Source organism: Pteronotus mesoamericanus, unplaced genomic scaffold (genome assembly GCF_021234165.1).
Source record: "Pteronotus mesoamericanus isolate MK-2021 breed Mesoamerican mustached bat unplaced genomic scaffold, CSHL_Meso_final contig_32, whole genome shotgun sequence".
Taxonomy (NCBI): domain Eukaryota; kingdom Metazoa; phylum Chordata; class Mammalia; order Chiroptera; family Mormoopidae; genus Pteronotus; species Pteronotus mesoamericanus.
Window position 1 is genome coordinate 4,919,113 of NW_026555134.1, and position 71,487 is coordinate 4,990,599.

A 71,487-nucleotide genomic window follows, 5' to 3' on the forward strand; every position below is an offset into this window, starting at 1 on the left:
GAACATGGCATTTGTACCACATTAAGGTTTGGCAAGCTTAATCTTTGCTAACCACTGGCAAATGTGAACATGCTATAAAATATAAAAATACATTTCAGCCAAAGCCATTATCAGGTATATATTTATTTGGATTTGACTAAGAACCTCTAATTTGTTCATGCACACTTGGCATCTTTACATTCTGTGTGGTGACTTTGCTTGCAGTGAGTATATTACATGCCTAACGGTTAACTAAAGCTCTAAGTGCAGTAGGGGAAGAAAAGAGAGAGGAAGAAAGAAGTCCTGTTTTACTTCTGTTGGAGTGAAAATGAACCTCCATAAACTCATAGAGGGAGCTCTTCCACTGTCTGCTCTGCTCTTCTCCGTACACCTGCCCAACATGCTCCACATTAAAAATATTTTTGAGTGGTTTGCACATTCTCTCTCATATCATCACATAAAAGAATCTACCCTTGCACTTATCTGGCTACAAGCCTCACAATATTATAGAATAAAACTGTTATCTAGCTATTCACCAACACAAAGCTCAAGAAAATCATCATCACTAATACTCCCACACAATGGAGTTCTTCAGCCTGGAGATCTACACCACCCATGGAGACAGAACAGGTGTAGGTAGTATATGATATTGAGATTATTGTTCAGTTTTGTCCATCCACTCATTTAGACAAAGACAGCCAGAGCAATATGTGTAACAGGATGGAGCTGGTAACTCAATCCCTTCCCAAAGGGGCATCACAGAAAACATTTATTAACCCTCCCAATTTTTGCCTAACTTCACTATTTAATCACTCCAAAACTTTTCAGATATGGCATCCCATATTTATTTCATGACATGTTGTAAAGTAGAAAAGGTAAGAATTATGTAATTATCATTTTCATTGCACAGAATCTGAAGGTCAATTTCATAGCAGGACCAGAATCAACATCTGTTCATTTTAGCTCTCCATCTATGCCAACCTTCCAGCGTCTGGTGACCTGAATTATATATATTTTTTTAAGACTTAATTTATTATTTATTTTTAGAGAGAAGGAAAAGGAGGGAGGAAGAGAAGGAGAGAAACATCGATGAAAGAGAGAAACATTCATCAGTTGCATCTCATACGTGCCCTGGTTAGGGAGCCAAACCCGCAACCCAGGCATCTACACTGACCAGAATAGAATCAGCGATCTTTCACTTTGAGGGACAATGCTCAACCAACTGAGCCACACTGGTCAGGGCTGGAACCATCTTCTACGCATACTTTTCAGTGCTCAGTAAATGAACAGATGAAATAAATAATGAACACTGAACATGTATGTGCCCACATTTCAGGTTTCAATTGAATTTAGCTCTATCAAGGAAATAAACTCAACCCTCTCAAACAGATCCTTTTCCTAATCATTATTTACCCACTCACTCACTCATTTATTCAGTGATTATTGAGCTACCAAATTCTAGATGTTTTCTTTGATATTGTTCGCTTCAGGGAGAGAGATAATATGTAAAAGTACTTCCCACAGTGCCTGACGTGTGGGAGGCAATCAATGAAATTTAATTTATTGTCTTCTGAAGTTTTTATGCTTGAAATAACCAATCTAAATCAATATTCAATCTAAAAAAACTATATGCTTCCAATCTAGTGTCAGCATTTCTTTATACCTTCTATGTGGCCGTATACTGTGACACTTAGTCATGCGCTGTGGAGCCAGGGTGAATAAGCCACCCCCAGGCAGAATTGCGGCTGGTGATTCTTGGCTTGCCACTTTGTATTGTAAAACAGGAGAGGAAAAGGTCAGTAAAGAGTCCTAACAGTAACAGACTGTATCTGTAAACAAACACACTTTTGGGAGGTTTAGTTTTTAATCCAGGCAAAGAGCTTTGCATTTACTATTAATTAATTATTTTTACTATTAAAAATAAGCATTTACTATCTTTTCTGGTTGTTTGAAGTTTAACTTTTATTTATAAGCAATTTATAAATTTATAGAAGTAGATACAACATTAAAACCAATAATTTCTGCCCAATCTTTCCCCTTGTTTTCTATTTCTGTTTGCCTTTTTTCTGGTTAGGCTCCCAAGACTAGGTCCTATATGGAGGAGAAACCAATCTGAGCAATTATCAGTTTTTACCTTTCAGCAGTTCTCGTGATCTATGCCAAATGCCACCACCAAATTGATCGTATTGCCATCCACACAAATCCCGGCGACATCCAGAGTGAGCAGCTCTTTGTATACACAATGACATAGAAGTAGCTACAGTTCCAAGATATTTACAGAACTCATCTATGACCTCTACTGGTCATGTTATTAAAATACAAGAGCTACCATTTTTTTCAGAAGTGTTTTCATATTTTCATTCGTTCAGTTAACAAAAAATTTTAGCATCTACTATGTGCAACGCACTGTTTAAGGGATGCAAGTAAACAGACAAAAAATGCTTCCTTCCTAAAATTCAGCTAGGGAGACTTTTAAACTGTACATATGCATTACAAATAAGTTAACTGTATATTGGAAGATAAGTACTTTTGAAAACAGAAAAAAGTAAATCGAGGTAAAAGAAATCAGAAGTACTGAGGAGGCAGAGCCAGAGAATCAGGCTGCAAAGCTAAAACGGATGCTCAAGGTAAGTGTGAGTGAGAGAGCTGAATTAAGCAGACTTGTAGGCAGTGAGATGGCCAGCAACTTAAGACCTAACACGCAGGTTCCTCAATTAGTTAAATTAGACATCATCCTGGGAGCAAGGTTCTTTTTCACACCAAGGTCCCAGAGAGATTTTGGAGTCAGGCTTCTGTTCAAAACCTGTATTGGTTAACTTTTGCTAGAGCAGCAAACAACCCCAAAGTCTCAATGGTTTAAAAAATGACTCATTTTTACTCACCTTCCATGAGGCTGCAGGCTAACTGTGGGTCAGGTGTGACTCCGATGGGCTCAGCTCCTCTGGCTTTAGCTCGGATCCATGTTTCATCTCATTTCAGGAGGGTTGAAAGAACAACCCCTCTCTAGGGCACGCTGTCCTTGCGGAGGAGGTTAGGGGGAGGTGTGCCTCATCAAACCACGAAACGCAATGCTCTGCTCACACGTGGTACCTATCAGGCCCATCCACATTTCACTAACCAAAGAAAGTCCATTTGGCCAAAGTCAAACTCAGGGAATATATATCTGGCCCATACACAGAAGGATGGCAAAGACAAGGAGGGAATGAATAATTGTGAGCAGATAATAGACTATAATTTTAATGAGTTACCCAGTCTGTCTCCATCTTACTTGTCAATTTGTGAGACAGAAATAAGAACTACCTGTGAAGAATAAATTAGATGTTTGTAAATGTATATGGCATAATACCTGGCTTATAATAAGAGATGACAAATGTTAGTATCTTTTTTTTCTTCCAACCGTGGTGTCGTCACTGTGGCCCAATCCTTTGAGAGGCTTATTTAAGAGGCCATAGGGATGTTTTGGAAAATTGAGGAGCCTAGAATTCAAGATATCTAGATACAGTTCTTCGTCTAAATCCTGGGTAAATACCAGTCTATAAAATGGGGCAGCTGTCTAAATGCTACCTAAGGTTCTTTTCTAGTGTTAAAGATCCTCAATTAAGGGATAAAACATTTATGGTTCTTGCTTTTTCTCTAGAGCTGCTGTTTAGCTTTAACACCAGGTGGCGCAAGAAAACAACTTAAAAAGAAAAAAGGCTTTTTTTTTTTTTGGTGGGGAAAACAGGAGAGTTCTAGACTATTATTATTTTCTTCTGATAGTTGTCACAAAACAGAACCCTTGCATATGATAGTCCCTCAGAAAGCACTATTCGGATGAAATGGTATCCGAACACATAAAATCAGCACTCTAGTCCTACAGCCCCTTCTTTGAGAGAGCACCTCAGGAACCTCAGACAATTTCTAGGGTTTGACTTTGGAAGCTTTCCTCTTTCTGAACAGAAGTCTGAGATAGTTGAAGCTGTGCTTTAGGACGATACATTTAGTAACCCTGAGAAGCGAGCAAGGCATGTCTGGTAAGGGGCAGTGTTGTTTAGGAGGCTGTCAAACAGACCCAAGTCCACATACAAGGGTGAAACAGAGTAGCGGGAGTGAGCATAGAAACGGTAAGATGTTGCAGCGACAGAATCTCTAGAATTTAGTAACTATTTACATGAAGAGGCTTCAAGTAGGATAAGTCCTTATGAAAAATGACTCCTGGATAACTAGGAAAATGTTAGGGCCACTGACAGAAAGTGGCAAAATGACTTTAGAATGGCAGCATTGCTGTTATTCCTGCACTTCTCATATACGTGGAGAAGAACCCGTGGTGTTCTTCTCCTCATGGGTCCTGAGACTGCCTCCTGGCGTACAAATGCTTGTCTTAAAAGGGCCAGGCTTGTCCTTTGGGCCTGTCTGCTGCGCAGAGCATTGAAATGATCCAATAGGACATTTAGCCTTTTCTCAAAAATGTTTTCTTACACACGATTTTACTGATGGTGGTTTAAACCCCCCTGAGGCACTTTTCTGTTGAAAAAGGGGGAGGCTATGCATGTATGGGGGCAGGAGTATATGGAGAATCTTTGTACCTTTCATTTAATTTTGCTATGAACCTAAAACTGCTGTAAAATAGAATTTATATTAAAAATCCTGGAGGATTCTGGGAAGATGGTTGAGAAGGAAGCAGTAAAAATCTGTCTGTCTCCCCTTCTAGACAACAAGTGCATTGGCAGAATCTGTCTGATGTAATTATTCTGGAACCCTGGACAGTTTGTTGAAGGCTTGCAACTTCCAGGGGAAGACCTGGACACTTGAGTCAATTTCAGCTCTTAGCCCTGTAGCAGTAACCCATTCCCCACCCCCAGCCAGGAGGCAGGCAGCTGTACGTATGCTCCTGCAGCAGCTTGCATTTGGCTTACAGTAATCAAAGCTATAACAGTAATCAAAGATGTGAAGAAATAAAAACTTCAATAAAGGTAACTACATGAAAAATTTTAAAAACCAGTATTATTGCAATAATGGTTTATAAATACAATTTTTGTTTTTTATATTATGCAAGAGACTAATACATTTAAAGAAAAAGAAGGACTCTGAAAGCTACCATTATTGTGATTTCAGTTTGTAACTGCAAATCCTGCTTTTTACATTGAGACTAATGTGTTTAAAAGAATTAGTAGTTTAAGTTTTGGAGCACCTATGTACAAAGATGTAATTTTATTACATCAGCAGCTGAAAGGGGTGGAGGTGGAAAGGTAAAGAAGCAGAGTTTTTGTATGTTACTGAAGTTAGGTTAATGTAAACTCAAATTATAGTGTTATACCTTTAGGTAATTAAATGTAATTCTCATGGTAACCATAAAGAAAATAGAATATACACAAAAGAAAATGAGAAAGGAATTTAAACATTTCACTACAAAAAATCAACTAAACACAAAAGAAGACAGTAATGCAGGAAATGAGGGATTAAAAAAACTATAAGGTATTTAGAAAACAAATAGTGAAATGACAGAAAGAAATCTGTCCATATCAGTAATTATTTTAAATGTAAATGGATTAAATTCTCCAATCAAAAGACAGAGATTAGCAAAAAAAGGATAAAAACATATACTCCAACTATATGTTATCTACAAGAGACTCACTTTAGATCCAAAGACACAAATAGAGTGAAAGTGAATGGATGGAAAAGATATTTTATGCAATACCAGCCAAAAGACAGCTTGGGTAGATATTCTAATGTCAGACAAAGTAGACTTTAATTTGAAAAAGTTCAGGAGTCAAAGAATAACATTATATATTTTTTTAAATTTTAATACAGCAAGCAGATATAACAATTATAAACATTTGAGTACCTAATGAAAGACCATGAAAATATATGAAGAAAGAACTGATGGAACTCAAGGAAGAAATCAACAAATTAGTTTTATAACTTAAGTAATGAGATAAAGAAGAACAAACTAAAGCCAAAGCTAGCAGAAGGAAGAAAATAATGAAGACTAGAGCAGGGATAAACAAAACAGCATTAAAAAATAGAGAAAATCAATGAAAACAAAAATTGGCTCTTGAAAAAGATTTTTAAATTTGATAAACCTTTAGTTACATGGGCTAAAAAAAAGATAGGAGAACCCAAACACTAAACTTAGAAATAAAAGTGGGGATATTACTATTGACTCTACATAAATAAAAAGGATATTATGAACAATTGTATGGAAACACTTCTAAATTTATTTGATGAGGCCAGCATTATCCTCATACCAAAGCCAGATGAAGAAACTAAAAGAGAACTATAGAGCAATATCCCTTACAAACACTGATGCGAAAATCCTCAATAGTATATTAAAATGTTTATGCACCATGACCAAGCAGTATTTATTCCTGGAATGCAAGGATGGTTCAACATACAAAAATCAATTAAGGTAATGTACCAAAATAAAGGGGAAAAACACAGGATTATATCAATTGACACATTAAAAAAATTAAACAAAATTCAACACTCTTTCATGCCAGAAACATTAAATAAAATAGGAATAGATGGAAACTACCTCAACACAATAAAAACTATATATATATATATATATATATATATATATACCCACAGCAAACATCATACTCAATTGTGAAAGACTGAAAGCTTTTCCTCTAATATCAAAAACAAGACAAGGATGCCCACTTTCATCCCTTTTATTCTACCCAGTACTGGATTCTAGCCAGAGCAATTAGGCATGAGAAAGAAAATAAAAAGCATCAAAATGGAAAAGAAGTAAAATTGCCTCTACTTGTAGATGACATGATCTTATATGTCGAAAACCCTAAAGACTTCACACAATAAAAAACTGTTAGGACCAATAAATGAGTTCAGCAAAGTAGCAGGACACAAAGACAACATGCAAAAATTAGTTGTAATCTGAAAATAAAAATCACAAAACAATTCCATTTATAATATCATGAAAGGAATAAAGTACTTAAGAATAAACTTAACCAGGAAGGTGAAAGACCTGTGCAATAAAAACTATAAAACACTGATGAAATAAATTAAAGAAGACATAATAAACAGAGCTCATCCCATGTTCATGGATTGAAGGACCTAATATTGTCAAAATGTGAATACTACCTGAAGCAATCTACAGATTAAATTCAATCCATATCAAAATCTCAATGACATTTTTTTACAGAAAATCTTTTTTAAATCCCAAAATTTATACAGAATCTTAAGGGACCATGAATAGCCAAAACAATCTTGGAGAAAAAAAAAGGACAACAAAAGTAAAGGACTCACACTTCCTGATTTCAAAGCTAACTACAAAGTAATTGAAACAGTGTGGTACTGGCATAAAAACAGACTATACACCAATGGAATAGAATAGAGAGCCCAGAAATAAATCCTTGCATATATAGTCCACTGTTTTTTCAACAAAAGATGCCAAGACCCTTCAGTGGAGGAAAGAACTCTTTTTAACAAGTGGTGCTGAGAAAACTGGATATCCACATGAAAAAAATAAAATTGGATCTCTACTTAACACCATATGTAAACTCAAAATAAAGCAATGACCTATACATAACACCTAAATAATAAAACTCTGAAGAAAATAAAAATCAAAAGCTTCACAGCATTGGATTTGGCGAATAATTCTTTGGATGTGACACCATATTAGACATCATAAAAACACAAATTTTGTTCATCAAACAACACGATCAAAGTGAAAAAGCAATCCACAGAATGGGAGAAAATATTTGCAAGTCATATATCTAATTAATATCTGGATTAATATCCATAATATATGGTAAACTCCTAAAGCTCAATGACAAAAAACAACCCAATCAAAAATGGGCAAAGAACCTGCATAGACATTTCTCCAAAGAAGATATACAAATGGTCAATAAGCACATGAAAAGATGCTCAACATCAATATCATTAGGGAAATGCAAATTAAAGCTACAATGAGATACTACCTCACACCTATTCAGATGGTTATTATCAAAAAGTTAAAACAAGAGTTGGCAAGGATGTAGAGACATTGGTACCAGTGTACTGTTGTTGGGTATAGTTGCTATAGAAAACAGTAATGGGGATTGCTCAAAAAATTAAAAATTAAATTACCATATGATCCAACAATCCTACTTTTAAGTGTGTACCCAAAAGAATTGAAAGCAGCATCTCAAAGAGATATTTGTATACCTGTGTTCATAGCAGCATTATTCACCATAGATTAAAACATGGAAGCAGTCCAAGTGTCCATTGACAAATGAATGGATAAGCAAAACATGGTACATACACACATGGAATATTATTCTACTTCATAAATGAAGACAATTGGCAATATACTACAACATGCATGATCCTTGAGGATGTTATGGTAAAATAAGGTAGTCACATATGCTGTACCTAGAGTAGTCAAATGCATAGAGACAGAAAGTAGGATGGTGGTTGCCAGGGACTGGGAGTGGGAAGGAATGAGCTGTTATTGTTTAATAAAAATAGGGTTTGTTTTTCAAGGTGAAAAAAGCTAGGGAGATGGTTGGTGGTGATGGTTGTACAACATTATAAATGTATTTAAAATCACTTAACCCTTAAAAAATGGTTAAGGTAGTAAATTGTATGGTATGTGCTTTTTACTACGATTAAAAAAAAACTGAACAAAATACACAGCAGCATATCTAAAAAAGGAAAAAAAGACAGAAAAACTCCTGTGACACTCCTCTAGCCTCTTGTGAGTTAAGGTGGCAATGTGGTTACATGGTACAGCAGAAAGAGCAGGGTGCAACAGGCTGAGGTTTAAGTCCTGACATCCAGCTCTACAGTGTTATCACCTCACTTCTGTATAAACCTGTGCAGAAGAGAACATGTTTGTGTTCAACTTCGAAGGTGCTCTATTGCCTTGGGCACGTCACTTAATGTCTCTTGAATCTCAATCCCATCAATAACCCTGGGGAAATAGCATCAGTCTCACAGACTTGCCATAAGAAATAAAGGGAGTGTAGCTGTAGATTAAGTAATCAGTAAATGTCAATTCTCTTTCCTATCAAAGAAAATTCTATTAGAATGCCTTTCTGTGATTCTGTCAGACAAACGCAACGTCAGCACAGGGACAGACATAATGGCGTTGGTTATCTATGGCCACTTTTTGCAAAAAGTGCTGAGCTTTTATGATGTGAGATACTCAAAAATTAAATTTATTAAGCTGGCCTATAGCTTGAGACATGATACTGGCCCGCAATAAAGGGGAAGAAGGAATTACACAGTGCATCTCTATCCTCGTTACTCAGTCTCTATCCAACTGAGACCTTGCTTCATAAGAGATTAGCCACAGCCCCTGGGAGCAATAAACATACTGAATTGCAAACCCCCCTTTGCCATCTCCCAGAATTTTATAAATCTCAGTGGCAGGGCATGTATCTCTTATTTATGGAATGACTATTTTGAGAGAATTGTTATCACATACTTAATAGTCCTTTGGCCAACTGTCCAAATTGAGGGAAAAAAGAAATTCATACATAATATTAATTTTTCTATTTTTCATTTAAAAGTAAGATAGTTTGCTTTTTTAAAAGGATGTAGAACAATTTCTGGGATGTAGACTAGCAACCGATTTCCACAATTGGGTCACTGCTGCTTCCATCTCATTCTGGAGGTGACAAAAACTATTAGCCACCAAAAGATCAATGGACAAATGTCCTACAGCAAACAAGTGTGCAGCATCCACCAAGGGGTGTCAACGACCTACTCCCTAGGAAGAAAACAACTAAGCAAGAGTAACAGGTGGTGCTCTGCCTTTATAACATCCAGGGATGAGAACACCAGACCAAGTCACAGAAGCATATATTCTCTCTGATGGAGGGAAATGGGTAAAGCTCTACACGCACCCTCCCATAGCTACTGTGAGCACAGCTGACAGAAAGAAGTGCCATTCTAGTTCTGTTCTTGTGGATGAGAACACTCTTCCCTTTCTGCATTTAACTCAGATCACTGCTCTTTCATGCTGCTTGGTCAACGGGTACCAACTGTGTTGGATAGTGTAATCCTCCCTTTCCCAAACTTGCAGAAGGACCCTTGGCATACGATCATGTGGCCACACCATGGCCCACCCTCTCACAAAAAAAGAGGACCACATGAAGCTCTTTGTTACTTGGTGAAATTCTACGGTCACGGTGTGATTACAGATCATGCAAAATGTGTCCTAAGGGCTGTGAGACACTAGAATGCATTATAGAGAAGGTTATTTAGAATTACCCTGGGCTGATTTTTAAAAAAGCAAGTAGGGAGATGACTTTGGGATGGTCTGTGTTGAATTTAAAGAGAGGCACAGATGTCAGGGAAGTAGGCCCGCGGCTGCCTTGGCGGGGGGCCTCAGAGAATGGCAATAAAAGGAGTGGCCACGGTGTTCTGGGGTCTGGCACTCGGCTGTGCAGGTACAACAGAGCTTGTCAGTGCCGCTGGGCAATTAGTTTGGAGGCTAGCCTAGACCAACCAAATTCTCAACAGATTGACATACGAAAAAGAATACAAACGTATTTATTTGTAGCAGCCATATAATAACTTCCCAGTGACCTCAATCCTGCCTATTATCAGGGTAGCTGAGAGACCAAATTCATAATCAGGACACTACTTGTTGAACTAAGATTTGGAACAAAAGACCTGGGTAAACTTAAGACAGGGTTTCACCCACGTATTGGAAAGCCTTCTGAGTGGAGTGTATTTTTCAGGTAATCTGAATGCCAGTGACCTCTAGGAGAAGTGTCTCTGTCCTGGGGAAAGTGTTAGGTAATCAGCAACAAAGTCTCTGTGCCTTGTCTCGCTTTTTCTAAACAAATGCAGCTTACCTATCTATGACACCTCCACACATGTTAATCCCAGTTTCCTTCAGATGAGACACAATACAACTCTCAGTGCTTTGTTTTATATTCAGTCATTTTTCTGAAACTATACCTGGCTCGTCCTAGCTATCCCAATCATCTCAGTCCCTCGTTACCAGCTCTCAGAGAGGGTTACTGATGGTTGATCTTTTTAATTATGTGTTGGTTCTTATTACTTCCTCTGATGAAATGATTCCCAAGTCCTGGGGGCATTTTAATATGCATGTGATAGGTTCCCTCAGCCCGCCTAGAGGCAGAAACATGCCTCCCGTAGCCTTGCTCAGCACCAATTATTCTGTTCATCTGCGGAATGCATTTGTAATGTGTTTTATTTCGCCTCCATTCACTCCCACCTTCTTAGAGGAAGAGGTGAATAAACCGCCCTACCTCTCCCCCAAAGAAAGCAATTTTTTCACCTTAGGTGGGCCATCTGTTTCTCCTAACACAGCTCTGCTTTGACTTGAATTGAATACATCTTGTCCCAGGCATTTTGCCAGCTCTAGGCTCCAGGAAATGGAGCAACAAAAAGTGGTTTCCTTGTGATGTCAGATCTTTTTTTCTTTTTCTTTTTTAACGCAACTTACGGAATTAACCTAAAGGAAATTGTGCAACGCTGTTCACAGGAATGGTTCACAGAATGGAAAGGGTCCCAGAGTAACAACCAAGTTGTATATAAATTTCCTAAGCAATCCCATCGAGGCATGTCGGTAGAACCAGCAGTGGGCCTGATTAATGGTGGTGGGGGGGGTCGGAATTGAGCACTTGCTTTAGACCCAAAACAGACCCCTAAGCTACGGGTCCTCAGCCCTTGATGCGGATCCAACTTACCTATGGAGTTTCCAATCTTCGTGCCTTGGTCCCACTTAACTGGCTGCATCTGATGCCCAGCATGTTAAGAACAATTTTCCTGAAACCACTGGGGATCAGAGACTTCTTCTCAAGCTCCAAAGCTATTGGGGGAAAAATTGTAGAGTGTCAAAATGGAGAGGCTGCACAGCAAAAGAAATGATCAACGAAATGAAAAGACAACCTACAGGAGAGGAAAAAGATTTGCAAATCATATATCTGACAAGGGGTTAATATCTAAAATCTGTAAAGAAATAATACAACTCAGTAGCAAAAAATCCCCAAATAATCCCATTAAAAATGGGCAATATGATTAAGCAATTCCATTTCTGAGCACATATCTGAAGGAAACAAAAACACTATGTTGAAGAGCTACTTAGCCACATAATTTACAATAGCCAAGACATGAAAACTAAGTGCCCATCAATGAATGAAGGGATAAAGAAGTTGTGACATGTTAATACAATGGAATATTCATCCATAAAAAAGAAGAAAGTCCTACCACCTGTGACAACATGGATGAGGGCCTTATGCTAGGTAAAGTAAGTCAGACAAAGACAAATACTCTACGATCTCACTTATATGTGGGATCTTAAAAATAAATAAATGCATAGGAAAAGATATCATATTTGTTGTTACCAGAGGTGGCAGATAGAGGTAGAGGGTGAGGGAATTGGATAAAGGTGGTCAAAAGGTACAAATAAATAAGATAAATAAGTACTGGGTATGTAATGTACAACATGATAACTATAGTTACTACTGCTGTACAGTATATTTGAAAGTTGTTTAAGAGAGTCAATCCTGAGTTCTCATCACAAGAAGAAAAACTTCCTTTTTTCGTTATATGTACATGAGATGATAGACATTAGCTAAATTTATTGTGCCGATTATTTCACAATATATGTAAGTCAAGTAATTATGCCATATACCTTAAACTTATACAGTGCTGTATGTTAATTATATGTCAATAAAACTGTAAAAATATGTACAGGCTTAATCCAGAAGATGATGAACTGTGGAAGCAACAGTAAACGGAGGGTGGTTGTTGTCCGATATTGTTATCCAGAGGCTCAGGTTTTATAGTAAGGAGTAAGTTACAAAGAGAATAAGGCAGCCTTGGCTTGGCAACTGCAAGCCACTTAGGCCAATAGAGGAGATTTGATCCTGCTTTAGCACAGAGGGAGGGCATCAGCAAGGACAATGCTATTTGAGTGACTTTAAGAAATAAAGAAAACTAAGTAGCTGCTTCCAGAAATCAACATCTAAATATGGGAGCCATTGTATGGAGGTGAGAGACAGAAGAAATGGTAGATGTCATAAGATAGAAGAAAAACATTCATACTTTATTCTAACACATGTGGGAGAAGACTTTGAAACTTTCTGGACTACTCAGAAGAGATTGGGCCATAGCTGATATTCTACTAATATACACTGGTGTGGTTCTACTGCAGGTTAAAATATAGAAATATTGCCCTGATGGTTGGCAAATAGCTTGTTAGACCACATGTCACAGAAGGACAATATCCAACAGCCACAGTGTAGGTGGTAATGGGACTTGGGACTGCGCATCCGGACATTGGGGCATGAACTGCGCAGACCAACGTGGTAGCTGAAGGGACCGCCGTCCCTACCTGCTGCTTAGGAGGGGCCCCGGACAGGCAGGAGCGATTTTTCCTCCGCAAAATTGTAGCTTAGAGACAAGCCGCTTTTAGTTTTATGAGAGCTTATCAAGTATAAGATCACACCAGTAATTTTTTCAATTAAATAATGATTTAGAAATTATCAGAGTGATTTCACGACCATTTTACTTTGTACCACATGGTAAGTAGTTTCACGACATAGAGCTTAGAGAATAGAAAGAAAGTATTTTAAGATTTCATTGATATACTGATTATTTATATATTGATTACATTTATTTATAAAACTTAAGTTGCCATACAAGTTGTTAAATACCATGCTTAGAGTGGGTATTGTGGAACTGGGGGGTAGTGATTCAGCTGGTGGGGTTTGAAATGACTTCATTGTATCCCTGTCCCCTATCCCAAGCTGGTCTGACTTGGACAAATATGGGCTCCATTTGATTTACAAATGAGAAGTCATTATTATTCTCATACTTTCTGAATCTTCAGAAGGCTCTGTTCAGCAGCTGCAAGGGAAAAATTTTGCAAAAGCAATGACAATGTTGCCCTGTCCAGGTGGCTCCTTTGAGTAGTGTCATCCTGTACACCAGAAGGTTGTGGGTTTGATCCCTTATCAGGGAACATACCTAAGTTGTGAGTTCGATCCCCAGTCGGGGCACATACGGGAGGCAACCAATTGATATTTCTCTCTCTTGCTCTCTCTCTAAAATCAATAAACCTATACTCGGGTGAGTATTTAAAAAAAGAAAGAAAAATAAATAAATGGCAATGTTAGGCTTTTAGCAACTTTGCCAAGACAGTGAAAGGCAGAAGTTCATTCACTTAACAAATAGTTATTGAGAACCTACACTGTACCAGGCACAGCGCTAGACACTGCAGAGGCATCACAGGAAAAAACAGACAAAAATTCCTTCTTACAGAGCCAACAAGTGATTGCGGGCAGCACTCATTATTCAAAGGCAAAGGAGAAATGGAGCCAAGGAGAAAGCTGTGGTCTCATTTCAGCACCCTCTGCTGTGTACTCTGCCCTCCTAGGTTTGGTCATTAGAACATTGTGATGAACAGAACTGGCAGCTAATGCACTCTGAGACAGCTTAGCAGTCCTGTGGTGGGCACCAGGAAAGGACCCCTGCTCCTTTGTCATGCTTTATTATCTAAACTTGCCGTGCGAGAAGCATTTTCCAACAAGTGTTTTTTGGAATCTAGTTCTTCAAAATGCTTCATTTAAAAAAAAAATTTTCAGTGCTTGAACCAATTTGACAAACACTTCAGCTCTGGGAAATTCACAATGAATTGGCATATTAAATATAATCTGTATGACCTCCATCAGTTTTGGATTCAAACTTTGGGCATCTGTCTGTATTTTTCTAATTACTTACTTAAGCCTTCACACAGTACCTTTGAAAGACTTCCCATTCCCCAAAATGTCCAGGAATCCCAGGAATTTACTTAACCCAAGAGGAGCAGTCTTGTTTCAAAGTATCATGTGGGAAGAACTGATTAGTCCATTAAAAGTTCTGATTTTAATCACTTCTGCATCATGCTGCTGCTGAAAACTGGTTCCGACAGGCTCCAGTGAATGAGTCTTTGTCCTAACCCAAGGATGTCCTTTCTGCTGCAAAACCCTGTAGAGGCAGGAGGGTGTCACTAAGGAAATGGACTCCCAAGATGACAGCTTATTGGAATTATGCTCACACGAGCAGCCCACTCTTCCCCAAACACGACAGCTTTGCCCAGGTGGCCAGTATAATTGGGTGTCTAGCCACAGCTACACACTACATCTAGAACACACTATCTCCTGCAAACCCTGAGGCCCTGGCATTGAGCCCAAGTCACTGAGCCAGACTCCCTCTTTGTTCTTGGGGGAATTTTAATGTTTTTGCTACCAAGGTTCCTCCCTCAGGGATATCTCAGCCATAGAGAAAGCCCTAATTAAATTGAATCTCAAAAGGGAGAAAAATAGGATCTTGATCCCTTTCCTTCTTGAGGATGTTTGGCCCTGTGTAAGTTTAATTTGGCACACATAGTAAGTTTCAAATCACTACGAATATTTCTGGGCTGGAATTCTTAAAAATCACTGGTTATGAATAATTGGACTAAGTTGTTTATTGGATTTCTTTCTATTTGAGAGGTAGCTAAAATCTGGAAGGATATAGAGCATAATACTGAGAAAGTTTCATGGGAGTAAAAGATAGAAAGAGATTCTACTATATTGGAGGCAATTAAGTATCTGAAGAGTTCCCCTGTCACATGGAAGAAAGGACAACGAAAGAGATAGAGGAAGACTTTCCCTATTATAATTTTGTATATTAAAAGGGGGCATTATGCAGAAGCCATCTCATACATCATTAGGTACGTTCTCCTTCAGAGAGAATTAGACTCCCAGGAATTCACTCCTGAATTCCTTCCACTAAAAAGCCCTAAACCCCTCTGGGCTTCTTGGTAAGCCAGTCATCTCTCGGTGAGCCAGGCTCCTAATGGAGAAATTGCAGAACCTTTCCAGTCAGGGAAGAAAATCCTTGCATTTGCCAACATAGCTTTAAACTCATTAATTTTTGGACACTAAAAAGGCCATAATTTCTATGGAGAGGAGAAATACACTGAACAAATATGATACGCTTAAGCCCTTCACTCTCACTAGTACTTGGCCTTCCTCGTACTCTCAAATATTTTACAGCAAGTGCTTTAAGGCACAAAATAAAATACAGCGTATACTGTTAAAGCTTTCTTGATACCAGGATATTTTACACTTAATCTTACTGGACTAATCAACACATGTCACTTGGATACTGTAGGGGTGACACAGTGAAGATTCCATAAGGTGGTGACAATGTGGGAGCAATTTCTATTAATTCATCTCCAAAGACAGAGCCTCTTCAGGACACTAGTATTAAAGACAAAGATCAACTCGCCATTTGCTAGAAGATAGTGTTATAAAAAGTGTTTTTTGGGGGAATTGTTATGTTTTAGACTTCTAGAGATGCATTTTCCTCCCACTCTAACACATACCCATATCCTACAGAATAACAAGGTTTTTTTAATAGAATTATACTGTATGTAAAATACATCATTTGTTTCGAGATGAAATATCCAGGGAAATTATTTCCATTTCTTACTATTTTATGGCATTTTATGTGTCCTATCTGATATGTATGCACATAAAGGGAGCTGGTTTTATTTATCTAATATTGTGTTGTATTTATTACTTCAACTTGCAAATGCTTTTATTTGGATCTCCAAACACGTAATTTGTAACATGTTTTATTAGAGAGGGAGCAATAAAGGAACAACTTTGCAGCTAAGTTAACACCTATAAATTTCCCTGTTTGTGATGTAAAAGAAACAGCCACAGCAGACCATAGGTTGCTCCTATTTCAAAGAATATTAAATGTAAATATTTCTAAAGTGCCCAAGATTTAAAGTTCTTTTATTCCATAAAACATTTATGGGTTCCTTATTTATTCTTTAAGAAAATGGTGCCTGACTCCGAACAGATATATTATGCAAGTGTTTATTATTTTTAAGTAGCAATATTTAAGAAGCCATATAAAAGCCAGATGATTACAAATCAATGATTATAATCAACATGAAAGCTAAATGTTAAACAGATACTGATCAACTTATTTGAAACTTATGTCTACACAAAACCTGCAAACAAATGTGTATAGCACCTTTAGTCATAATTGCAAAAAACTGAAAATAATCAAGATGTCCTTCAACAGGTGAAAGAATAAAAAACTGCAGTATTACCACCTGTCTACCATGGAATATTATTCAGTGATAAAAACAAATAAATTATCAAGCCATAAAAAAAATACATGGATTAATTTTAAATACATACTGCTGAGTGAAAGAAGTCAGTCTATATAAGCTATATATTATATAGTTCCAATTATATGACAGTTTGGAAAAGGTAAAACTTTGGAATGATAAAGAAAGATCAGTGGTTACTAAGAGTTTCAGACAGGGGGAGGGCTGAATAGGTGAAGCACAGGATATATTTTAAAGCAGTGAGACTATTATGTATCATAATGTAATGGTGGCTATTTGAATGGTGGATGTGTTTGCCAAAACCCATGGACCTTCCAAGCCCAAAGATTGAAACTCAATGTATAAAAATTACACACGCACACACACACATACACACAGACACATTTAAGGGGTTGGGTATCACAGGATGGAATGCAGAATGTGATAAAACAATCTAACTATTACAAATGAATGAAGCCACCTCACTGAAGGGTGTGGTGGAGGGAGAGGTGCTAAATTAAGTAACTTTGGAAATTGAGCTTATAAAACAAGTCAAAAAACACTGTACATAAACACTGTACTCAAACTGATAAGATTATTTATTTCAGGATGTGAGTTAGCAATTCTGATGCTGCTATGCATATACACAGGAATTAAACAACTATATAAACAACAGATGGTGAGAGACAGGCTTCTTACTGTTGGAGTGGGAGGTTACAGGTAAGAAAGGGGAGGAGGGTAGAAGATTTCATGTAGTGATGGATTAGAGCTGGAGACAGTGTAAACTCATAGCTTGATATAGATATAAATGGTTACACAGAAATATATATAGACATGTGCACATGTATTCAGATTAGTATACACACATATAGTTCCTTGCTCTGTCATCTGAGAGGCCCTAGAAGCTGTGACACAGCAGTAGCAATGGGCCCATCTAGTGCCTGGATCTTGGTTTCTAATCCACTCTCCAACAAAAGGAGCCAGGGTTCCTCGGAGAAATGGATGATTCTAGGAATGGAACAAGAAATACACAAGATAAACTTGGAGCATCCTGTAGCTTCGGAAAGTAAGAAAGTGTTGGGGAAAAACAAAAAACACCTGATGAGGGTATTTATCAAAAGAAGACAGGCGACACCAAAAGTGCTCCCAATAGCTAAAGCCGGAACAACTTGAGCAATAAAAAACATGTTAAATGTATTAATGGATTATAATCCAAAGTATAAAATACATATCTATGAGTTTGTAGTGATATAAATAAATAAATGAGAAAGAAGAGACAAATTGCACATGCAAAAGGATTCAAAAAAATTTATGTAGATAGTCTGCCCTCAAGGAGGTGGAGCATAATCTTCCACTCCTGAAGTGAGAGCGCACACAACAACTTCGTTCCAAAAAGCACAGTATGGAAAGGGAGAGGAAAAGAGTAACTTTACCCTGGAGAAGCCTGACAAACACTGCCTCACCCAGGTTGTCAAGGTCCCTAATACCATTGATAAGTCATGTTCATTGTATGTATCCTTGATATGATATAATGAAAATAGCACTTTAGCTATGGAGTCTTTTTCTCAAAAACATACAATCCAAGTTTAATCCAAGGTAAATATTAGACAAATCTCCATTGATGGATATTCTACAAAACATCTAACCAGTACTCCTCAAAACTTATCAAGATCATCAAAAACAAGGAAAGTGTAAGAAACTGTCACAGTCAAGAGATACATAAGGAGACATGATGCATGTAACGTGGTATCCTGGAGGAAATCTTTGAACAGAAAAAAGGACACCTGTTTCTCAGTAAAAATTAAGAAATTATGGACTTCAGTCAATAACATATTAACATTGATTTGTTAATTATAACAAATGTACCACCTGAATGTAAAATGTTAACTAATAAAAGAAACAGGGTGTAGGGTGTATAAGATGTTTCTGTGCTGTTAGCAGTTTTTCCCATAAATCTAAAACTATTTTAAGTATAAAATTTATTTAAGAAATGATATTGCCAGGACTGGTGTGGCCTAGTTTCCGGGCATTATCCCACAATGAGAAAGGCTGACTGTTCAATTCTGGGTCAGAGCACATGCCTGGTTTGCAGGTTTGTCTGTGGTCGGGTGGGCATGAGAGGCAGCCAATCGGTCTTTCTCACATCGATGTTTTTCTCACTCCCTTCCCCGTCCCTAAAAATAAATAAATAAACTCTTTAAAATATTATATTGAGAATCATACACTCATAGAAAGTGGGAAATGAAAGGAACCATAAAAAACCCCATCGATTAAACCCTTTCATACCAGGGAGAAGACTAAGGTAGTAGGATTTAGTAGCCTGAACTTTGGAGATGGCCTTGAGAAAACAGAGGTGTCTAGCTGCTGAACTACTTCCTCAGTGACACTGCATCAATCATAGTACACAGTAGACACTCAATAAATATTGAATGGTGAATGATTCCCCAAAACCTATCCTCCACCCAACTGTTTAATCCATTCATTTACTTATTAACTCATTCATTCATTTAAGAAATATTTACTGAATGGCACTACAATTCTACTTCTAGAATTATAATGACCTTGAAACTCTATTCAGATGACTGACATTTTGGCAATATTCCATATCTGACTTTGTAGTAAGCTCTATTTAGCTATTTCAAGTTTATAAGTGTCCAAGGAAGAATCGTTTCAAGCCAAGTATTAACAGAAAATAGATGCAGGAGACGCACTAAGAGTGATGACTCTAAGAGGCACAGAGAGTGTGGTTCATTTACATTCAAACTATGGCTTGTGACCCTTTTGAACAGTATTGTTATTTTAGATTCTCCACTCTCATACTACTGCTTTCAACGTTTATTGAAAATAGGCTCAGAGCATAGTTTTATGTTTCTTTTCAGTTTCAGCTTCACAGTTTTGGCCAAGATGCCTACACTTCCTGAGCCTCTCAGTTCCCCCGTTTAAAAAATTACCTTATAAAAGAATATTGCTTGCATTAAATAAGCCAACATTTCCAAAGTGTTTAGCACACTTGGCAATGGCATTATTATTCCTACTATCAACACTGTTATTGTTATCATTACCAACCAACCAGATGCTTGTACCTGTGAAAACTTTGGGAAGCTCAGGGCAATAACTTAGGATCTACAAAAGAACACACATTGGCACACTTAACAACTCTTTTGATCTTTCTCGGTTAGATAAGTGGGTCATTTCCAACAAACCACAAAGTTATTGTTGGGATCTGGGCTATGATTCTATTTACTGTCAGTCCAATGCCCCTTTTAGACTTCCAGGAAACTAAAGGGGTTATTTTCAAGTTCCTTTCCTTCTTAACACACTTCGCTCCTGATGTTCATTTTACTAACTTTATTGCTCTCATATTTAAAGATCATATTATTCAGGATGCTCACAACCTCTAAGTGTAAATGGTGTGGAAAAATCCAGCACACTCACTCCCAGTCAACATCATACACCCTCTGCCCAGGTAGAACAGGTCTTGTGTTTGCTACTCTGACTAAAAGTTCCTAGGCAAGAAGACTCCCCCTATAAGCCTCATTATCATGGGTGCCTGGCTGGAAATCCAGCAGTTCCCAAGTACATTGTACCTCTGAAACTGTATTCCAATATGAATGCTTCTAGGAAGCAGTTCTCATCCGGTAGTTGTAGTGGCATCGGCTCAGCATTTTACACACGAGCTCCTTGGTAGTTTGGGTAATCGGGTTTATCTTGTTCAGCCCAGTTCCAAAAACCATTCTCAGCACAAATGTTCCAAGTTCAAAGGAAATCTTAAAAGAAACTTTAAATAGTTTTAATAAAGAGAATACTCTTTTACTGAATCCAAAAATAATTAATAAAACAGGTCAATTGTTTCTTTTTAACTTATTTTAAAGGAATTTTAAAAGGTAATTTTGTCTGTGGCTCATTATTATTTCAACAAACATACTGCGAATTAGTTTTCCATTAGCGTAATTATTAGGAACTCCTTTTTTCAAGAACAACTCACAGAAAACAGGTCCCACCTCTCTCCCGGGAGGAAACTGTGAAGGTTGAAGCCTGCTGCTGCTCCTCCCGCCCCGCCACCCGCAGTGACTCCAGGAGGATTTAAGCCTGAGGGAGACGAGAGAAAGGGGCCAAGTACGGAGCACAGAAGCTGCAGATTCTAAATCAGGTCATATGCATGAGCGCCCAGGTGGAATTAGGGGAAGAATTTATGTATTCTCATTATTTTTTTCACAAGCTTCAGATGTCTGATGTCTAAAATTATTTATATCTAATAAGACATCTCCTGAAACTTTATCTTATTAGAAGGATTTTAAGATTGTCTGTTTAGGAAACACTAATCAGCTCGCTTTTCAAATTTAATACCAACACTTTTAACATAATGGCTTAAGTTCTAGAGCAAATGTGTCTCTACCCATGAATTGGCTCTGTCACCAATTTGTGGGGATTTCCTATTTGTACTGAACCTGATTAGACATAAGAATGACAACATATACCTATATAAATAACCTGGCTGGTGTGGCTCAGTGGATTGAGCACTGGCCTGAGAACCAAAGTGTCCCTAGTTTGATTCCCAGTTAGGGCACATCCCTGGGTTGCCAGCCAGGTCCCCAGTGGGGGTGTGTGAGAGGCAACCACCACTGCTATTTCTCTCCCTCTCTTTTTCTTTCCCTTCCCCTCTGTCTAAAAATATAAACAAATAAAATCTTTTAAAAAATAAGTAATATAAATGAATAAAACACACATGTGGGGGGACTCCCCAAAAACTGGAATTTATTTATAAAAAATTGTGTATTTATTCTTACACATTTAAACTTCAGTCACCTTCAAAGTATACTCTCCATTTGATAAAATATAGGTTTTTTCCACTACTCAAAACAGTTTTTGAACTTGTTGATTTTGATGCCTTTTAGTGTTTCTGCCGTTTTTTGTTTCATACCTTCCACATTCGCAAAACATTTCCCTTTGAGGACTTTTTTCACCTGCAGAAACAAACAAAAAAAAATTTGCTCAGGGATAGATTGGGTGAATAGGGAGGATGGGGCATGGCAGCCATGCCATTTTTTGGTGAAATACTGCTGAACACTCAACACAGTGTGGGCAGTGTGCTTATAAATCACACATCACAAAATGGGCAAATGCATTGAGAGTCTTCAAAAAAAAATTCCCTGAAGCTGAACACAGACTCTCACAATAATGCCAGCTGGTACACTAATATAGATGGGTTCCTGGTATACTCACTTAGCAGAAAAAGCCTGTACTACAAGGGGCCTGCCAGCCAAAAGATAATTTCATTTTGGGGGGTCCCCCTCGTATATAGGGTATCACATAAAAATATAGCAGGACATGTTTTCTAGAAATCTGGACAATATGTCTGACTAGGCTTACCTACGTTATATACGAGGTTTACTTTGGGAGGCTACAGAAGCTGTCTCAAAGAGACAGGTGGTCTCCAGAGCAACATAAACCTGAGTTCAACAAGAGGCCATCAGGAGAGAAAACAAAACAAAACAAAACAAAACACCTTAGGTTGGTGGGGTTATTTTGTAATCCTCACCCAAGGATATGTTTATTGATTTTTTTTAGAGAGACAGAAAGGGAAGAAGAGAGAGAAACATCAATGTGAGAGAGAAACATCACTCAGTTACCTCCAGTTTGCACCCCGACTGGGGATTGAACCCACAACCTTTCATTTTATGTGATGACATTCCAACCAACTGAGCCACCAGGCCAGGGCCAAAATTTTTTATATACAAGGGCTAAGTTTTTATATACAAGAAAACAAACAGTGGTTTCAGATTTGAACCCCAGATTGAAAGTCACAAGGCAGCATCTGCAATTGCAGGAGTTGGTTTGCAATTCAATTGCTTCTCAAACAGGAACTCTGTGTAACAGACATCAGGATGAATAGCGGCGGGCATTTTTAAATTTAACAATGTTCAAAAATTCTCCCTTGCAATAGTGGGAAGTGCAGCCAGTAATAAGTAAATGTTTGACACACAACAAGGGACGAGGAAGCCAAGATCCAAATGTGCTTTTCAGGGGCATTTTTCCTAAGCAGCTAGGAGCATGATCAGGAGGCACTAGATAGTTACCAGAAAGCTGTTGTTCACCACTTGAAGCAGGCATGTAAGAACCGTAATGCTAAGGATTTCAATACTGTTGAATATAAAAAATGAATCCACTATTTTGAACAGCTATGGATGAAATACAGGAACAAAATGAGCATTGCAATAAAGGAAACAAAAGAGAATTCTACACACAGGGAAATAAGAGTAAAACAAAGAGGAAATCCCTCTATAGGAAAGTCCATCTTTCCTATAGAGGGATTGGCACCTTACTTCTGGCCTAGGTTGACCTGGAGTAAACAAGATGTATAGATCTTAAGGTGGAGTGGAAGCTGCAGGTCTCCCTTTTCCTCCTCTTACTCACATATGTCTACACATTTAAGTCATAGAAATAAATTAACCCTATCTGTGGCATAATCTTTATTTAGTATCACAGGAAAGTTATTTATAAACATGCAAAGGAAATGTGGAGTCAAAACTCTTTTCTTGAATTCTATGCCACTTTTGCCAGCTCTAGTAAAAGGGACACCAGAGACTTGATCTCTGTCAGAGCTGGCAATTGCTTCTGGTGTGGCTGGTGCTTTTATTTCTCTACATACCTCCAGTTTGGGGTGTGCACATGTGGCTTCTGCAAAATGGTTGTCACCAGGGGTCTTCCACTCACCTCCATCCTTCCTGAAATGCCCTCCCTTTGATTTCCATGACAATATTCTCCTTATTTTTCCAGTACTTCTTGTTCTCTACTTGTCCCTTAAGTGCCAGTGCATTCTAGGATTCTGACCTTAGCCCTATTCTCTTCTCACTCTATAATCCATTCCAAGAGGCACAATGGCGAAGAGCCTAGAAACTAGAACCACTTTCCAGGGACTTGCCAACTTTCTGGCTATGTGTGTGAGAGATCTCAGGCAGGTTATCTAACATTTGTGAGATTTCCTCATTTATAAAGTGGGATTAATAATAGTATCTACTTCATAGGGCCATAAAGAGGAATAAATGAGTTCAGACATGTGAAGTACCTGGCACACAGTAGGTGCTCAGTAACTTTCAAGTGGCACAGCCATGACTTTCACTATCGTTTAGTTGAATAACTTATTTAGTTGACATTTAGTTGATTAACTCTAACTCTCTAGCCCATACTTTTTTTCTGAGCTCCAAGCCATTTAACCAACTGCCTACTAAATATTCCCAGTTGCTCCTAGGGCTCCTTAAATTTAACACTCGCCATTAACTCATTTCTAACTCCTCACCCCTACCCCAGGCAAAGCTTCTCTTTCTCTATTTTTCCTCCTAGATGAAGAACAGCATCATTCATCCAAGGGCCCAAACTTCCGAAATTTAATAAAGCCTCCCACTCATCTCTCAGCTGCCTCTACCCTAAACATGAAAACCTAATTGGCTCTCAGATCTTTTCAGTTTTGCTTCCTAACTGTCTTCTCTCCTGAATTACTGCAAGAGCTCTTCCTCTCCCTATCTCGTTTCTTTCCTTTCACACCATCCTTCTTTCATAGGCTCAACCTTTTTAATATTTTCATCATCTTTCTGTTTACCTTCAGAATAAAGTAAAAAAAAAATTTAGTATAGTGTATGAGGTATTTCAACAACTAGTTTCTCTCTCTCCCTCTGATCTTGTCTTCCACTATCTCTAGTTCCAGAAGGCAAAACTACCTGTAATCCCCAAACTTATTGCTCCATCCTTCACCTTCACTCCTTTGTCGATATAAACCAGAATGACCTTCCCTCCATTTTATGTCCAGATAATTCTTGTTCTATTGTATTTCCACCCCCAGCAACACTATTCCAAATTGAATTAAAAAAACAAACAAACCCAACAACTGAAGGATAGTTAACAGGTGCTACAATTTCAGTAGTTTACTCAACACAGAGTGAAATTCCTTTTGTGACTTTATTTCTGAGACACAGAATATATTTCTTTTCTAGTCACTTTATTTTTTGAATTCCATTGGCTAGTAATGAGAGTTGGAATATATCTTCAACCAAAACGCTGTAACAAGGGACCTAGATGGTAAGGAAAAGTTGGTGACAAAGCACAAAGGAACTATGAAAGAAGAGGTGTTCAGCTATTTTCCTGTATCGTATTAGCCATTCCTCCTCCCCCTCCTTCTTCCCGTGTGTTTTCCTCTCCCTAGCTCTCTGTCTCTCTGTCCCTATTTCTCTGTCTCAGCCTCTCTCTGTCTGTCTCTAACACACATATATGCGCTTGTGTGCACACGTAACATTTTTCTTAAGGTAAAAATCACTCTGTGTTCTTTTTAAATCCCTCAGGTTTTATATTTTATTGCTCCAAGTCTGCCTCCCCGAGGTTCTTGTATAGACTCGTTATTTCCCTCAGTAAAGAAGCTGTTTAGTTCGTCTTCGCCTGGTTTGTAAGAACCCAAGGGAGGCAGCTCTTGCAGCCCAGGCTTCCACTCCCCTCCGTGCGAGTCTTGGCTGGAGCAGCAGGTCTGTCAATTCCAGGCGAGAGACAAGGCAGACAAAGGTTCATTTGTAAAGAACCTCCTTCCAGCACCTCCTCTCTTCTCCTTCTGCCCAAACTCACCCAGTGAGTTGGAGCATTTTAAAAGATTCTCCTGCCAAGAAGACCAAAAGGAAAGAAGAAAAGGGTATGTAATTTTTTTCTTAAAAATCATTTTGTCATTTATTCTACTCTAAACTGTTGCTATAGATTAGAGCAGAAATGTATTTATGTGTTGAGTCAGAAGAGAGAGACAGAGAGAGACCCTCTGAAGAGATGATGTATGTACTTTAAAAAGAATGCTTCTTAGGGAAAAGGAAAATAATCAGTTTAAGATAATAGAAAATGTACATTTCTTAACTGGGAAAGTCACTTAATCATAGGTTAATAGAGGCAGCCTCCTCTCTGTTATTTCTTATTAATGCTTATGTCCACTCTGCATCTGGTTCTACACAGCAGGACCTTATTATTCTACCTCTCAAAACTATGTGAGGATGATGATTTCTTTTTAAAGGCAGTAGTTAGATCTCTGTATTACCTACTCAACATGAACTGCAAGGTTTAAGAAAGCAAATGTTTTTTGCTTTTTAAAAATCCTGATTCCTAAAAAGAAACTGGTATAAATGTGTGATACAAAGAGGGAATTCATTGAATTCATCCTTGGTACCACCCCTTGCCCCGCCAGTTCCCATGGAACATAACACAGTGTCTGTACTGCTAAGATAAAGGGAACCTTTTTCCCCTTTGGGACTTATAAAAATTTCTCTTTAAAATTCTATAACTTAGTTACACAGTCTTTGAAAATCTCTCCCAAATGCCTATCCTTTTCTCCGTGATGACCTATTGTGGCCAGGAAAACAATTAGAATGATGCAAGACTAAATATTAATATCTTCTAGCACTCTCGGAGACACCTGAAGGCAAATCACTTCAAGGAGGATATGAACTTCTTTTTTTCCACCGATGAATGTCTTTGGGTATTTGGGTTGATCATGTCTGCCGTAAAGGTGTTTGAAAGGCTTGTCCACTTTCTGATACCACTTTGATCCCACTTTGATCCCTTTAATGTCCACTTTGAAAAGTTTCACTTCATGGGTCAGTCATTCTAACACAAATCTTCTCTATCACAGTTAATAAAAAGGAGAGAGATTTTTAAAAATAACAGTGATTTTTATTCTCCAAGAAAAATGATGGAACACATCACAGGCTGGACAGCAATTTTAATTTCTTCCAACTAAAATTTGATATTTTAAATGTCAGGTTCTGGGCTGTAATTTTCATTTGCTTTTGCAGCTTTGCTTCTCTCTTGCTGTGTTTTGAAAGAAACCTAAAAATGGACTGCCCTTTCTGTCTAATTCATCAACTCTGTTTCATTCCACTTTTTAAAAAAACACCAGTTCCCAGAATTGACATCAGCTGCCTATATGAGCATTGCACCATAAATGTCTCAACACTTAAACTACACAGCCCTGTTGGTTTTGGCCATTAAATGGGATAATTTTCATTTTTATGTCTCCATTTAACTCCAACCATTCGAAAGCTTGCTGATGCCAAACACCCTTATACAAGGTGCAAATCAAGATTTGCATGCAATTCCCTATCTGTATGATGGTAGCAATGATTTATTGCTTAATTGGAAATGTTTTGCCTATAATTCTGTATGCTCTGCATTGCTTTTGTAAATATTATGTCATTGATATTATGCCAATCTACTCAATATTGGAATAGGAATTGTATCATACATTAGGAACAATATTAATTACATGAAATTGAGTCCACAAAACCAATAGATAAATATTTGAGGATCTCTTGCTTATTTCTTCAGATATTCAGCTTCTAGCTTTGTTTTCTTTTGTAATTTGGATATATTCCAGTAGGAATTTTAAGTGCATGTACTTCAACTGAAAAAGAAAAAAAAATAGAGCAATTTGCTTCAAACTTGCCAAAGTCATTTCATCTTGTTGGAGCTCGAAAATATATGGTCTTGATGGAGTGCCAATGATTGAAATTGGTGTCTTTTAATGGAAAAAAACAAAAAAACAAAAAACAATGCATTGCAGAAACATACTGGTTCAGACATTGTTCCACTTGCTAAATAAGAGTTAAAGCTATTTATCTGCACTTAGGTAAAGGAAGAAGAGGAGATTTCAGTTCAAATATATAATTTCTAAAGTGTTAAAAAAAACAACTACCAATAAGTGCTTGCCAGATGTGGAACTTTCCATCATAGTATGTGACTGAGGCTATGACAGAAACACTATTTTATATTTTGGCATGAACATAGTCAGAAGAGGTGTGTGGTATGGCAGCAAACCCACTTACTTTTTGAAATTTATTTTTCATTCCTTCAGTGAATGTTTTTGGAATACTTACTGTGAGTTTAGCATTGAAGCAGGCACTGAGAAAGGCGCAAAAAAAAAAGTTGTTACAGTCCTTGGCTTTATGATGCTGGCATCGTCTCTTTAGTCTTCTGAATATTGGCTTGCGCTAGGCCTCAGCCCTTTGTCTCTTCTTTTCTGAATTTATGTTCACTACCCTGACAGTCCCATAACTATAAATACTATCAACAATTATCCTGATGACTCATATTCACCTACCTATCAACATCTTCACTTGGACGTCTAGTAGGAGTCTCAAACTTAACTGATCCCAAAATTTACTCTTGCATTCCTCCCAAATTGACTCCATTCAATTCTTTCTCAGCTTAAGACATGTCAGTAGCATTCAGGTCAAAAACTTAAGGATCATCTTTGTTTCTTTCACTCTTGCATCATATCTTCCTTCAACTTTCACCAATCGTCTCTTTTCTTCTACTTCTAATCTTTTTACATCACAACACATCTTCATAAAGTTTTTAAAAAAATTTATTTTTAAGATATACATCAGATATATTCCATCAAAATCTTCCAATGGTTTCCCAATACACTCAATAAAATTTAAAGCCTTTATCATGTCCTATAAGACCCTTTACGATCTTTCCAGATCTTCCTTCCTAGCTCTAGGTAAAAGCATAAAATGACCAATTCAGTAAATGGCCAAATGGCTTTTGGTGAATTTCCCACTTTCAACTGTAGCCATTTTCTTCATATGGGTAACTGGCTTATGAAAAATGCTGACAATGACATGGCATTATTTAGTCAAATTCACGGTTCTTATAGGTACAGATTATCCTTAAGTACTATGAAACAGAGAACAGAGAACTGTTAGAATGGCACAGGCTGGATCAGGGAAGGCTTCTTAGGAGAGATGAATTTGGGGTTTATCCTTAATGGATTGTTTGGTCAGATATAAATATAAAGGGATGAAATTAGACAGAGCAATAAGAAAGGCACATGTATAGGGTTGAAGAGATGACAGGTCTGACTGCCTTCTAGCTCTGCAATAATGAATGATTTGTGTGGAGGAAAAGTGGAAGGAAGACCTGAGGATTAGCTCTAAGAAGGTCACAGTCTTTTAGGAAATATGAAACCATTGCAGACTCCTGCTCAGGATTAAAAACGTGTTTTCAGAGAAGTATTCATTAGTAGTATAATATGAGTCAACCATTGTATTAGCCATCAGGTATGTGGTGGTTGAAAAAAAAAAAAGACTGCACTTGTGAAGTTTCCTGTTGAATGGAAATGATAGATATAAAATGAGTAAACTCACCAATACATAATTCAAATGATGATAAATATCAGCAGGGAAAAGAAGAGGACACTATGAAAGTCAGGCTGAAACTACTTCAGATTAGAAAGGCCTTTGACGAAATGACATTTAAACTGAAACCTGAAAGTCAAGTAAAAAGCATTTCTCACAAACAGAGCAGTGTATACAAAGATTCTAAAGAGGGCAGAAAAGCTTCCTTTTAATTATAAGGAAATAAATTCTCTATACATCTTTATTGCTATATTTTTTAAATGGGTGATTTGGGCTACTTTCTAACAAAATATAATTATCAAGACTAGCTCAGGAGGTACAAACTATGTAGTATTTTGGATATATTTATACTAAAAATTATTCATTGTTTATCTGAAATTCAAATTTGACTAGGTACCCCATATCTTACATGGCAACCTCATATTTTAACAATATCAAATATGGTGATCCATGTATATCAGAGACACAGGACTACAAAAATGGTCAGGGAGTGCTAGCATATATGATTTTGAATCCATCTGCTTTTATGTAGCAGAGTGTTATGGAGACACTGAAGAATAAATATTAGTAAATACCAGTCTTTGAGATGAGTTTGTCCAAACAGGCCTTGGCCATCTAATCACTTATCTTTCCCCCTTTTTTATTATCTTATGAGCTTGAACTTCGTTATCAGTCTTCTTCACTGGTTTATAACCTCTTTATCTGATTTATCTTCTACCCAGTCCAAAGAGATTCCCAGAGTCCTGCCCCAGCCATCTCAATTTCTCCTTCTCAGCCCCCTCATCTATGATACCCAAAAGAAGCACAGCAAAATGTGAACAGTCCTCTCTACATTGAAACTCTAGTTGAATTTTATTCTATGTTCTTTTCTGTATTTTCCCATAACTATAAATACTATCAACAATTATCCTGATGACTCATATTCACCTACCTATCAACATCTTTACTTGGACGTCTAGTAGGAGTCTCAAACTTAACTGATCCCAAAATTTACTCTTGCATTCCTCCCAAATTGACTCCATTCAATTCTTTCTCAGCTTAAGACATGTCAGTAGCATTCAGGTCAAAAACTTAAGGATCATCTTTGTTTCTTTCACTCTTGCATCATATCTTCCTTCAACTTTCACCAATTGTCTCTTTTCTATGTTCTTTCTATTCTATGTTCTTTTCTGTATTTTCCATATTTTACACTGAGTATCATTACTTTTTTTTTAGAAAAAATTTTTTTCATCTCTTTTAAAAATTATCTCATCAGATTATGGCTCTAATTAGAGCCATCTAATGAAAAGAAAGCTTCAGTAGTTAACAGTCATGAATGAGCTCAGGAAAAACTATACCTAAATGCAGGCCCTATGGCAAAAATATGTCTGGTATTTCTGAGGAATAGCTGGAACAGAATGACCAAGGGAAGGCTAAATGTTTTCAGAGAGGTAATGGGGAGCCAAACTGCATATGGAGGCCATTGCAATAACTTTAGCCTTAACTCAAAGAAACTGGAGTTATTGGAAGAGGATCGGTTCAGATATTGATTAATATTTTCCTTAATTCTGTTGGTATTCCTGGTACTTAAGACAGTGCCTGGTATAAAGGAAACAGTAAAACAAAGTTTGTTAAGTTGAATCAAATTAAACCAGCTCACTCCTATTTTCCTCTCTCACATAGTTACTTCATCACTTTATTTGTGAATCCCACATCAGGGCTATTCTCCAACTTCCTCACTTTCCCAATACTGACTGCTTTTCTCCCAGTTTTCCCTGTGAGTTTGGCCTTGGTATGGGCAGAGAGGTTCTAAGTCACCTGAGGAAGTATGTGAAGATTTAGGCCTAAAGACAAGAGAATGATTTCAGGCTGTATTTTAGTAGCCTATTTCATCTAGAACAAAATATATAAGCATCATTCCAGAAGTAGGAGGGGCAGCCGGAATGGCTCCACCTTCAAATCATAAGGGTTTTACTTGTTATATTTTGGGACCCAATAGCTACTTACCTCATGGGAGTCAGAGGAAGCATAATTCAGTATGGGAAAGAGAGTAGAGGGAGGGAGAAACACCATTCTGAGAATTAGGCTGAAGTATCAAAATTGCTAGAGTACCACACAGTTCATTTTTAGAATCTATAAGATGTGGGCATCTGTCCTTCATAGTCCTCCATAAGTGGCTCCAAAGAGTAAAAGTAACATAGAAAGTTTTGCTTCTGCCCAAAATGGAGTAAAAAGAACCAGGTTTATCCACTCCCTTGAACAACAACAAACAGGCAAAATATGTGAAACAACCTTTGCCAAAACACTGGATTTTAAGCAAGGTAGGACACTGGTTCCTGAGATGGGAAACAAGTGAGGTAAGTCCTACAATTTCCCCCTTGGTAGATGTATCTAATTATTGCGAACTTCATACTAAAATTTTCTTTCAACAATATTGTTTCCTTTCAAAGCACAATAAACTTATGTCTCACCCCTTTTTGTAATACTCCACTGTAGGAAAGATACTTTTTGGCACCTGTCAACAAGATGAAACCTGAATGGCTATGGAATTCTGATTCTGGTCCCTCTACTATCTCGTTAGTCATCCTTTACTAAAATAGCCTCCACTCTTTTCATGTTGAATATGGAAGCTGAGAAGGCTGATCATATAGATGATGAATATTCTATAATTGTACACAAATACTGTACTTAAAGACTTATCTCCTGGAAGAGGAATTAAACTTCTTTGGTATGACCCCAAGAGTTCAAACAAGGACTGGTGGATAGTAGCCACAAAAAATATTTTACAGTAAGGGAAACATTAGAACTATATCAGTGAAATATATTGACTTAGTCAATAATGAGTTCCCCATAATTGTTGGTGTTTAAAAACAAGTTACATGTTACGGAAAATTCAAGCTATGGTTTTCAGCTGAAGCTATGATGAATGATCTATCTAAGAATAAAAGTTCACAATATCACTAAAAATTTGCAACAAAATGGGTCCCAAAAATAATTTTGGAAGATTTGAAACACTTAATTGAACTATAAATGCACCTATAGAATATCTTCTGTCAGTGTGAGGATAGATGGGCTTTCTGTTTCTATCAGGGTGAGACCCAAGTTCTCTGACAATGTTAAGATATGCAAGGTCACGAACCACAGTACTTGATGCTTTGTCCTAGAAACTTAATCAGAGTTTTATCACCTTATAAACAATTTTTATCTTCTGAATGTACAAAAATAATTACTTTCAGTACTTAAAATGCAAATTCTGGGTCTTACCACCACCTCTTCCCCTCATCCAGCATTTCTCATTCAATATTTCTTTGTGGAGCTGAGACATTTAGTTTTTAACAAATATTCTAAGTGATTCTTATTATAGATCGTTTTCAAACTACACTTTGAGAAGTGCAAAGAAAAGATGAACTCCTTTCTACCAATGAGAATGCTATGAACTCTATGTTCAGATGAATTACATCTTTAAAAAAACAACCAACACTGACACTGGATTTTTCTTCTGTTTCAGGGACAAAAGCCAAAATGAAATTTATCGTACTTGTCACCGTTGGGCTAACTCTGCTGCTAGGAGTCCAAACCATGCCTGCAAATCGTCTCTCTTGCTACAGAAAGATACTAAAAGATCGCAACTGTCACAGCCTTCCAGAAGGAGTAGCTGAGCTGACAAAGATTGATGTAAACGTCCAGGATCATTTCTGGGATGGAAAGGGATGTGAGATGATCTGTTACTGCAACTTCAGCGAATTGCTCTGCTGCCCAAAGTAAGGAAATATAATCATAAAATACATTGCTATGAAACATCTATAATGATTCTTTTCTGACACCTTTATAATGATTTGCTGAAAATAATTGCCCCTTTTAGTAAAATCCTATTTAAATCTCAGCTGTTTTCTAGAATCATCACTATTGTGTATGGAATGGAATGTTTTCATTTAGAAACAGAATTTGGCAGATTTTAATAAAACAAAATGAAATCTAGAACATTAATAACACGCCAATCTATTAAAATCTAAATTCCCTATCAGTTTTTACCACAAAAAAATCTACCAGCAACAGCGGTCAACTCAAGGTTGATATTTTAAACCAATTTGAAAACTAATAAAAGGCTTTAGAGAAAAGATTTCAGTGAACAGGATGAAGTAATTAACTGGACAGGAAAGTTTAGTAATGGTCAAAGAAAATTTTCTAGCTCTGTAGATGAGTTAACTTGGAATAAACTAAATGAAAGTTTTCCACTGACTTGGAAAGTTGATATATTTTAAGTATAATATAGTAGGACGGTCAATAAATATTTCTAGCTCGATTTTAAAATCATCTTCCTTTGGTGACTGAGGAATCTTTCAAATACTATCATCTTCGCTATTTCATACCTACATTAGCATTTTCAAATTACTTTTAACATGTCATCATATTTTAATTTTTCTAAGAAATTGGTAAGGTAGAAAGGGCAGGTAACCCTGCCCTTATCAAGGAAAAGGTACAGAGAGGTAAAATGACTGGCACCATCTCCCGTAACTAGTTAATATCAGCACTAACACTAGAACCCAGGGCTTTTGATTTGGGCCAGATTTTTTTTTTTTCCCCTATCAAGCCACTTGGTTCTTAATGTGTGGCTCCCAGAACAGCTGCTTCACTATCAGCTGAATTCTTGTTAAAAAGGCATATCCATCCTTGGACCCCAGAGGACACCTAATAAATCAGGAACCCTGGAGGTGAGGCATAGCAATTAAAGCTTAACGAGGTTTCTAGGTGATTCTGATATATGACAGAGTTTCAGAATCACTGTACTAAATGATGATATCTAGAACTTGAATTAACTGATTCCACAAAATGACAATTTTTCCCAGGCCACAAAAGTGGAATATCATCTAATATTAAAATACCATGTTTGTCTTTTTGTGAGACTTGAATCTAATTTATAGAAATGTACTTGTATTTATTTCATGATATAATTTTGTGATTATTTGTGTTCATGGATGAGAATAGAAATACAGATATACAAAATTAATTTCTGTCTGATATTAGATTACCCTTTCCCAAGTAGTAATAAATTTACCATGCTAAGTATATTTCCTTTCATCCCATGTAAACACATATTTTAATTTGTAGCTCTATTTTTATTTTATTGAGATATAACCGACATATAGCACTGTATAAGTTTAAGGTATATGGCGTAATGACTTGATAGGTATATATTGAAAATGATTGCCATAAGTTTAGTGATGGTTAATATCCATTACCTCATGTAGTTACCACAACTATTTTATTTTTCCTTGTAATGAGAACTTTTAGAATTTACTCTTAGCAAATTTCCAATATACTACACATCAGCGCTAACGATAGTTATCATGTCATACATTATATACTAAGTATATTTCTAATGATCTACAATTATGCTACCTTGCACCTGTATACAATTTTAGATTATTCCATGCATTTTTATACATTACCTTATATGATCTTTCCAATGAGAGCAGTTTAACATGTCTCCTTTCCCTATGAAAGCTAGAAACTTATTTATTGACTTTATAAGAAATCTTTAATCTTCCGTGTCTTCCCTGTAGATTTAAACTTCATGATCCATCCCACTCAAATCAGAGGAATGAATTTTTTGATCTGATTATAAGGTTTTGAAATCACCTAATCTTTCCTTTTCTTTATAAAGAAATGATAGCAAAATATCAATGGCAAATGGAAGGAAAGTAGAATTGATTACCTTCTCGGTCTTTGTTGATGCTGTAGCAAGTTCTCCCACTCATTCTCTTTGTACTTTATTCACCTAAAAAAAATAGTCGTATCTGAAATCCTGGAAATCACTGTCCATTTTTAACGCAGAAAAGGCTAGTATATACCTTAGCTTTTAGACAGATTTAATTGATATCCTATTTTCTTTCAGGGATGTCTTCTTTGGACCAAAGATCTCTTTTGTGATTCCTTGCAACAGTCGCTGAGAATCTTCATGCGCTCTGGAGAGATCTATCGCCAATTCCCCAGGAACTGCGCTATATCAGTGTAACTGCATTTCTAATTTCTATCCAGTGCAATAAAGCACAGATTCTATAAATTCTTACTTGTCTAAGACAAAAACTTGTGTTAAACAAGTAGTAATAAAAATTAATTCAACTTAATTTTTCTTTTTGGACATTTTTGGCACTGGTTAAAAATATTGGCTAGAAAATTTTCATCTATGAGGTGTTGACTACATCAATAAAAGAATTCTGTTCCCCAGTTGAATAGCCATAATCCTGGCTCAAATGTTGAGAAGTTTCAGTTCTTAGTTGACAGTTATTGACCATCTAATACTTAATGGAAAGAATCATAAATAAATTGAGATTCTTAGAAGGGAAACTAGATGTTTTCTAGTGAGAGGGGAAAAGGAAGCCAATACTTGAGTATACATTATGCATGCCAACTATTTTAAGTACATTTTCATTTTACCCTTTTAAAAACAGCAGCGACAAAAATCGATGTATTCTTATACCATTTTTCAGATACTGACTCAAGTTTAAGATATTTGTTAAAAATCAAGGCAAGAATTTGAACAGAGTCCTAATTCCAAAGCCCATACACTACACACACACACACACAACAGCTGCATCCTTCAAACTCTGACCCATATCCCCAATGTATCAATTTTTCTCAAAAATAGCACATAGTAAGAAACACATGTAATGGGTGAGAATTAAAAAGTCAAAAGAATTTTGAAAGTAAATAAAACAGATGCCTTCAAAAATATTTTCTGTTTGTTAGAAACAGCTTTGGACTATGCCTCCATATCTTAGGAGGTATGCATTGACTAGTGGCCATCAGAAGTGATTTCCGAAAGTCCTTCATGCAATAAAAATTTATTAACTGCTTGCTAAGTGCCAGCTATTATTAAGATTTGGACATATAGTAATGAATAAGAAAGACTTGCCTCTTGGAAATTGTATTTTAAGAGAACTGTAATATCTACAAATTATTATCTATAGATGTGAAACCTGCTACAGAGAAGTGTAAGGTGCTCCACAGAGTATTGTGTGGAAAAGTTTGAGAGGCACATCACCTGTGGTAAACTTAGGAGGTAGCATTTTGTGATTAAAAGTTACATTATTTAATGGAAATAGATCCCTGGATGTCTCTAATCTGTCTCTGAAGACCACACCCAGATTTGTTCAATAAGTGTTACTGTGCTGGACCAAACAATTTTGAGGTAGTCAGAATTAATTCCTACTAAAATCTGCACAAACATAACTCACAATGTTTGCAGGTCGTGTGACCTCCTACAAAAATGCATGAAGTGGAATTGTTTTCAAAAATCAAATGTGTTGTTTTATCACAATTAGATGATTTGATTCGGCTTTTTTCCTCCAATGAATTGGCTGGTATTAAAATTGAACTAACTCAATACAGTGTCTTATATCCTTCCTGGAATGGTATATAGAACAGGTAAATAAAGAAAATGATTAATAAACCAGTTTCATATTCTACTTGGTATAATTTTTCTTTAAGGGAGAAAAAATGTGATAAAGATTCAATATCTCAGCATGAGGGCATACGTGAGGCAACAATGGTTTCTGAATAGGTATTCCCTTATCATTGCAATCAACACCTAAAAAAAATTTGAAAGAAGCCTAAATATTTAATAAGTGAAATTTTATAATTATTATCATATTCTCTTTTTTGGAAATAACTTTGTAATGTAAATTTCAATTACATTCTTTTAGAAATGGATGTATTATAGAACCACACATTCTTATTTATACTACTAAATAGATGTAAAAGCATCAATGTTCACACAACTTATTCAATTTTTTCTGACTAGGTGAATATGTTTTTAAAAGCAAACATTTTGTTCAGTCTTATTAATGAGTAGATCCATTATTTTTTCAATAACTTTTGGCTACATGAAAAGACACCTAAACTTTTATGAAAATGTATTATTGTTCTAAATACTGTCTTACAACTGAATGAGGTAGATACTATTATGATCCTTGTTCTATGGCCAAAGTGCCAAGGTTTAGAGAGATTAAGTAGCTTGTTTAAGGTTACACTATCAGGGCAGAAGAGCAACATTTTTAAAATATGGTCAGTCTTCCTCTAGCATCTAGAGTCTTAAACACTACATTATTTAACGGCATCACCTAATTTATTTTCTTTTTAGGAAAGCAAACCATTTACTTGTATGGGATACATAATTTTACATTTCAGATAGCTCATATATGCTAAAAGCCTACTGAATAACAATTTCTATATTTTTTCTTTGATATTCTATATCCTTGTTCTTACTGTAAATCCCATGGTGTTGAGCACAAAGTGGACAGTAATATTAACAGCTCATCTCTCCTTGATAACATGTTTTCCTCATCATAATCCATAGGTATTCCTTGAATAATTTTGTTTGTTAGGATTAGGTACTAATCCTAAAGGATTATTAGATAATTATAAGCAGCACGGAGAACCAAAAACAAGGAGCAACAACTACTGGAGGAAGGGAAGGATAGATAAGAATATTCACAGATCATTTGCAACTTTAGATTCCTGATAATTACCCACAGGTACAGGAGTTCTTTCTGTAACAAATCATTTTTGCAAAATATTATGGAATACGCTTTTAAAACATAAAGAATCCTATCAGTAAAGCACTACTGGCTTTAAAATAATTTTCTCAAAAGGAAAGAAATCAAATTCAAATATTTATAAATCATCTTGCCCTAACAGCCTAAGCCTCAACTTTTCTCCCAAAGATCTGAAAAGAAACTGATATTAGAAAATCATGGTCAATTGACACTGATTTAGGTTTCTCAATTTACTCCTATAGAATGGTATCACCATAATGTGCTTATCTTTGTAGAGTGGTATACCTAGAGAGAAATGTAAAGCATATATGTAGCCAACATATTTTAAGAATTTTACAAACAAAAATAGTAAATTTTCAACAGAAAAAGAATTTGTAATCTGTATTTCCAGAGGCTTAGAAGTAAAAAATTAAGTCTATTGGGTATTATGGATAAAAAGCTGATTTGATATATTGTGTACATTAAAGGGAATATACAACATATAATTATATTCACATATGTGATAATATAATCACAACTAATATAGCTATTATTTGAGGACTATAGTTGATCATGCAAATTATTAATGCAACTAGGACATGGTACATATTAAACTAAAGTTTATAGTGTCAACTTCCAGCTAGAAACATAAGAAATTTGTCCTGACTGGTGTGGCTCAGTTGGTTGGGTGTTGTCCTGCAAAGCGAAAGGTCTTCAGTTTGATTCCTGGTCAAGGCACATGCCTGGGTTGTGGGTTTGGTTCAGGTCAGGGTGTGTACAAGAAGCAACCAATCAATGTATCTCTCTCACACTGATATTTCTCTTCCTCTCTCTTTCTCCCTCCCTTCCGCTCTCTCTAATAATAAAAAAGTTTTTTAAAATGTAAGAAATTCTATGATCTCAAAGGAATAGATTCTATAGTACAAATATTGATAGATTTGGAGAAATACAGTTCTACAATAATAGTTGGAAATCTCTTTACTTCCTCTAAATAATAGAAATACATCTAGACAGGAGATTATAAGGAAATATAGGACTTCAACAACACTATAAACCACCTAGACCTAACAGACATACGTAGAACACTGCACCCAGTAAAAGCAAAATAGTCTTCTCATATGCACATGAAGCATTCTTTAGAATTAGTCATAAAACAATTCTCCATACTCTTTTACTACAAACTTTTTTATAAGCAGAAAGAGTACACTGTAAAATAAAAAGATGCTCAATGTCACTAATCATCAGAGAAATGCAAATTAAAACTTCAATAAGATATCACCTCAACTGATCAGGATGGCTGTCATCAATAAATCAACAAACAAGTGATGGTGAGGATGTGGAGAAAAGGGAACACTTTTGCACTGTTGGTGGGAATGGAGACTGGTGCAGCCACTGCGAAGGCAGTATGGAGTTACCTCAAAAAACTAAAAATGGAACTGACTTATGACCCAGTGATTCCATTTCTGGGAATTTATCCAAAGAAATCTGAAACACTAATGTGAAGGAATATAAGCAAACCTATATTCACAGCAGTGCTATTTACAGTAGCCAAGATTTGGAAGCAGCCCAAGTGTCTACCAGTTTATGAGTAGATAAAACAACTATGGTACATTTTTAACAATGGAATACTACTCTGCCATAAAAAAGAAAATTTTACCTTTTTGCAACAGCATGGATAGACCTGGAGAACATTATGCTAAATGAAATAAGCCAGTCAGAGAAAGACACATATCATACGATTTCATTCATATGTGGAATCTAATGAACAAACTAACAAGCAAAACAGAGACTCATAGATAGAGAGAAGGCTGACAGCTTGGGGGGGTGGGGCTAAAGGGTGAAGGGATTGAGCAAAAATAAAAGGACCCATGGACATGGACAACAGTGTGGTGTTTGTGGGGGTGGAGGGAGCACATGGAAGTGGAAGAGGTTTTAAGGGGACAAATGATGAGGGAAAAATACAAAAAAAATGAAAAGAATAAATATATAAACCAGTAATATACAGGGTGGGGCAAAAGTATGTTTATAGGTGTTTATATAAAAATACAATAATAAATAATAATACAAGAATAAATTCAACTTTACTCACAACTTGATATTCACAACTATAAACCTACTTTTGCCTCATCTTATAGTTATTTATTATCAAGTATATGCACTATACATAATTGTATGTGTTATATTTTTAGTGATGGCAGCACAGTAGGTTTGCTTACACCAGCATCACCACAAACACATAGTGCATTGCACTATGACATTACTACAGCTATGTCACCAGGCAATAGGAGTTTTCAGCCCCATTATAATCTTATGGAACCATTGTGGTATATGGGACCAAAAGTCATTATGTGGGGCATGACTGTAACTAAAATTAAAACTAAAAGCACAGACATTAGTACTCACCTTACAGAAATTAGAAGTATTATAAGAGGATGCTATGAACAATTGACAACAAATTAGAAAATTTAGGTTAAAGGAATAACCTAAATTACCTAAACTAACTCAAGAAAATCTCAAAAGTTCCATAACAAGAAAAGAGATTAAATCAGTAATCAAAAATCTTCCATCAAAGAAGTATCCTGGACTAGATGGCTTCACTAGTGAATTCAGTCAAACATTTAAACATAAATTAACACCAATCTTTCCATTTTTTTCAAAAATAGAAAAGGAGGAAATACTTCCTAACACATTTTCTGAAGTCAGCATTACCCTGATACCAGGGTCTGACATAGTACAAGAAATCTACAACCTAATATACCTTACAAATATAGATGTAAAACTCTTCAACAAAATACTAACAAACCAAACTCAACAGCACATTAAAAAGATTATACACCATGACCAAGTGAGATTTATCCCAGCAATGCAAGGGTGGCTCAACATAAAATCATTTAATATTCTACATTAACAGAACAAAGAGGGAAAAAAACACATAGTCATCTCAATAGTTACAGAAAAAAGTATTTGACAAAATTTGATACCCTTTCATGATAAAAAAAAAACCACTCATTGATCTCCAAGATATATAGAGAACTCATTCGACTCCACTCCAAGAAGACAAACGATCCAATCAAAAAATGGGCAAAGGACCTGGGCAGACGCTTTTCCAAGGAGGAGATACAGAGGGCCCAGAGACATTTGAAAGGATGCTCAGCATCACTAGCCATCAGAGAAATGCAGATCAAAACCACCATGAGGTACCATCTCACACCAGTCAGAATGGCCATCATAAACAGATCAACAAACAACAGGTGCCGGCGAGGCTGTGGAGAAAAGGGAACACTAGTACACCGTTGGTGGGAATGCAGACTGGTGCAGCCACTGTGGAAAGCAGTGTGGAATTTCCTCAAAAAGCTGAAAATGGAACTGCCTTTTGATCCAGTGATTCCCCTGCTGGGACTATACCCTAAGAACACCAAAACGCCAATACAAAAGAACCTATGCACCCCAATGTTCATAGCAGCACAATTTACAACAGCCAAGTGTTGGAAGCAACCTAAATGCCTATCAGTAGATGATTGGATCAAAAAATAATGGTACATATACACAATGGAATACTACGCAGCAGAAAGAAAAGAAGAACTAAACTTCGCAAGAGCATGGATGGAACTGGAGAGCGTTATGCTAAGCGAAATAAGCCAGGGGGCAAAAGACAAATACCATATGATCTCACCTATAAGTGGAACCTAACCAACAATACAAAGATGCAAGGAAAATAAGACCAGCAACACTGAAAGGAAAAGAAATCAACAGAGACAAGAGGGAAGGAGCGGGGCGGAGAAAAGGAAGGGAAGGGGAAAGTCAAGAAACATATAGCAAGGACTCATGGACAAAACCAAAGGGGAAGAGCTGAGGGAGGGAGGGAGAGAGGGGGCAAGGGAAAATGGTGGGGGGTAGGCAGAGACAAATGTATTGGAAAAAATAAATAAAAAAAAAACCTCAAAAAAAAAAAAAAACCCACTCAGCAAATGAGGAGTGGAAGGGAACTTCTTTAACATGATAAAGAGCATTTATGAAAAATCTACATTATACTCAATAGTGAAAAATTGAAAGCTCTCCTTAAAAAAAAGAGCAGGATAAGGATGGCTGCTTTCTCTACTTCTATTCCACATTGTACTGAAAGTCCTAGCCAGAGCAATTTGGCCCCCAAAAATAAATAAATAAAAGGTATCCAAATTGGAAAGGAAGAGTAATAAAATTGTCTCTTGAGATAGCATGATTCTATATACAGAAAATCTCTTAGAATATACAAAAATGCTACCAGAGCTAATCAACAAATTCTGCACAGTTGTGTCAACATACAACAATCAGTTGTGTTTTTAGACACTAGTACGAACAATTCAAAAAATAAATTAAGGAAACAATTCCATTCACAATACTATAAAATAAATAAAATATCAGGAATAAATTTATTTGTTTAAAAAAATCCAACCAAGGAAATGATAGATTTATACACTGGAAATTTAACTAAGGAAGTGAAAGATTTATACACTGGAAACTCTAAAAAATTGCTGAAGAAATTAAAGAAGACCTAAGTAAAGGAAGACATCCCGCCTTCATAAATCAGAATATTTAACACTGTTAATATGGCAATCTTAAAGTGATCTACAGACTCAATACGACCTCATCAAAACTCTAATGGATTTTTGGGGCAGAAATGGAAACACTAATACTCAAATTCATACGGAATTGAAAGTGGGCCCAAATAACCTAAACAATACCGAAAAAGAAAAAAAAAACAGGTAGGACGACTCTCACTTACTGATTTCAAAGCTTATTACAAGGCTAATGTAGTCAAAAGAGTGTAGTACTGGAGGAAGAATGGAAATATAAACCAATGAAATAGAAAAGAATACTGAAATAAACCCAAATATCTATGGCAAATAGATTTTTGACAAAGGTGCCAAAACATAGTCTCTCAACAAATGGTGCTGGAAGAACTAAATAACCACATGCAAAAGAATGAAGTTGGACCTCTAACTCACTTCATATACAAAATGGGTCAATGATGTTAATTGAAGGGCTAAAACTATGAAATTCCTAGAAAAAATACAAAGTTAACTTTCATAACCTCAGATTTGGTAATGAATTTTTAGATCTGATACTAAAAGCATGAGCAGAAAAGAATGGAACTACATAAAAACTACAAACTCTTTGTGCATCAAAGATCATTATCAAGATTGTGAAAAGACAATCTACAGAATGGAAGAAAATATTTGCAAATTGTGTATCGGATATCCAGAATAATATCCAGAATAAAGAACTCCTATGACTCAACAACAACAAGAACATAACCCAATTAAAAAATGAACAAAGGACTTGAAAAGACACTTCTTGGAAGACGGTATATAAATGGCCAACGAGCATATAAAAATATATTCAACAACTGTCATTGAAGAAATACAAATTAAAACTATAATGAGATAGCACTTCACACCCAGGATGGCTTTAATTTTACAAAAAGGAAATACAAGTACTGGCACTTTGTGGAAATAAGAACTCTTGCACATTGCTGGTGGGAATGCAAAATGGTATGGCCACTATGGAAAAGTCTGAAGGTTCATCAAAATATTAAATATAGAATTACCATGTGATTCCATAATTCTACTCCCAAGTATATACCCAAGAGAAATAAAAACATGCCCATACAGAACTTATACACTAATGTTTATAGCAGCATAATTCATAATAGCCAAAGGAGAAAACCCAAATATCCATCCATAAATGAATAATAAATTGTGGCATATATATCATACAATGCTAAGGAAAGAAAAACTAGACTAAAAAGGACATATAGTTGACTCTTGAGCAATATGCTTTTGAATTGGGTGGATCCACTCACACACAGATTTTTTTCAATAAATACTATAAATGTATTTTCTCATGATTTTCCTTGATAACATTTTTCCTTTAGCTTTATTGTAAAAATAGTGTGTAATACATATAACATATGTGTTAATCAACTATGTTACCAGTACAGCTTCTGGTCAACAATAGGCTATTAGTAGTTAAGTATTTGGGGAGTCAAAAGTTATCTGTGGATTTTTGACTGTGAAGAGAGTGTTCCCCTAACCCCTGTGTTGTTCAAGAGTAAAATGCATTTCAAGGCTATTCAGTATATAAACATCCTTATAAAGATAGTCCGGAATACTATCAAACTCTATACCTCAAAAATGATTAATTGTATACTATGTAAATTTCACCTCAATTAAAAAGGCCCTTTGTAAAAATAATAGGGCTTGTTTTCTCAAAAATGTTTCAGGTACTAAGTTTTAGCAATTTCCTAAATTGTTTAGTAAAAGGTAGTTACTGAACAATGGACTCATTTCTTGAGCCTCTGCTATTCATTCTATTCTTTCTCCTATCCCAAAGGCAGTCTTTCTTTTGATGCTCCAACATACCCTCGTAGAGATGTTTCCATTGAATTTTGGTTTTGATATAAGTAAATAGGTTTACAGTGAATTCATAATTTTCTAAAGCCAACAGCAAAGATTTAAAAATTTTATATGAAGTTGACTTTTATATTACACCTTCCTGAGTTTCTTAGCTTTGATGAGGTTCTTAAGTTCTCAATTTTTCACATTTTAAATTGCTATGTTTAATTTCATTTGATAATCAACACCTAGAACTCTTACTCACTTTATCCAACTATATTTTATGTAAATAATTACCTATGTAAAACTAACATTGCTAGTCCAAGATTATAGTCACAAACAGATACTTTAATATAAGCAAATAATTTCAAGCTTCTTTCCACAAGGCTGGAGTATTTTTAATAGGAAAAAGTAAGCCTAAGAGTGAAGCTTTATTAAAACATTAAGTCTTCGTAGGTTCAGGTAAAAATATAAAATTTGCAAGTAAATACTTCATTCAAATAAACTACCATATGTTCATGCTATGGGGTTCGTTTTCATATAGCTAAGAAAAAAGGTCTCACAGAGATTTCTGGGATGCTGGATATTAGAGAATTATGTAACACCAATTATCACAGCCTCTGCTCATCAATAAACAAGTAAATCTTTAAATGGTCACAGCAAAAACAAAGTCCAGTAGCTTTTTCACCATGTTTTCTGTTAATACTTTGAGAACACTTAAAAATACTCACCTTGTAATTAACAGTACTTAAAATCAGCTACACCAGTGGTTCTTAATCAGGGATGACTTTGTCCCCCCAAGGTATGTTTGGCAATGTTGACAGATTTTTTATTGTGAATCTTCAGAGTGCTACTGGTACTCGTGTGTGGACTCCAATGATGCTGCTAAATCTATAACACACAGGACAGCCTCTCACAGTAAGGAATTATCAGACCTAAATGTCAACTCTGAGAATCCCTGAGCTACAATACCGGTGTCATCCATTTCCAGCCTAAAATCTGCAGCACAATCTCAGAACACTTCTCTGAAGCTGTTTTCATGTACAAGACGTAAATCTGATTTGTAGTTATAATAACTTGGGTAAGCAATACAGTATCAGAAAAAGCAGAAGTTAAATATATTCAGTAGAAAACTGACAGAGAATGAACTGTAGAAGGAAATAAAGTATTAAGCACAGCTATGTATAACCGAAATTTAAAGATCTTGTTAAACTTCTAGGTATCCAGTTTATTAATTGGCAATGTAAACAGTACAGGACATGACTGAAAATTATGGGGTATTGCAGAAGTTCTTTCTATACTTACGTCATATAAGCACCTTTTACGTTAAATCAAAATTTAAAGAAACAGCTATAACTAATTCTATGTTCTTATCTGAACTTTCAGCACTGTGCTTACCTTTGCTGGCATATTAAGTCTTCTTTGGAAGGAGGTAGGCATTAAATTAAATTATTTTCTCTTCCTGATACTTCATCAAGAAATAATAATTTTTTTTAAAAAAGGAAATAAAGTTGCATCCTAATGGAACTCTCTTTTTTAAACTTGTTAGCACTAAAGAGCACTTAACAAAATAATGTTATTTAGGATATCCTTAATTCCAAATAAGATCATCGCAGAAAAAGCAAATGTGCTACATTTGTTATGTCTCCATAACCTGGTAATTTCTTGGAATTAAAAAAAAGGGTGGGGTTGGGGGTAACAAAATGATCTTTATATTAAAATCGCAATTAATACAGGTCCCTGAAAGTCAGTTTAAAATAAAAAATCAAGTTTCACAAAATAAATACACTGAAGCAACTATAATAGTAATAACCTTTATTAAAATATTTGTTAATCTAGGAAAGCTCATTTTACATGAGTTTCCAACTAATTATTAGAGCCAGAAACAAAGAAAATAAAACCAGAGAAAATCCTCTGTAGAAAAAATACACAGGAACATTTATTTCTACAAGTGAAAAAACAGTAAACAGTCTTAACATCTGAACATCCAAGTCTTAGTCTCAATTCCATCTCTCCTAGTGAACACCACTATCAACCTTGAGATCTGATTTGTTCTTGTCATTCTTCACTGAGTAGATGAAATATGTTAAGGTGTCTTTTTCATTCACTGGAATAGACCTAAAGTGGCAACCAACTATCTACAAAGGAAAAAAAAATTGAGGAAATTAAATTATGGGTATTAACAGATTGCATAAAGTAGGTAAAAAAACAAAAAAAACTTTCATCAAAAGAAAAAAGTGCTATGTGATAAGAGCTATTTCCTTTTAAAAATAAATTGTATTCAACAAAATGCCAACAGGGTGAAAGCATATAAGAATGAGATGTTATAAATAAGAAACAGTATGATTTCAAAGAACCCTTCAGCCCACTCAATTAAATATACATTAATTAGAATGTGTATTTCTTATTTATTTTAAATTTTATAACTGGAATCTAGGTTAGGAAGTAAGTTTTACTTTTATTATTTTTTTTGCTGCTATATATATATATATATATATATATTTTAATCAACAGTAGTATACCATAAATACTTACTTTGACACTCACAAAAATAGTCACCTAGAAAACCTGCTTTTTGTGACAAAGTGCAGTAGACTTGGTCACATTCAAATTCACTGAGAACTAGAGAGAAATACTACTGCAAACCATAACAGACATTACATCCATAAAAATTTTCCCAGTCCTTCCTGTAGCATTGCACAGTGCAATTGCAACATGGTAAACTAGTATAGCACAGAAGTAAAAGCAAAAACTAACTAACCAAACAATAAAAGCCACAAGTATAAATTATTAAACATTTAACAGTTCAAACTTAGTAATCCAATCTGTCACTGGGTTTTGTTAAATCCTCCTACACCTTACAGTGTATGATTTAACTTTTACTTAATACAAACCAAGTTTAAAATTAGTAGTAGAGATTTTTAAAAGGTTTTGCCACTCCAGTAACATACTTAAGCACTCTGGGTATTGGATAAAAATATTAAAATAGTATGCAAATATGCAACTTGAAATTCATGCAGTGTTTTATTTAAGAAAGCATTAAAACCAAAGAAAACTGGTGAAAAATGGCTTTAAAGAAGGTATAAATCCAGATTCACTCTTAACTGGTTCAATTATGGATTTTCTATGTGTTTAAAAAACAAAAAAATGTTAAAATCCTGTAAAAGCCTAAAGCATACTGGTAATTTTTCACTTTTAAACTTTAAATATCAATAAAATAAAACAATGTAAGAGCCCACATTTATCATGTAGTGGTTTAGACCCCACTCATTGAAAAAGGGTAAATATGCAGTTGCAAATTTGGTACTACAGAAACAAACCATGAAATATCTTACAAATACATTTGCTACAACTTATATTCTTTGGCAATATTCTTTTAAAAAAAATTTTAGTAATTCATTTCAGAGAGAGAGAGGAATGGAGAGATAGAGAAATACTGACTGATTTGTTGTTGTACTTATTTATGCATTCACTAGTTGTCTCTTGTATGTGCCCTGACCAGGGATCAAACCCACACCCTCAGCGCATCCGGACCATGCTCTAACCAACTGGGCTACCTGGCCAGGGCTGGCAATATTCTTTGTTAAGGTTTCTTGAAAGTTTTTTCTGAATAAAAATTACAAATGGAAAATGAGAGGGGAAAGAGGGATGTTCACTGAAGAATGTTTACCTGCTTTCTTGCCTTTTCACTAATCTAACACGTGTACTGCAACTACCAACAGAAGTACCATTGACTAAACTGGGATGCTCAGAGGCATATCTAGATTCTAGGAGATAAAACTTCTTAGAGAAAGGTTATCCAAATGATAATTCAGAGACTTAAGGAGGGTTATTATCCAACTCTGAAATTACTTATAAATACCTGTATTTCTGACTAAATAAACTATCATATTGATGGCTATTTGGATTAAAGCTATTTCTCATTTCTAAGTAAGGAAATAGCTCTAGAATTAATATAATTTTTTTAGATCAGATTATCAAAAACTTCAAGTTTTATGTATTAAAAGAATATGTACATTGAAATTAACCATATATTTGGTTCTCATTTGTTTCAAAACAGTGTACTTACACTCGATTAGTATCTGTATATTTTGATAAGTTTCATCATGGTAGATGATATGTATATTTATGTCATAGTAATGTGCTATACAATCCAAAAAATCTTGATCTTTTAAATCAGATTTAAAGAAAAATTGAATTTTTGTTGCCTAGGCAAGAAGGAAGAAAAAATTCTGGCTAAGAAGTTAATATATTGGATCTTAACAATGTTAAAAGCACTGCATTCTGCCAAAGAATTGTACCTTCTATTCACCTTTTATCTTATCCAATGCGCACATTTTAGAAGATGTGGGATTACTAAATTCAAGCTAAAGGATATGAGAAGAGTGATTTATATACTTATAAATTTCTATTCTGCCTAGTAGGCTAAGCCATTTCTATTTTAAATGTGATTAAAGTGTAAATATATATTTATATAAATTAATAAACATCTTAATACCATGCAGATTTCTTGGCTGTCTTTACCCTGCGCGCGCGCACACACTCTCTCTCTCTCTCTCTCTCTCTCTCTCACTCACTCTCAACTTTTAAAAATTCACTGAAGCCCTATATCAAAGCAAACTATTAAGTAAAAGTTTGGACATAGACTTTGCATCTTCCAGATGGATGCCTAAAATAAAACAAACTAACATCAACAAGGACAAATTCAGAAATGATTAAGTCAGAAAGTTGTGGAAATACTGGTTAGGGACTTATCTGTAGACCTATTGCATCAGCAACTTAAAAAAATTCTAATAAAGACATCAAAGCATATTTATTTATTTTATTGTTCCTCACTTAGATTTCAATAAATATTTACTGAGTAAATGGAATTTTAAGTTTCTAGAATGAGAATAAAAAATTCCCACACAATATTTTTGAAAGCCAATATTAGGAGATGCTTAGAAAACTATACACAATCCACTGAGTAGTCATTACATAAAGAAACTTCCCAGGAGGCAGACATTTCTAGGTAACTAGATTTTTCAGCAATAGATTTTTTAAATTAACTTTGATCTAATTAAAAATATCATTTTATACACTCTTGTTAACAATTTCATTCACATTTAATGACCCTTTTTTTGTATGAACAGAGTCCTTTAAAGTTTTAAAAAGTTTAAAACTCATAAATACCTCAACAAGTTGTGCTTTATTAAGTCCTGGTCTGGTTGGTAGTTTGAAGTGTCTTTTGTATCTCCTAAGTGTATTTACTTGTAATTGGTATAAATCAACCTGGAAAAAATTAACATATATGAATAAATTCATGTAATTTGTTAAAAATCTTACCTTTTATATGTATATTTCAACTACAGCACAATAAAACTTTCATTCTATTATTTAAAAATCCTTTTACAGAATCAAAACTATAAATGTAATAAACAGTTTAATCCTTTGAGGATAAATATTAAAAACTGGGGAAAAAGTTGTAAGACAAGAGAACTACAGAAATTGTCAACTGAAAATATAACAAATCAAATTGTGTAACTGTGTTACCTGTCTGTATTTAATTTTGCTTTCATTTTCAGATTTTTCAAATGTTTTAAGTACTTTTAAAATTTGCTCATATCTTTTTTATGAGTTTCAGAATGGACTACTTAGGATTTACATTTAACATGCAAAAACTTTACCTCCGGAGTATCAATATCTTGAACCGGCGAATCTCCTCCATCATCATCACTCCCTTTCCTCTTTCTTCTGTTCCGAACACTCTGAATTAAGTTTTTATGATAATCACAGATGTAAAGATGCCTTACCTGAAACAGAAAAGTTTCACAGACCACTTAGGATTGCATTAAAATGTGTCTATGTATTGGTAAAATACATAGGCCACAGTTAATCATTAAAAAAAAAGAAAAAACAGTCAAAACAGGGCATTGTTAGGGCAAGGGCATGCTTTTTCTAAAGTCCTGCACACACTTAAAACATCCAATGTCTGGCAATACTGTTAAGAGGATTGGGAAGTGGGGTGGGGGAGGGGTGAGAATAAGGGGAGGGAGGCAGAGGAGAAAGAGAAATTCCAACCCTCTAGATTTTGTCATCAAATTGCAGTAAGGGTGAACTAGATGAGTTAGGTCATGCTGTTTAGCTAACAAGGGGAATGGTGATGCTGCCCACATTTTTGCTATTTCATAGTATTTTCTCTATTTAAAGAGCATATGTTAATAGCATAAAATATACTTCCTAATTTAATACTCAAATTATAATCCAGATACAGAACTATTCGTTTTTACAAATGAGCTATTGATTTTCATTCCCTAACTATATTTAAATTTGGAATTTTAAAGTTTTCTGAGCATTAAATATATTTGTGTTTTCCAACCAAAGCAATGTAAAATTATTTAAGTCTACCTAAAAAGTTTCTCACGAATATAAATGAAGAACTGTTTAAAAAAGCAGAAAGGATTACCAACTTTCCAAAATGTTAATTATATATAGTCTTGAGAGCTGTATAGCAACATCTGAAATACTGGGCTTTATATAGTAACAGTTACGTCTTTAAAACAAACAAACAAACAAAGTAAGGACTGAGCTAATAAGCTTTTAATTGAACTTTTAAGCTAAGTGCAAGTTAAAAATAAGCAGGACCTGTGCTAGGTTCTGACATCTTGTTATTAATTTACTCTTGCCAGAGCTCAAGAAAATGGCAATGGTTGTTTTCTAAAAGTCTCATAGATGGTCAAAAGAGCACACGTGCAAAAGGACGGAAAAAGAAATCCTGATGGCTGCCAAACGGCTGGCAAAGCCGCACTGACCGTGTGCTCCCCGCGTTCGGAGCAGCTGCCCTAAAAGCTGACACCGCCGCCACCGTCCACACCCCGGCTCCCAGCAAGGCACGGTGGGAGCTCGGCTTTCCTCTCACCCCCACACCGGGGAGCGAGGGACAGGATCTTTCTTGACTGAGGCGTCAGGTCCTTGCAGGACTCAGGATTCCACTTTCCCTAGACACGGGAAGCTACTTCCTGGGGCCAAACGCCAGCTTGGGCAGCAAAACAAAGAAGGAGCCTCCATTCCAGGAGAAGCTGCCGGGCAACAAGAAAACTACTCCAGGCCCTCCCTCCGTGAGCTCGTTCCCTTTGTTTCGTTTCCTCATCTACGTGGAGGGGGAAGGGAGAAGACAGGGAGCGGGAAGGACGCGGGGGGCGGGGGATTGAAGGGGAGGGGAAGCACAACGTGCAAGTGTGTGTCCCTTGGGAGAGGCACTCTGAGTTGCTGCTACTTGGTTTTTTGCTTTCTGCCAGAGACTGCTCAACGGGTCTGCATTGCAGCCAGGTCTCGGGGAGCTCTGAACCCCTGACCCAACAACCCCTGTTTGCACAGCTCCCGGGGCCCCAAGGGGACGGGCAGAGCAGAGCCGTCCCGCCGTCACTTACGCTCTTATCCAGTTCGATCTTCACCTTCTTCTGGGAGATGCTCTTCTGGATCCTCTTGCTGAAGCTCGCGTTGCCTGCCGCCCGGCCGCACCGCTCACCGTCCTCCCGCAGACAGCACAGTTGCCCTGGGCCCGGCCCAGCTGCTCCTGGTGGTCCAGCCGCCGAGACTGCTCCGGCGCCGGGCATCTCAGTTCCTGCTCCCGCCCCGGCTCCGTTCCCAGCCGAAGCTGCAGCGGCGGCGGCGGCGGCGGCGACCACGGCGGCCACTGCAGCGGCCGCATCCCCTCCCCGGCTCATCTCCTCTGGCGTGAAGCCGTTCATGATTCCGCGCTCGGGGGCGCGGGCGCTGACAGAAATCTCGCCTCGCTGCTCCTCTCTCTCTGGAGATCTCGAGGTCTCGGCGGGGTCCCTCGGGCACCTGCCCTGGAGTCAGCAGTTCACTCCACACCTCAGGTCCTATGGAGGTACACCCAAACACCAAGCGTTCCCCGCGAGCTGGCGTCTGTTGGCTCCGGGACAGTGGACAGTGCTTGGGATCTGTATTCAGAGTCGGGCGGCGCCTGGAGCTGGAACCCCGCTCTCTGTCACATGGAGAGTCTTCTGCAGTTGGACGGACGCGTCTCCGCCTATCCCCACCCCCTCAAACTGCGCAGGCGCGACGCGCCCTCTCTCGTCCCGCCCCTTCTATTCTGCCGCAAGGCACAACGGGAATTGTAGTACTCTTTTGGAGAGTCAGCCTGAGCTCCGTCCTGATCCCGCGCCTTCGAGGGTTGAAGGAACTACTCATCCCAGCATGCTGCGCGGCGACAGATCGGTCTTTCCCCCCGCCCCCTAGAGCTCGGGAGGAACAGGGGCGTGTTGTTGGGGTTTGCTGTGTTTTCTTGTTTCTAATCTCTCTCGGGAGGTTGGTTGGTTGGTGTTTAGCTCCTGGAATTTTGCAGAGCTGGCATTCTAGAGGACTAGGTTACTCAACTCCCGAAGCGGAGCGCAAAACAAGGGCGGCGGAGGAAGGGGGTGTAGTGAGGGTGCTGGAAAAGTTTTGGGGCGGTTATCATATCTGTGATGAGAGAGTTTTTGGTGTGACCACGCTTTTGTGGGAAACCGAAAACAAGAACTACTACCTGGTGCTTCTCGGGTCCTGGAGGACCTGCAGCTTAACATCGCGACTGAAGGGTTGCAGTGACGCAACTTAAGAGCTCCTGCTTAGGGGAAAACGCCCATCCCGACCACCGCACGGTGACAGTTTCACTAATGCTTCGGCTGGAGGTCTTTTCGAAATCTTTTACATGTTCCTGCAGGGATTTGTTTTATTCTGATGTTTACAAATACTGCCGCTTCTTGAGGTGGAGCTACTGATTAGTAGACTCTAACAGGCCCTCTTTTCACCGCCAACCCCAACCTTTTTTTCTCCTGGAATGGACCTGGAGAGGGCGCAGTATAATATCTTTTAAAAGGAGACGTGAAACCCTACCAAGACCAAGATAGCTTGAGTGCTCCTCAGACACTTACAGAGGGAAGAAATAAACCGCGTATCACACTCACGTGTGGCTGTGCGTGTGCGTTTTGTACCTGGATGTGCGTGCGCGCGTGCATGTACGCGCGTGCTTGTGGAGGGCGGGGTAGGATGGGAGCAGCTACTATGAAATCTGCACCTTGGTTAGTTACAGTATGTCGTTAGCAGTAGATATATACCTTGTTTAACAATCCATTCATTAGACTAAAATACAAGGCAATTAAGTTTTTTTGAGTTCATTTAGACTTCCTGAGTAAATTTAGTGATCGATGATTTTTTTAAAATGTAAAATGTCATCTGCCGTGAACTTCAAAGTCATCCATTCCGTCTGTGCACATCTGTTATAGGATATGGCAAAGGAAAACAAAAGAATTAAAATATTACATACATTGAGTAGTCAAAAGATGGGAAATGGTAAGTATTTTGTGTTATAATTTCAATCTGCACTGTCCAATAGGGTGTCGGCTAGCCATATGTGGTTATTGAACACTTGAAATAAGGTTACTGGGGCTGAAAAATGGAATTGTTAATTTAAAGTTAATTATTTTACATTTTAAAAACTGATTTCAGTTATTGAAAAACTTTTAAGTATGTTTGGAACAAACCTGAATATATGACTCTATATTTTTCAACTTAAACTTTATGAAATCTAAATTCAGCATTGGAATTGAGATGTGCTGTAAGTATAAACTACTCGTGGGATTTCAAAGACTTAGTAGCAGAAATTTTAAGAAAGCAGAATATTGCATAGCTTATTAAGAATTTTTTATCATTACATGTTGAAGTGATAATATTTTGGATATCTTGGATTAAATATAGCATTAAAATAAATGTTTCTTTTTTTTAATGTGGCTACTAGAACATTTAAAACTACACACATGGCTGACATATTTACATTAGATAATGTTGGCTTAAAGTATTAAAACAATAATACTACCTTGTTTATGGATATATTTTCTCAACTGGTAAAAATGAGAACATATGAACAGGATGCTACACTTCAACTTCAGGGTTGTGGTCATCTCTCAGAAGGGAGACCAAAGGGTAGTAGAGAGGTTCAAATAACTTGTATCTGAAAGATCATCATCTCATTGCAAGTTTTTTAGTGATAGAGCCCTACTAAGCTTCTTTAGATGTTTTAAAATATCAAAGTGAATATTGAAGGGGAGAGCACAGATAGGGAGCTGTGGGAAATACTGTGACCTTTTTCCTCAGAGGTAAATTCAGAAGGATTAAAACTAGTGTGGCCAAACACTTATTGTTTGTCTGGGTTTTCTGATGATTTACTATCTTAAATAATTTACTATTAAAGTAAAATGACTTGTCTTGGTATTGCTATGCAAAAAAGAAAAGATGCTATTTAAAAAGTTATGAATCACTGACTGCTAGAACAGAATACCTGTTTAACAGTTTTATTAGGAGTTTATTTTTCTGACATAATGAGAAGCTGGGGGAAGATGGCTCCCAGTATTGCTTCTGTAGTTCAACAATGTCAAGATTGGCATCTATGATTTTCCTGCTTTTTCCTCATGCTACTCAGAATAGCATTCTAACAACTGGTTTGAAACAGCAATAATCTATCAATAACTTATTCCTAATAAAGGTATTTTTTATAGTAATAAGGGAGAGAATGATTGTTGGGTAAGCAATTAATAGTTATCTACAATGGTCTAGATTTAATATGATAGAAGGAATAGAACAAGACTATGCTACTTAACACTCTTAAAACAGATAAAAATTCTTTCAGAAGTTAGCAGAAATGAGTTATTGATTTTAATGAAAAGTTTAAAAATAATTCCACCTTTGTAAACCTAGAAAATATATTCAGGTATTAATCAAATTGACAAATTCACTCAGTATATATTTGAGTCAATGACATATGTATAGCACTGTACTTACTATGTCCTCTGAGAGATATAAAACATGATACACATTCCCTGCCTTCAAGAAACATTTAAACAATAACTGTTTGTATTATACTTTCTACTTTATAAAACTTTCACAAGCATGAAGTATTTGGAAATCATAACAACTCTGCAGGAGAAATTTTTATCTGATAAATAAATAGTAGGCCCTGCAGATACCTGCCTATACCTCTCTGGCTTTTACCACTTTAAAATTCTGGGGCAGGTTTTCAGCTGCCAGTATCTGCATCCCTTTGCCCGAGGTCTTTGTCCCAAGGGTGGAAGAAAATCCTGTAACAGTGTTAGGGCAAATTGGAAGAGCTTGAGAATCCTCAACATCCCATCTCAGCACCCCTTATCCAATATTCTACAGGTAACCTGGCTTTTTTTCCCCTCACATGGGATAACTTCAAGGCATATATTTCATACCATTTCCCTAAGTTTTCCAGCAGAATTGTGCTTCAGTCATTCCAATGGTAGCTGGCTTGGTAAGGCATCCTTTATTTACTGCTTTCCCTTCTTTGTTTTACTTCCCCATCTCCCAACAGGTGTTTCCTGAATTCTCCAGATAAACCACCTACACTCAAATCCGTGTCTCAGGATTATAGTGGGCACTTCCACTAGGTTATTTCCACATACCCATTCCTCGGCTACAATGGAGTTCAGTGTGTGGGTACATGATTCAAGCCAAGCCAATTTGAACCCTTCCCAGGCAATTTTGTTCAGTCCGAAACAGAAGAGAGATCTCTTCTATTGTTTAATCTCCCCATTATTGTACTTCCAGTAGAACAGTGCTTGGCACAAATTAGGAACTTGCTAAATATTTGCAGAATATTCAACGAATAATAATTTTTACAATTTTTTTTCTGCTAACCCAAATTTATGATCAGGCATTAATTTTTAAATGTATAAAATACTCTTGTTATAGTATATCATAGTGTCATAGCATTGTCCATAGTAGTTAAGAGCATGGTCTCAGGAGCCAAGTGTTTGAGAATTAAACTGCACTCTCCAGTTGTTAGACTATGCTGGTTATTTATCTGCTGTCTTTCAGCTCCTGTCTCCTCCTCTCTCCTCTGTACTGCAAGAGTACTGGAATTCTTAAAAAAAAATTTTTTTTTTTCCCTCAGACTCACTTGTCCCTTGGTGTCACATTCAGTTCTGCTAATGGGAGATCAAAATGCAAGAGGAGGATAGAAGTGATTTTCTTCTTCAGACTCCAGTAGCCTCAGCAGCACTGTGCTTCTCTACTCCAGGAGCTGGGGGCGGGGCGACTGAACTCAGCTGGCTTCCTGAGAAGCAGCGAGCAAAGGTAGTTTTAATCATTCAACAGTTATGTTCCAAAAGCCTCAGAAGCACAGCAGTTGTGTGTTTTGGATAACACCACTTACTCTTTTGTGACCCCAGTGCTATGATGGTAGCTGTTCTTACAGTTACCTCTGGATAACAATACTGCCAACCTTTTACTCCTCCAACCTGTCTGTAAGGATATCCTCAATGAGAGGTAATAACATTCCCTCTGAAATACCCAAACTGTTTTTCTTTTCCTGGCTGGATACTGAATGATACTGTAACCATGAGCAATTTATTCTCTTTGCCTAACTGACTTCTTCTATCATATGAAATAGTATATCTATCTCACTGGAATTATTAGGAGGATTAAATCGGTTAATATTTCTAGAGTACTTAGAAGAGTGCCTGGCACAAAGCAGACACTATGTTTGTTAAATAAGTGGTATTGTTTCATACTCTTATTTTTAAATACATATGGCATTAGCAATACAATTTATAAAATCTAATGTCCTGCTCCATGTAGCTATCCCTTTGTACAGCCTGTACAATCTTCTCTTGTTACCACTATTCAGCACTATCACTTCCCTACCCCTCATGCCTGTCTTACTCCTTTGCCTATCTCTTCTGTCTTATAGCAGCATGTATGTTTTTCACAGTATCTTTCTCTCACTTGCTTTAGACATAATATAGACATTTTGGAGGTCTGTGGGATTAAATGTTTTTATGAAATTAGTGTATTTTAGGATGCTGCAGTGGTGAGAGGGGTATGCAGGGTGGAAAGCAGCACTGGATGAGGAAGACTAGAGGTTATATTAGAACCTTAAGATGAATCCAGAATCTTCATCGTGGGATGTCAGGGACTTCATGAGGAGAAAGGCTTGAGAAATAGATTCTTTGGGTTAATTGTGCCTACATTAGACCATCTTACATTTGTATGGAGTTATTTCATTGACTTCTGTTTTGAGATATTGAAAATAGACTTGATTTTGACCTCATACTCAGCAGGGAGAGAAGACTCAGATTTTAGGGCTACATTTACTCCATTTCCAAGATCTTGAGGACACCCTCTCAATCCACTCCCCCAAAAAGTGGAAATGAGATAGGCCTAGAGATTACTGAAAAGACAGAATTCTGCTGTGTGTGTGTCCAGAGAATTGGTTTCAGAAATTCCTAGAATTTCTGTTGAAGTTTTTAACAGAGTAAGATCAGTACTTCAGTTTTTACCACCCTTTAATCTTTAAGCTTGTCCTACAAGGTGTAAATACTTTTTTTCTTTATTAACTAGTCCAATCTTCAACTATAATTAAGTGTATTTTTAGTCTTATTAGACTAATTCTAGATTTTATATTTAGATAGACTTTTTTAGATTGATATTTTTTAAAGTACATCTGAAAATCTCATATTGTTTGTGAACATATTTTTAAATGCAATCAAACTACTAAGCATAATAACAAAACTATTTAGGGGATAACATTGTAAATATGTCAGCTTTACATTTATGGATATTTACACCAGAATTTGCAATTTTCAGTCATTACCAAACTTAAAAAATCAGCATAGTATTCATTGGAAACACAAAATAGTAGATAAAAATATTTTCAAAAATGTTTACAGAAGAATTATTTTCCTATTACATGAAAGCAGTAGATACTCAGCTAAATATGGGCTGAATTCACAACGCTATTACAATTCAAGAGCTTCTGATGCTTTTAACTACTATTTCCTAAAATAGATTAGTTGTATTCACTTCCTCTCAAATGATTCCTTTATTTTCATAATGTATTCTGCGGCTTTCATTGTTAAGGTCTAAATTGTTCTTGATTATTTTGAATGCAGTGCTCTGCAAGTGGAAAAATAAGTCATTTCCTTTATATAAAAACAAACGAACAAACAAAAAACAGTATAGCCCTGTCCGGCCCTGAGCCCGGGTTGCTCAGCAGATTGCAGCGTCCTCCCATATACCGAAGGGTGCAGTTCGATTCCTGTCAGGGTACCTACCTGGGTTGCAGGTTTGATCCCCAGTGGGGGTACATATGGGAGGCAACAGATTGATATTTCTCTCTTGCATGAATGTGTCTCTCTGTTTTCCTTCTCTCTCTTTTAAAAAAAGAAAAAAAGTTTGTCATCTCCAGGACTGTGGATATATTTGTCTTTAAAAACAACAACAACAACAACAAAAACAGCATGTAAGTTTTGGGTTTGTGTGTGCATGTGAACATAGGTTTTCATTTCTCTTAGGTAGGTGCCTTGAAATGGAATTGCTAGGTAAATGTATGTTTAAATTTTGAGCAACTACTCAACTGTTCTCCATAGTAACTGACATTTTACATTCCTACTAGTGATGTATGTATTCCAATCTTACCACATCTTCAACAATACTTGCTATTTTCTCTTTGATTATAGCCATCCTAGTGGTATAGCCATGAAGTGGTATCTTATTGTGGATTTTTACTTTGCATTTCCCTAATGATTAGTGATACACATATTTTCATATACTTAGTAGTCATTAGTCATTGGCTTTTTAGCATAGGCTAATTTAAGATCTGATATCCTATGTATAGAAGGATGAATTCTTGCACATGCACATATTTACATATGTGTATTTATGTATGTGTAATATACCTATATAACTAGCACCCCAAAGTATAGTATATTAGGCATATTACAGCTTAATACAAATTACTACTCTTATCACTTTCTAAACAATGAGACACAACTTAACTTCACTTACCTCTCATATCTTTTGTGCTATTGTTATATATTCTATTTCCACATTATAAAAAACCACAGGACATTATTGTTATTTGTTTTAAACAAATAATGCTCTTAAAATTTACATAATTACCCTGTGTTCTTTTTGCCCTTCTGAGGATTTAGGACCATTTTCCTTCAGCAGGATTGCTGGCAATAAATTCCCTCAGCTTTTGTTTTTCTAAAAACACCTGCATTTTGCCTTAATTATTGAAAGCTTTTTTTCCTGGATATAGAACTTGAGGTGAGCATTTCTTTTAATTCAGTAATTTAATGCCATTCTATGGTCTGGATTTCCTAATTCTGTTAAAGAGTCGGCATTCAGACTTATTGCTTTCTGAATTTATTGTGTCTTTACTCTCTGGTTCCTAAGATTTTTTTGTCTTAAGTTTTCAAATTTTTTATTATGATTTACTCCAGATGATCTCTTCCACTAGAGAGGATTTGATCTTTCCCGTTAGGCAGAATCAACCCCTCTAATAGAAGAATAAGAGGTTGACTATCTCAATCCAGTGAGAGGTTGAGCTGTATGTATCCAGGCTGGGCTATAAAGTTTTAGTAAGACCAGTTCACCTCTGGCTCATTGCGGCTCTTCACACATTATCACATGGGCTTTTGATTGAGGTCTTGGCAGTCTCTGTCTCCTTAGTCCTGAGATTCACTTCTGCTCTTTGGGGATTTTGGGCTTCTCTCTGCACATTTCTGTCTACACAGCTTCAAAATATAGTAAATGTTTTCAGGAAGAGACCAGTGATGTGTTTTTGGCAGACCCCGCTCCTTCTAGCCAGACTTCTGTCCACAAAGTATTATGAAACCCTAGATTTCACTTTTTCTTTTAGAAGATTCTGGCACAATTCTCTAGCCTCCCACTGAGAATTCAGCCCATCTGTGTGGGAAATAGATCATTATGTATATTTAGGTGACCTCTAGTTTCCAACTGATTCTGCTAACCCCACACAATTGCCAAAAACTTGCTAGATTCTCTTTCCCTTTCTAAAAGCCCATATACTTGGGCCTAGTGAGATTGATTCTCAGTTCCAGGCCTAAAATCTACAAATTGCTCCCCAAAATCATCAGCACACCTATAAAGAGCTCTTGCCTCTCTGGAATTTTGGTTTGAATCACTTTCTGATTTCTTCAACAGATCTCCAGTGTATTTAAAAACATGAATTTTGCAATTTGTCCTTTTTCCCCTAATTGTGGCAGTGGAGACTTTTAGAAAATATGTAAATAAATTTTGGGTGGATATTTAATTCCTGGTGATTCACAAAAACAGTCATCAGTTTTTGAAGAAAAAACAAAAGTAATTTTGCTTACCATTTTTTCATCGAAAACGCTAGCACTGGGATGAGGTTTTTGTTGTTGTTTCTCAACCTTCAAAAAGATATTGTTTAACTACATTACTACATTGAATCTCTGAAGTGAGCATGCAGTTAGGCCTCAGAACCAGTGATATTCCCATAAATGGATGTGCCTGTTTGATAATACTTCAATATGCTTAACCTTCTCCTCTCACTGCCTTTAAAACAACTTGAAAATATTAAATTCCAATATAAAATTTATCTTTGAGACAGTAATATGTGTGCAGAGTAATGGTTTCAGTTTTTTAAATTATGCAAATTGAGAGAACAGTAATTTATATGCAACTAATCTTATATAAAATATACTATATTTTGGCTAATTGTTAATAAAGAATAAGAAATAATTATTGAGAACTTATTTACTGCTCTGTGGTGGGAGAGTTTACAAAAAATGTATAATGATATTCTCTTTCCCTCAGGATTTTGCAATCTGGTTTGATAATCAGTCTATGAAAAGTCCAAATTCTTAGACTAACTGACCGAATAAATGATACGAATTTCAATAGCTAGCAAAACTCAGATCAGTTCTACAAAATCCTTCCAGGTTGACACATCTATGGATAAATTCTGGCTTGCAGAAAAACTATTTATACTTATAGGATAGGGGACCTACTTTGGAAACAGCTTTAAGCCTAACTCATAATTAGTTTACTGCTAAATATTTATGTTGTTGCAATTTGAGAGATGATAAACTCATGCAAAGTTTGGCAAATAATGTGACATATTGGTATCATCCTGGGGGTGGGGCCGGGGAGCGGCCGCCCGCCTCCGCCCCTTCGGGACCCAGAAGACGCCCATGTTTACCTCCCGGTATTTGACACAGAGACAAAGGGGGAAGGAAGGGAGGGACGGAGGGAGGGAGGGAGGGACCTCCTGAGGGAAACTCCACAGGCCGAAAGCCTTACTTTTAGGTCAGTCTGTAACGCCCCTGGAGAGGCCAGATCAGCTGTCCTCCCGCGCCCTTTCCCAGGTTCCCAGCCAGCTCTGTCTTCCTGGGGTTCCACCCCAACCTCAGCGAAGACGGGCGGGGCTGGGCAACCGGTTCGCAGAGTAAGCTCCTCTATCTTTCCCTCTTTATTATTCTTCGGACGGGGCACAGGAGTAACAGGACCTGGACGATAGTCTGGGCAGGGCAGGCTGCTTCTGTTATCTCAGCGACAGGAAAGCGAATCGTCCCCGCCACCCCTCGACTACGACCCCCAGGCTCGCGGCTTGGTATTTTCAAATGTGGCGGGGCTTTTCCTCTTGGGCCAACCACTCCCCCCGTTTACTGTTCTAGCCAGTCAGCGTCAGGCCCGCCATTTTTCAAACCCTCTTCCTGCCGCCAATCAGGATGGAGCAGTATATTCCTCTCTTGACCGGTTCTAACGGGTCTGGGAGTTAACGACCTGGGCGACCCACCGAACCTGCTAGGCTGGGGGTGGAGGGACAGGCCCAGCGAGACTTCTACCAATAGAAAACATCCATTGAGAGGGGGCGGGGCTTCTCAGAGTTTGAATACTCACCAGACCCAATCAGAGAGGTGCGGGTGTGGCCTGTGGTCCGGCTCGTCAAGTTGCCGTGGCGCGGAGAACTCTGCAAAACAACAGCCTGAGGATTGGGTAAGCGATAAACCAGTTCACGCCGGAGCCCAGCGAGGGAAGCGTCTTGGTCGGACCCTGCCGCTCGGTGGGACTCTGAGGAAAACCTACCACCAGGCAAGAATCCCCTTTAACCCCGCTGGGGTTCGTGGGCCTGCTGTGGCCCCTTTCCTCACAGCCCTCTAGCCGGACTGGACGCAGTGGCCCTTGGGGTTCGTCCCGGCGAGTGGAATCTAGGGTGCGGGCCGGTGAGGCCCCGGGGCTGTGGTGAGCGGGCGGGAAACTCGTCCGGGGCCGGTTCCGGTAGTTTTTTTTAATGTCGGTCGCGAGGCGAAAACTCTTTAAGTGGGGCTAGCGACGTGGAAGTCGGGGGACATTTCTGTCAGCAAAGGGTTTAGAGGGCGTCCGCGGGGTTCGCTTCCTCTGCCCGGGCGGGTGAGCGGGCGGCGGCGGCGGCGTCTCCGGCCTCCGAGAGGGACTTACTCGGTCGCGCGTGTGGAGTCTCAGCTGGGACTGTTTTTGGGTCGGGCCCCCCCGGAGGAGTGTGTTTGCAGAGGCGGTGTCACCGCCACCCCGGGGCGGGTGGCCCGGCGGGGAGCCGGGCTCCGGCTGCAGCCCTCGCCGGCGGGGGGGGGCGGTGAGGGGGTGGGCGGGCGCGGATTTGGGCGGGAAGCCGAGCTCCGCCGGCGCCCACCCCCCGGCTTTCGCCCCTCTAGGTAGACGCCGTCTGTCATCATGGCTAAAGGAGACCCCAACAAGCCGAGGGGCAAGATGTCCTCGTATGCCTTCTTCGTGCAAACCTGCCGGGAAGAGCACAAGAAGAAACACCCAGACTCTTCCGTCAACTTTTCCGAATTCTCCAAGAAATGTTCGGAGAGATGGAAGGTGAGACAGGAATGCAGACAGGGCTAAGGGGTTTCAGGTGTGTTTAGGGGCTGGAACGTTAAGCAGGCAGTTGACTTGTAACTTCGAACTCTGCTATCCTGATGACTCGCTCGAATATTTTGAGTTTTAGGCAGACTACTTCAGGTTTTTGTTTAAAAGCTTACAATTTTGTTGTGTTTTCACTGCTCCTTTCATGCGTACAGACCATGTCTGCAAAGGAAAAGTCAAAGTTTGAAGATATGGCAAAGAGTGACAAAGCTCGCTATGACAGGGAGATGAAAAATTACGTTCCTCCCAAAGGTGATAAGAAAGGAAAGAAAAAGGATCCCAATGCTCCTAAAAGGCCTCCGTAAGTTTATTTCTTAAACCACTTGATGAATTGCTCTTGATTTTCATTCAGTTTATTAACTCTGTTACTTCCTTTCAGGTCTGCCTTCTTCCTGTTTTGCTCTGAACATCGCCCAAAGATCAAAAGTGAACACCCTGGTTTATCCATTGGGGATACTGCAAAAAAATTGGGTGAAATGTGGTCTGAACAGTCAGCCAAAGATAAGCAACCCTATGAACAAAAAGCAGCTAAGCTAAAGGAGAAGTATGAAAAGGTATGCTTTTTAAAGTCAGGGTTGAGATTAGGTAGCTGTTTTCGAGGTTAGCATGTGAGTAGATATAAACTGTAGTGTGCTGGGAAGTTTAGGTAATCTTGTATTAATGGCTATCAGCTGTGTTTTGAAAAGGCCTGATTAAAATTGTACACTTAGGCAACACAAGCTAATTGAAAAATCTCCTTTTGGTTTTTTTATTGACTTTCTTGAGGTGACATTAGTTAATTATATAGGTTTCCGGTGTACAATTCTAAACACATCATCTGTATATTGTATTGTGTGTTCACCACCCCAAATCAAGACTCCTTTCATCACCATTTATACCCCCTATACCCTCTACTGCAGAAACCAGTGTTTGTAGCACTGGTAGGTTCCTGCATGTAAACTCTCATTTGTGGATATACAGGCCTCTTAGCTTGAAAAGGTGGGAGACCAGATGTTATTTTATGCAGATGTATCTAAAAGGTGAAGTTGAAAGGTGGGGGTGGGGGCTAGTGTGAAGCAAATAGATGTTGATAGTGAAAATACTGGCATTGATCCGATATCACCCCATCATTTTACATCATTAGCTTTCTAAAGCCTGGAGGAGGCAAGTGCTCTCAAAACTGAGTTAGACTGGATAATTTTTTAGACAGTCACCAGAGTTATTGGTCAATAATCTTAGATTGTTTACAAGTTAGTGGTTTTCAGTTGAGAAATGACACCGGATGCCGATTTTATTTTCTTGACAATATTTCAGGATATTGCCGCATACCGTGCCAAAGGCAAAAGTGAAGTGGGAAAGAAGGGCCCTGGTAGGCCAACAGGCTCAAAGAAGAAGAATGAACCAGAAGATGAGGAGGAGGAGGAAGAGGAAGAGGATGAAGAAGAGGAAGAGGATGAAGATGAAGAATAAAAGGCTATCCTGCAATGATGTGTGTGGAGTATGTGTGTGCTCAGGCAATTGTTTTGCTAAGAATGTGAATTCAAGTGCAGCTCAATATTAGCTTCAGTATAAAAACTGTACAGATTTTTGTATAGCTGGTAAGATTCTTTGTAGAGAAAATACTTTTCTCAAAATGCAAGTTGTAGCTTTTTGTGGGGCTACTACATAAAGTTAGATTTTAAGGCTTTGGATGTTAAATGTTTCTAAATATTTAATGGTTTCTTTAATTTCTTGACTTGTGTATGGTAGCACAGCAAACTCATAGGAATTAGTATCAATAGAAAATTTTGGGTTTTTTAGAATGTTGCATTTTGTTTTATAAAAAAATTTTGTAATAAAATTATGTATATTATTTCTCTTGTCTTTGTCTTAATATGCTTAACTAACTTTTACTTTAAAAAGTACTTAGGGTCTGAACCCATGACAGCTTTTTTTGTATTTCTGCCTAATAGTTCTTAGGCACACTTGGGTTAGTAAAATGGCTAAAGAAAGTCAAATGCCCATACTCATATTTACAAATTGTTCTTTAAAGATCAGATCTGGAATTTAAAGAACTTTAAAAATTTACGCAGTTTTACAAAATGAATGTTCTTGATTTATTAGCTAACCTGTCCACAACTCTGGTGGTTTTGTTTTTAAACTGACAGTTTTGAGGGCAACTTTAATTAGGCAGAGGAACTAGTACAGTGAACCTATACCTAAAAACACAAACTTAAAAAAACAGTTACATGGTTTATACTTCCTTTCATAGAGAACTATTCAAGGTAGAATACTGGGGTGAATTTTGAGCTAAATCTGAAAATTAGTGTCTTAAGCTTCAGAATTCTGGGTCACCTAAGAGCAGTTAAGATGGCTATTGTGATCTCAACAAATTTCACTAGGATTTATACAAGGGAAGTTTGAGAAATGCTCCTTTGAGGAAATAGTTGGCTTGTATTTGAATTTAAGTAACTATTTTGAACAGTTATCAGAGGCTATTAGTGGAAGTTGACTATGTAGGCTAAATAATTACAGAAGAAACCTATCCATTGGTAGTTTTATAGCTGAACCTGACAATTTTGGGTCTTGTTACTTAAGGAGGCTTTCAAATAGAAGCCAAAATTCTTACCCAACCATGGGAACCTGTGTTGTATACCTTATGTCATATTTGGAATATTTAGTATTGACTTGCTTCACAAGTGGAATACATACCAAAGTTTTAATTGGAAGTGAGGTATAAGGACCAGAGCAAATGGACTCAAGTAAAATCTTCAAACTTCTATGATTGCCTGCTATTAATCATCCTAATGGTTACAGACTTCAGGTTTTTTTTGCTAATCATAAAGTGAAAACTAAGTTTATATTAAAAATTTTTCTGGTGTGACTTAACACAAAAATTGGCAGTAATATATTTTAGAGACATACCTAGGTCTGGATCCCAGTTCCCCAGCTCTACTAGTTGCATAAACTACCTTTGACCTTGTTTCTCCCCATTTGTAATTAGGGGTTAATACCTGCTTCACAGTGTTTTAATGATTAAATGAGAATGTTATGATTTAAAGCAATACCTAGAACATAGAATGTAAAATAGGAGTTTCAAAAACAAATAAGAGTAAGTCTGTTTCCTCAAGGATTTCTAAATCTATATATCAATGAGGCAGACCTACCAGGTTCCTTGCCACCTTTTTGTGTGTGGGGGAGTTTTTGGTAATTGCTTTCATTCTGTTCTTTATATTATAGAATATAAGTTTGCAAGCCAAGAAAAACGCATTGTTAATCGAGCTGCTCCAAAATAAGCTCAGGATTTGAGATGGTCCTCAGTTTGACATGCTGTAAGTATGAGTCAAAATTTCAAGTCCTGAAAGGTTATTAGACCAGTAAGTTTCAAAGACTGGGTGACTTAAAAATAGTACAATAGTTATGTTGAAAAGCACTGAAATGATAAGAAGGGGGTTCTAGCCCAGACCAGCCTGTACTGTTTTTGTGAAAACCCCATTTTTCCTTTTAAAAATAGGTGATACCTTAATGGGACAAAATATAAAAGGGCTATATGTTGGGATGGTTCATATCCTTGATTCCCAGGACACAACTCCAATAATAATCCTCTAACAGAAGCATATATACATCAATGTTGCATAAGTGGAAACTTACTAGATATACTGTTCTCCTTATTCTCATCATTGTAGAGGTCATTAATACACATTTAAGTCTCTCTGCATAGTATTCCATTTAATAATTAAGCAGTTTCCTAAAGTTAGGGTTTTTTTTGTTTTTGTATTTTTGTTTGTTTTGTGCTTTAAGGAAAATGTTGCTGTGAATATCCTTGTATGTGATTCAAAAATTCTTGTAAAAAACATTGAAAAGTTTGTACATTTTTAAATTTATTATGATAGCCAGAATCTGTACTTCATATGTGCTAGAAAACTGCTCTCATGCTTTTGTTAACTTACAGAAGCCTGCCAAAATTTCTCAGTGTTTGTATATACTCCACAGCAATGAATGTCTTAGAGTGCCTATTTGCTCATCTCAGCAATGTAATAGTTCTCAAACTTAATCTTTCGCTATTTTGACATGTTAAAAATGGTTCCTTCTATTAGTTTAGCTTATTTTTGTTTAAGAGCCATATGTATTTCGTTTGCTTTTCTGTCTCATTGGTCTTTATTGGTAATTTGTGGGAATTAAGGAAAATGACCCTTTGTGATATGCATTGGAAATATTTTTGTCTTTCACCTTCTGACTTTGTTTATGATGCTTTTGTTATGCAAAGATTTGTTTTTATGTAGGCAAATTTATTCTCTAGTGGCCTTGGGAGGCCTTTTTCATTCAAAGATTATAAAAATTGTCTTTGTTTTCCTTTAAAAATTATTTAAATGTTTGATCCTTTTGGAATTAATTTTGGTACAAGGACTGAAGTAGGGGCTCAAATTTATTTCTAGATGGTGGCCACTACTTTTGGTCATGTAATCCAGGGGTCCCCAACCTCCGGCGATGGGCTGGCACTGGTTTGGGCCTGTTAGGTACCAGGCCACAAAGCAGGAGGTGAGCTTGAATGTAATTAGTTTGAATCATCCTGAAACCAGTCTCCACACCCCTCACCCCAATCTCTGGAAAATTGTCTTCCATGAAACCAGTCCCTGATGCCAAAAAGGTTAGGGACCGCTGTTGTAATCCATAAAAGCAGGGAGCTGGGTTAGCAGGTCCAAGGGCCCTTATATCAAAGTAGTCACTTGCACACTAGCTTAATAGGTGACAGTATGCCTTTTGTTAAAATTAAGTGTTTTAACATCATTCTAAGAAATCACAAGCTTATCTTAGGATAGTACAAATAGAGCATTTCTTACCTGGCTTTGTATTATATATGCCACTGAAAATGTTTTACAAAGCAGCAGTGATTTTATTTCTTCAGAAATAGAAGAAAACTAAAGGAACTGTGTTGCCACTGCGTAAGATCCAGGCCTTTTAAAATACATCTCTAGAAATCAGCCATTTGTGGACTAGTTCTCATGAGGTTCCTGTTAGAGACTGACTGGATGAGGTAAAGTGAGGAGCATACAAGAAAGTAAGCTCTCTGAGGACAGTTAATTTGTTATTTTTGTATACTGTGGTTCCCCTCTTATCTGTGGTTTCATTTTCCAGTTTGTTACCTGTGGTCAAAAACACTAAATGGAAAATTCCAGAAATAATTCATAAGTTTTAAGTTGCACTCCATTCTGCATAGCATAATGAAATTTCTTGACCCATCCCCACCCCAACCCTAACCCATCCCATCTGGACTCGAATCATCCCCTTGTCCAGCATATCCACTCAGTTATGTTACTCAGTATATGTTACCTGCCCATTAGTCACTTAGTGGTCTGTTACCAGAGAAAGAGACTACTTTCACATACCAGTATGTTATAACTGTTCTGTTGTTAGTCTCTTACTGTGCCTACTTTTAAACTCTATCATAGGTACACGTACAGGAAAAAAACTATATATAGGGTTCTGTACTATCTGTAGTTTAAGCCATCCACTGGGGTTCTTGGAATACATATCCTCCACAGATAAGGGGGCATTACTGTACTTTGCTATACCTAGTGCCAGAAACAGTAGGTGTTCTACAAATATTTGTAAACATAAATGCCCAGGATAAAGGGGACAGCCACCATTTAGCTCCACCCTGTTGTTTGGATGGAAATGTGGGTCTAGGATTCTTAAATCTCCAAATTTTCAAGTGGAACTAGAAATCTAGATTTTAAAAATATGAAATCTGAATTGTAAATATTAGCAATGGATTCAAATGTCCAGTTAAAACACTTCTATAGGTAAGATTCTGAACAAGGGTAACCAGTTTGCCACTTCTATTCCAGAATTAATAGTATAGGTGAATGTAAGATGATTAATATTTACTTGAGATAGGGTTGCTGAGTCAAGTTTATATAAACCTTCCAGCTAAACATTGTTTTTATAGTAGTCAAAGAAACCCTTCTTCCCCTGATTGGAAACTCATCTATCTTATCCAGTAGTAAACATAAATATAAACATTGTTTCTGAGGTTGTAATGGAATTTCATTGTGCTCCTAGGCCTTTGTTCTTCAGGATTTACAGTTCTGACTTCTCTCAGCCTCATCCTGGGTATTATATCCATAGAATAGTGGCTCAAGAGCACAATTACGTTGCCACATTAAAAGGATGAACAACTAACTTTGATCCTAAAAAGGATCAAATTTCAGAACTGGAAATGTGCTTTATATCAATTGGACCAGTCTCCCTTCAGGAAAACATGGTGGCCAACTAGGACAATGTCCCAGGGCAGCAGGGAAGAGATGATGATTCATACTTATGTGCTAGTTTTTTGATTCTCCACATTTTCCCAATAAAGAGGAGACAGCTTATACATAGAACAAATTAAAATACAAACATACAAAAGGAAAAACAAGGTTATGGGGGAAATTAAGAGTAAGGTGATGAAAGCTTTTACCTGGGAATCAGGTCAGAGTTGGGCTGTTTCTTTCTGGTTAGTAACATCAGATAAGTCATGTAGCCATTCAGTTTCCTCATATGTAAAAGAATTTTTTTTTTTTTTTTTGAGGATTAAATAAGGCAATGCATTTAAGACACTTATCCTGGTGGCCAGAAATGGTAAATACCCAATAAAAGTTAAAAGTGTACATACCAATATAGTAAAAAGCATACATAACTATATATGGATTAATAGTTTCTATGATAAAAATATCATATTCAATTCTGAAATTGACAGTCAAGGTGGGGAGGAAAACTACAGTTACATGGAAAATGCATAGAAATTCCTCCCACAGGGTTCTGAGGATATTGTGTATTGGAATTGTATGTGACCTTCACTTCAATACTAAATTTGTGAACTTGGACAAATCATTTAACCTATCACATACAAATGTATGACTGTTTAATTTTAGTTGCTTTTGATTTTAAAGAAAGTGTTTCCTGAATAGTCTTTTGAGAATTGCCTTTGTCCCTCAAGAGTATCCTACTGACTTTATAACTAATTCATTCATGTTCATTGCAGTATAACAGTCCATTGTATGATTATACCACAATTTATCCCTTCTCCTGTTGATGGGTATCTAGGTTGTTCCAGTAGCTTTTGATATTGTAAGTGGCAGTGCTGTGAAAATTCCTGTGCAGGTTTCCTGGTATTCAAGTGCACGCCGCTCCCAGTAATCTGCCTTGTAAGTTCCCGCTGTTTCAGCAGCCCCAAACTTCCACTCTGCCTCCTCAGCAGCATCACCACCGTTTAAACTCCACTTTCTTGTGCCATGTTTGGCAGACAGACATAGTAAACCTGGGGTTCACCTTGTGTGCTTCCTTTTTCTCAACTCTCTCACCCTGCTTTGCCTATTATACAACTGAAAATAGCTGCTCCATATATTTTGTCCAGCTTTTTAGCTGTTTAGGACAGGAGGATAAGTCCAATACTAATTACTATGTTATGTATGGGCAGACAAGGAAGTCTATTCATCTCAATTTTGTACTGAAAGTTTTAGTTTTGTGCATTTAATCATTAATACAGCTAGAGTTTAATTTGCTCATATCAGAAGTCCACGACAAATTTCGTAATTTAAAGAATACATTCTTCAGGATGCACTTAGTTCTATCCAAGGGTTAAACTGGTCCACTGAAAACTACATTCTACACATGCTATATGAATGGGATGAAGTAGGTAACAGTTTATTCCCTTATGGATAATCACTTTACCCCCAAATAAGAAGGGGATGTTTAACTGCTGAACTTCATTTCTTCACTTGTAAAGTGGGGGTAATGATAGCTCACATACGAAGCACAGGCACACACACACACATAGCTGTTATAGAAGATTTGCAGTGTAGCTGTCTTAAATCTGATTATTGACAGATAGTAGCTAACACTTATATTACCCTAACTATAGGCAAGACCCACACTAAGCATTTTATGTATGTTAACTGATTCAATCCTAGTAACAATCCTATGAAATAAACACTATTATTACCCCCATTTTACAAAAGAGAAAACTGAGGCATATAGGTTAAATAACTTATCCAAAGTCAGACAAGTAATTTGCTAGTGGAACAAGGATTCCTATACAGACAAGTCCACCATATTATACTACTATTCAGATGACCAGGTTATAACATAATTCTATTTTGAAAATTACAGAATCCTTCATCCCACCTCTGCTCAGATGTGGGTGCTAGGCCTGATTCATTTAGAAAACTGACACTCAACAATCTCAATTATGGACATTTCAAAATTTTAAAAATGAGAAATACAAAGCAATTATTGAATTTAGAGACAGTCCCTCCTTTAATCTCTAATCCCAGTGATAGTGATTCCACCAAATCATTCTGACTTTTGTCCACTTTCTTGCAACAGATTGATTCTAGTGAATGATAATGTATTTTCACAATGTTCACTACTTTCTAAAAGTGCTTTTATATGGATTAATTTTCACATACCCAAACTACTGGCTTACTAGATATCTGGCTCACGTCAGGGACTTGTCATATTTCCCACTGAATTATCTGTGGATTTTTCCCCCCAATTACATTGTCTATAAAGGAAATTTATTCCAAGATTCCTGTGAGAGACTATCTTAAGAAATACATGAGTCCCCATTTACTCCAGATTGGAGCTATGCCACTTTTTCATATTTCTTAGGCAAAGCAGCTGAGAAGTGGAAGACACAACAGTAGCTAAGTCAG

At 37.0% G+C, this 71,487-nt stretch overlaps 3 protein-coding genes across 4 annotated transcripts; 2 read left to right on the plus strand and 1 right to left on the minus strand.

Annotated features, from left to right (window-relative positions):
* The first annotated feature begins 25,569 nt into the window (after window positions 1–25,569).
* Window positions 25,570–36,512, plus strand: SCRG1 (stimulator of chondrogenesis 1). The gene is made up of 3 exons (XM_054576048.1): window positions 25,570–25,709; window positions 32,687–32,939; window positions 35,075–36,512. The coding sequence occupies exons 2-3, from the start codon at window positions 32,701–32,703 to the stop codon at window positions 35,127–35,129; spliced, it is 294 nt and encodes a 97-aa protein (XP_054432023.1). The 5' UTR covers window positions 25,570–25,709; window positions 32,687–32,700; the 3' UTR covers window positions 35,130–36,512.
* SAP30 (Sin3A associated protein 30) lies at window positions 34,647–52,097 on the minus strand. 2 transcript variants are annotated; one of them, XM_054576047.1, is made up of 4 exons: window positions 51,499–52,097; window positions 49,756–49,881; window positions 49,262–49,360; window positions 34,647–34,957 (listed from the first exon to the last, which is right to left on the minus strand). In XM_054576047.1, exons 1-4 carry the CDS (start codon window positions 51,817–51,819, stop codon window positions 34,934–34,936), a joined length of 570 nt encoding a protein of 189 aa, XP_054432022.1. In that variant the 5' UTR covers window positions 51,820–52,097; the 3' UTR covers window positions 34,647–34,933. The 2 variants fall into 2 exon arrangements, with proteins under 2 accessions (XP_054432022.1, XP_054432021.1); XM_054576046.1 differs by lacking the exon at window positions 34,647–34,957 and adding an exon at window positions 45,934–46,227.
* A 9,783-nt stretch (window positions 52,098–61,880) lies between these two features.
* Window positions 61,881–64,631, plus strand: HMGB2 (high mobility group box 2). The gene is made up of 5 exons (XM_054576049.1): window positions 61,881–62,017; window positions 62,617–62,785; window positions 62,989–63,134; window positions 63,213–63,387; window positions 64,127–64,631. Exons 2-5 carry the CDS (start codon window positions 62,636–62,638, stop codon window positions 64,280–64,282), a joined length of 627 nt encoding a protein of 208 aa, XP_054432024.1. The 5' UTR covers window positions 61,881–62,017; window positions 62,617–62,635; the 3' UTR covers window positions 64,283–64,631.
* The last annotated feature ends 6,856 nt before the right edge of the window (window positions 64,632–71,487 follow it).

What these genes read in the sequence shown, in the direction of transcription:
- SCRG1 (XM_054576048.1), top strand. Translation starts at nt 32,701, where the DNA reads ATGAAATTTATCGTACTTGTCACCGTTGGGCTAACTCTGCTGCTAGGA. An exon ending in GAATTGCTCTGCTGCCCAAA is followed by an intron (nt 32,940 to 35,074) that starts GTAAGGAAATAT and finishes ATTTTCTTTCAG; the next exon opens with GGATGTCTTCTTTGGACCAA.
- SAP30 (XM_054576046.1), bottom strand. Translation starts at nt 51,819, where the DNA reads ATGAACGGCTTCACGCCAGAGGAGATGAGCCGGGGAGGGGATGCGGCC. An exon ending in AGATCGAACTGGATAAGAGC is followed by an intron (nt 49,882 to 51,498) that starts GTAAGTGACGGC and finishes TTTCTGTTTCAG; the next exon opens with GTAAGGCATCTTTACATCTG. An exon ending in ATAAAGCACAACTTGTTGAG is followed by an intron (nt 46,228 to 49,261) that starts GTATTTATGAGT and finishes TTTCCTTTGTAG; the next exon opens with ATAGTTGGTTGCCACTTTAG.
- HMGB2 (XM_054576049.1), top strand. Translation starts at nt 62,636, where the DNA reads ATGGCTAAAGGAGACCCCAACAAGCCGAGGGGCAAGATGTCCTCGTAT. An exon ending in AATGTTCGGAGAGATGGAAG is followed by an intron (nt 62,786 to 62,988) that starts GTGAGACAGGAA and finishes TCATGCGTACAG; the next exon opens with ACCATGTCTGCAAAGGAAAA. An exon ending in AATGCTCCTAAAAGGCCTCC is followed by an intron (nt 63,135 to 63,212) that starts GTAAGTTTATTT and finishes ACTTCCTTTCAG; the next exon opens with GTCTGCCTTCTTCCTGTTTT.